Below are 70,795 nucleotides of genomic sequence, written 5' to 3'. Positions count from 1 at the left end.
ACCTGTGCATAATCAGCATGGACCGCTACTGGGCCATCTCCAGCCCCTTCAAATACGAGCGCAAAATGACGCGCAGGTTCGCCTTCCTCATGATCGGTGTCGCGTGGACACTCTCCATCCTCATCTCCTTCATCCCCGTGCAGCTCAACTGGCACCGCGCGGGCGCCGAAAATTCCACTGCGGACAACCCGGACGACTGCAACGCCAGCCTTAACCGGACCTACGCCATCTCCTCGTCCCTTATCAGCTTCTACATCCCCGTGGTGATCATGGTGGGTACGTACACGCGAATCTTCCGAATCGCGCAAACCCAGATCAGACGGATCTCCTCGTTGGAGAGAGCAGCTGGGTCCCGTGCGCAAAACCACCGTCACTGCGCCTCAACGCACGACGAGAACTCGCTGAAAACGTCTTTTAAACGAGAAACCAAAGTATTAAAGACCCTCTCCATCATCATGGGAGTGTTCGTGTTTTGCTGGCTGCCGTTTTTCGTCCTGAACTGCGTGGTCCCTTTCTGCGAGATGGACCGACTCGGGGAGCCGCCGTGCGTCAGCGACACCACCTTCAGCATCTTCGTGTGGTTCGGCTGGGCCAACTCGTCCCTGAACCCGGTCATCTACGCCTTCAACGCGGACTTCAGGAAGGCCTTTTCCACCATCCTGGGCTGTAACAAATACTGCTCCACCTCCACGGTGGAGACAGTGGATTTCAGCAACGAGCTGGTCTCTTACCACCATGACACCACCATGCAGAAGGAGGCCTGCGCCGTGCCGGGTTCCGGGGCGCAGAGGATCACGGCGCCGGCGGAACTCGAGCGGAACTTTGATAAAGTTTCTGTCACGTCGGATGATTCTCGAAACCAGCGGAACTTACTGTTGCCCGCGATCCTGCAGTACGAGTGCGAGGCGGAGATTTCTTTAGACATGATGCCCTTCAACTCCTCCGGACCAGCAGACTGTTATGTGATTCCGGGACAAGTCCAGGACTTGTGACCACCCGGGAGACCCGTTCTTGCATCTTTCAGGGTCTTTTCCCGTTCTGGCTCTGATAAAATGGAGCAGAAACGTGGTTCACCTTTGACCTTCAGCTGGTAATTCTAAATAAGAGAAAAAAAAAACTTTTTCTCTGCAAAGTGGATTTTCTCTTTCGGATGATTTTAGCTGATTCTTTTTTCTTTCTTGTTGTCAGATTTTTTTTTTTTTTTCAGTGTGGAGGATTTTTTCTAACAAACATTTGAGAGGATGTAAAAACAAAAAAACAAAAACAAAAGACAAAACAAAAGATATCTACAGTCCCCTTTTGTCATCTTCAGTGAACACTGGACCTCTTTTGGCGTCCAGACCTCCTGACTGGGCACCACCTTAATGAGTTTTGCTTTCTCATAAAAACAAAAATCCCACTGCGTTTTTTTTGTAACTTTATTTTTGTCCTTTGGTGTTTTGGCCTCCATCACTTGTGGCTCAGAAAGTTTTGGCTTCAAACTGCGAGAAGATTCTGCTCAAATCACACCTGCAGGAACTCTAAAATGACTGTGTGTAAAATGCAGGCGGCAGTTTATTTGATGTTCTCAGCAAATATTTGTTGGATATTCTCTCAGATCTTAATAAACTTCTTTCTGCTTCATGCACAGTGAATTTATTCTTATAAGGCCTGATTTTAAGGTTACTAAATGTCATAAAACTTTACATTGATATCCAATATAGATGCTTATTGACTAGACTGACAACTAATCAATTCAGAGATGTAAAAGCTGCTGCCTGTTCAGGAGTGACTTTAATAGGTAGCCTATCAAGGCACTTAATTTTCTTTTGTAATAAGTCATAAATAAGTGAGACAACAACAATATACATGTTCATAACTTTTCTCTTTTGATCATAGTTAAAAAAAATTATAAATTAAGTTTGAAATAGTAGGGGGAAAAAAGGAGTCTCCTTATGCTTGCAGGGCTTCCCTTTAGTGTCACAGTACCCTGGTGATCATCTGTGTGTGTGTGGGGGGGGGGGGGGGGGGGGGGGGGGGTCTGCACGTAACAAAAATGACCTTAAACTGATGGATATTGGTGGTGCGAAAAATCTTAGTGTGAATTTAAACTGAAGCCCTGACCTGTACTCAATGCCCACAGATTGATTTTACATTAGAGCTGATGGCCTGTTTGAGAAATTGATGCAGTGACATGTTGAACCAAGTTGTTTGATGTGAGTGTTCAGGCTCACGGACTGAACCTCCCTTTGATATGTTAAAGACGGCCGATAAATGGAGGACGAATCATTAATAACAATTACACCATTAATTTTGGCATCGAATTGGTCCTTCAGGTAATTGCAGGCTGTTGGAGCTTGAACATGTAAATTGAACATGAACCTGAACAAGAGCTCAGACGAGTGTTCCATGTTGGACTGTCCTGGAAAGCTTTCGGCCAGGTTCCTCACAGCGGTTTAGTCTGCTATTTGTTGGTCAGCAGACTTCAACAAAGCTCAAACAGGAACACCAGAAGGAGCTCAGCCCATGCACAGGAGAGACAAAGCTCTCTGGACTGCTCCAAACACTTTGTTTAGAACACTTTTTTTCTACACTTGGATCCGTATGTTGTCATAGAGAAGAGAAATCCTTCTTTTCTAGGAGGCTGAAGGAGCTTTAACAGCTTGATTCAAAGAAAGGATTAATTGAGGGGCTGCAGCATAAAATAAATAAGGATTATTTTAAACTGAATGATGCAAAGCTACTCTAGTATAGTCCAAGATTAAAAAATGAGCAGAATGGGTGCACTTCGAAGTTACCGTCGTGTTGCTGTGAGACGGAATGAGATGGTCCAGGATTAATGTCAATGCTCCATCTAAATCTTCCTCACTGTGTTAATGTTCTCCAAACACTCAGCAGGCTTCAGATCTTCAGATGAGGTGAGCAGAACAATGGAAAGAGGGGGATTTACTGAGGAGAGCCAACCTGTCATTTTCCTGCACAGGAACACCACATGTTCACAACTTTAATGGTAAATTTAGCAGCAGCAGCAGCTTCAACACACTCCCAAACTACTGAGAATGGAGGAGGAAAAAGATATTTTCATCAAAACAAAAAGTGACACTCAAGAAATAAACTGAACTCTGGCTTTAATGTCACCTCTGAGAACATCCCTGGGTGGAGGTGTGGAACAGGTGGAGTACTGTGACTTTGAGTGGATCCAGATGAAGAGGTCAAAGTTGATTATCATTCAGATTCCTGCCAGAGAAGGACCAAAGTCACAGACAGAAGCTTTCCCCATCAGCAGCCTGCTCAGGTTTCTGTCAGTCTGATATGAATCCTATGGAGCATTTCTCACCATCCCTCTTCACAAATTTCATATGAAAAAGTGTGAGGTGCGCAAACTGGTCAAACTCAACTGAGCAGAGAAGAAACACCTGCAGAGATTTCATTAAATGTTTGTTACTGACAGACACTCTGAAACAGACAGAGCAGCCAGTCGAGGCACACTGTAGAGTCCAGGGTCTGACAGGGTTTCACAGCCTTCACTCATATATAGACCTATAAAGTCTGTTTAGAAACGTGTAATATTTTAGTCCAATGTCATGTGTGTCAGACAGACAAATCCCAAAGCAGAATAATCATGTTGCACAGTCACATGATCATGGTTATTGCAGCCTGCACAAACACTCAGGCAGGTCAACACCCACAAATCTCACTGAATGATTACTGTAGGAAACAGCTGTTTACAGGCTGTAAAGTCTAAATTTGCTTTGGCCAGAAACTGCTTTAAATAAACCATAGGATGCATAATATATTAAAACAATAACATGTTGTACAGTTAATAAGCCCCCTGAATTAACTGATTGGATGGATGGCTCTGTGTCTCTCCTCACCACTGTAAACAATAAGCAACACAACACACCACATATTATTGGTCACTTTAGTGCCTCCTTTGATGAGTTTGTCAAATCACACAAATACAGACAGCGGTCAGTGCTGCACTGCCGCCTCTCGCTGTTTGAAGCTTTTGTTCCACTTGTAGAAATGTGGCTGCAGCAGCAGAGGTCAAAGGTCAGGCAGAGAAACAGACAACACAGTCATACTTAAGAGCTTTCTGATACACATGCTACACTTTCATCTCCAGGAGAAGGCAGCCAGGACTGTGCTCGAATCTCCTTTCATTTGCTCTCTGAAGTCACTTGAGCTCAGTGTAAATGCCTTTTTTTTTTTTAAATAACTGGAAGATTAACAGTGTTCATCCTCTTCAAGGTGTTCAAGTGTTGGAGTTTAAAAAAAAAAAAAAAAAATTACAGCCATGTGGAAGGAAAATATTGTGAGGAAACCAAAGTCAATGATACAGTGATTTTAAAATCTGGGCACTTTTAAGACAAGTAGATTAGAACAATTTCTTCTGCACTCTTCAGCCTATGCCGAGTTCTGGCTCCAAAAGAGAAGCTTAACTGTTATGTCTGTGGATACCATCCCCGCTGTTATGAGAGGCAAGTACACCCTGGATGGGGTTGCCAGTCTGTCAAGGCTAAAACAGAACCAGTCACACTTACACCTGTCAATTTAGATTCACCAGGTAACCTAACCACATGTCTGGAATACCACGAGAGAACCCACACAGCCATGAGGAAGGACATCTAAACTCACCACTGAAAGGCCTCAGTCTGGATTTGAACCCAGGACCTTCTTGCTGTGACATTGTGCTGCACGTGACAGCAACATTTAATGTTTGAACTTTCAGACTGATGTGCAGCTGCCACCTTAGCCATCACTCAGCCATAAAATAACTGGAAGGGGGTTACTGTTCTGCCCAATAAGTCAGATTAACTTTTCTGTAGGATTAATCTAATTTGCATTTCACCATGTTCTTTAGAGATTTTTAATCATTTTATCAATGTCTGGAGTAGGCAGCAGTCAGGGATCATTTTGTGCTGAGTCACATGACACTATTTGTGAGCACAGCCTGAAGCAGAAAAGTTGATAACCACTATCAGGGTTTTAGGCTTTGCTGAGCTAGCTAAGGCAGAGAAAGCCTTGCTGTCTTGAACTTTTTAGACCTCGTGTGGACTTAGTCTGAGGTCTACCAGAGTCTAAACTGACATTTTTAGCATTTTCCCAGTTGATACATATCCCTTTATGTATTGTTTGTGTGTGACTGGTGAACAAGTATGCACTTTACTGCAATAAACCCAAGTATTGTTTTAAATGATGCCAGAGTTCTTGCATATACTATTTCTTGAAGTCAACCCAGTGACCCATTTAACACAAGATTCAAGAGTTTGTTAAAGTTTATTTGATGACTAAATGGTCAGAGGGCTGAGGCTCAGAAGATCAGTTTGACCTGCAGGATTTAAAAAAAGTCAAAATTAGAAAGTTAATAGCCAGGGTTTGCCAGTATTTAAATCTTCATTATACTTAGTTCATTAGGAGCTACTAACCTCAGACCTTTGTCCCTTGAGAGCCAGTCACTGGAACACTTTCTGGATTCTGTGACAGCAGAGGACTCAGAGGAAAGGGGCTGAAGACATCGTCAGAGTATTTGGAGTAAGAAAAGACTTCTCTTCCTCGCTGGTAGCCATTGCCATTCTGGATGATGTACGATGAAGGCAAAGCAGGAGGTGCCACAACCATGCCCACTGGCAGCTGATAGGTATACCAGGTATTATACTCAGGGAAGGCTTGAGATGGCATCCAGTTCCACAAGTTGGTGGAAGGCGCATCCCCTGCAGGACCATTAACCCAAGGAAAACCCACAAGAAATGGGGAACTAAAGCCACCAGCACCGGCAGTGCGAGAGCCGCCAAGGGCCGCCCCACCAGCACCGGCAGTGCGAGAGCCGCCAAGGGCCGCCCCACCAGCACCGGCAGTGCGAGAGCCGCCAAGGGCCGCCCCACCAGCACCGGCAGTGCGAGAGCCGCCAAGGGCCGCCCCACCAGCACCGGCAGTGCGAGAGCCGCCAAGGGCCGCCCCACCAGCACCGGCAGTGCGAGAGCCGCCAAGGGCCGCCCCACCAGCACCGGCAGTGCGAGAGCCGCCAAGAGCCGCCCCACCAGACCCGGCACTGCGAGAGCCGCCAAGAGCCGCCCCACCAGACCCGGCACTGCGAGAGCCGCCAAGAGCCGCCCCACCAGCCCCGGCACTGCGAGAGCCGCCAAGAGCCGCCCCACCAGCCCCGGCACTGCGAGAGCCGCCAAGAGCAGCCCCACCAGACCCGGCACTGCGAGAGCCGCCAAGAGCCGCCCCACCAGACCCGGCACTGCGAGAGCCGCCAAGTGCAGCCCCACCAGACCCGGCACTGCGAGAGCCGCCAAGAGCAGCCCCACTTGAATCAACCCCTGCAGTAACAGAACTGCTGAGATCAATCCCACTAGTACCAGGGCTGCCAGCACCAACCCATCCAGTACCAGAGGTCAAGCTGCCAGCGCCAGCCCCAGCACGGCCAACCCCACGCGCACCAACCTTTAAAGTACCAGAACTTCCAGCACCAACCCCTCGAGTGCCAGAGGTCCAGTCACCAGTACCAGTCCTTACAGAGCCAGAGCTGCCACCCCCAAGTACTCTTCCAGCTCCAACCCTTCCAGTTCCAGGGAGCCAGGTAACTGCACCAACCCCTTCAGTACCAGGAACCCAGCCAAGAGGACCAACCCTTCTGACGCTACCAAGCTGACCTGAAACCAGAGGTAGGTTTAAGCCAAACCAAGCTTTAAGAGTCAAGTTGCATTCAAACTTTTAAATGTCACATTTTACTTTGACTTTAAGAGCATCAGTTAAGAGTTGATTTAGTAGATGACGCTATCAGGTATAGAATTTAAAATTCTTAAAGCACAGAAAAAAGATGCCCAGTCCTGCTGCAGTAAGACAAATGCAAATCAATTCTGTTAGAAAGACTCACCTTTAATGAAAGCAGGCAGACAAGCTCCAGTGCCAAAAAGAAGGAAGCAAAGCCAGGAAACCCTGTTAAAGGTACATTTAAAAGAAGAACTCTATAAATTCAAGCACATGAAACAAAACCATGAACTATAAATCATCACAACTAACCTCATAACCAAGTCAGGCACCATGATTAACTCTCAAAAAAAAAAAAAAATACAATTCAGCTACAGCAAGTCAGTAACAACAAGCTGGTGACTATTACAGACAGAATCTTTGGGCATTAACTAGTCTGCAGCAGATGTTGGCCTTATATTGGTGCTCCACCTGCTCACTGCTCTCATTAAACTCATTAACTTCACCTGCTGCACACCCAACAGGTTAAGTCCACCCTACCCTCTGCTACTGCACATCAGCACCATGCAACTGTAACAAAAAAAAAAAAATGACACTGGGTCATAATTTGCTGATTCTGATTGATAATTTTAAATGATCTGTTGGTATTGTAGTGGATAAACCTTCTGCCCTTCACGGCAAAGATTGTTGGTTCAAGCGTTGCTACAAGAACAGCCTTGTTACTGAATTAATCTGCCTGCAAATTCAGTTTGGGTATCTCTAACACATTATTAATGTTTGGGATTTTAAAGTGTCAGTTGTTCTACAGTATAAGCTCTAAACAAAACAAACTCCAGGTATAGTCCGCTGGAATAAGATCTCCCTTACCGTAGAACAAGAGGTTTTTAATTAAAAATCATGCTACTGCTTCTTGTGCAAATTCAAAGTTAAAGAATCAAACAAACCCTGGTTCTCCTCTCAGCTGCGTCTTATCTCTGCAGGCTCTCCCTTTAAAGGGAGTGTTCTTAGACCTCAGTTCTTAGTAATGAGTGGCAGAACTTTAAATTCTTTGCTTTTTGCAAAATTCAACCAAATATTTGTGGCATCACTGAGGCAATGGACTGCAAAAGAGGACTGTGCTGCTCTTTATGTATTTGCTTAATGGTGTTGAACCATTTGACCAGGTCAGCCTGGACTACGACAATGTTAGCTCATCCCCTCATACTATAAGTTGGCTGTCAAATTATTTATCAGCTAGATTCTAGCTGACAAATGTCATTTATTTTGCTGTATGTATCTGCCACACCTTAAAGGCTGCTCCATGAAAATACTGTCTGACATTAAACTGGTCCCAATTATAATGCATCAGGTGTGAAATCAAATGTACATTATCAAGAATGATATTGCCATACCATATTTATCAAGGCTTGGTTGTTTAAATGTGATAAACAAAATCAACTTGTAAACACAATTGGTTTTTACATTTAGCCATTTTTCACAGTTCATGTTTGAGTTATATTTTCTCAGTTTCTAGTAAAATAATTCACTGAACACAATTCAGTGAACAGAATATATTATTTGCATGTCTGATTATAATCAACAACTATGATGACCAATAACACTTTAACATGAACTAATGCTGAAGATCCAAAACATCACTTTCAACATTATATGAGCTACTTGGTTCTTCTTTGCCTCTCTGAAACAATTGCAACAGTGGGCTCTGTCTCTGTGCTGGGGGTCCGGGTCTGTTTGAGGGTTCTTACTTCCTCCTCTCGTCATTTATTTTGGTGCTCATTCTGGGACATAGGTTTTTCTTTTTCGTGGTCTTTTGTGTCTTTCTATAAGTTGGTGGTGTTGCCACTGTAAAGAAGTTCCTTCCAACATGCATTGCAGTTTGCAGTGTCTTCACTGACAGCAGGACAGCTAATCACAGCTGAGCAGGGAGGAAGTAACAGGGTAAAATGTGCCTGCATGAGAGGAGAGGTGTTTGTACTCTTTTTGATGAACGGGACCAATGTACTGAACTTACAGGGGACAAACAAAACCATTGATCCAATATCAATACCAGTATTGGTATCAATATTTGGATGAATCCACTCACCTGTAGTTAACAACCACAGGTACCCAAGCTGTTGACCAGCAGGGTGCTGGTGGGCATGATGCTACTGTTGGATGAAAACTGAGACGGCGTAGGAAGAGGAGGCGGATGGTGTCAGAGGCAGCAGTGTGGAGGCGAGAGTAGGAATTTTAAACGTAGGGAGTATGATTAAAACTTTTTGGGGGGCAGATATACATCTCATTTCCCCTTTTCAGATAAGAAAATGCTTGATTTTGCAGTTTTTTTCCTCCCAACTGTGGATAATGGTGATCTGCACTTTATGAGGGCCACCTGACAAGAACCTAAAGGAGGTGGATTGTATACCATTGTGCTTTAATTTTTTGTACTGGCTGTGGAAGAAGCATATGCCACTGTTCTCTGTATGCATTGTGTCCATGCACTTCATTGCAGTATAGGCCAAACTGTACAGATGTGTAGTCCACAAGGCTGTGTGCTCAGTCAACTCCTGTACACTCTCTTCACCTATGACTGTGGAGTTGCTTTCCCATCACTACAGGACACTTCGAAAAGCCGGGTAATAAAGAGAGCACACAACATCCTCAAGGACTGCAACTACCCACAGCACACATACCACGTTTCAACAGATGAGGTGCTGGTTTCAATGAACCGGCAAACTGCTTAAGAATGGGCCTGTGTTTCCACTGCGCTTTGTGAGCTGATCCTTTACGTATGAGTGTGGGAACTGAAGCCGAAGGGCACAAACGTGGAAGAACATGATCCCCTATTGCAAACTATTTCTTGTGCTGCAAACATATTTTAAGGTCTGAACAAAACTACTGCAGCATCTGTGTGCGGCACAAGGTAAACACAGACAGCAATTACGAGCAAGACAACAAGTACGCACTTTGCATCCTTTTATCTGTTATGAGCTGATACAAAGCAGCAAGTTCAGCCTTAGGGCCCAACCTAATTCACAGCTTTGAAAATCGCATTGCTTTTCTCGTCTAATACACACCATGCAGTGAAATAGTGGCAGGAAACTTTACATTGATAATCAGATACCTTGGATGGCATTACCATCACCTCCAGTAACACTGAGAAACCTTGGAATCATTGTTGACCAGGATATGTTCTTCAATGCACATATTAAGCAAATATGTAGGACCACTTTTTATATATTTGTATAATATTTCTAAAATTATAAACATCCTGTCTCAGAGTGATGCTGAAAAGCTAATTCATGCATTTGTTACTTCTGGCCTGGACTATTGTAATTCATTACTATCAGGCTGTCGTACAACCTCCCTGAACATACTTCAGTTGATCCAAAATGCTGCAGCTAGAGTACTAGAAAGCATATTTCTCCTATATTAGCTTCATTAGATTGGCTCCCTGTTAAATCCAGCATTGAATTTAATAATCCTTCTTACAAACAAGGTCTTGAATAATCAGGCCCCATCTTATCTTAAAACCTCATAGTACCATATCACCCCAATAGAGCACTTTGCTCTCAGACTGCTGGCTTACTTGTGGTTCCTAGGATACTTAAGAGTAGAAAAGGAGGCAAAGTCTTCAGCTTTCAGGTCCCTCTTCTGTGGAACCAGCTCCTAATTTGGATTTGGGAGACAGACACCCTCTCTATTTGAGGTTAGGCTTAAAACTTTCTTTTATGATCAAGCTTAGAGTTAGGGCTGGATCAGGTGATCCTGAACCACCCCATAGTTATGCTGCAATAGGCCTAGGCTGCTGGGGGGTTCCTATGATGCACTGAGTATCTTTTCACTCAGTTTATACACTTCTCTGTATTTAATCATTAATCTTCAGCTTTCTTCCACACCTTGTGTTTTGTCTTTTCTCCCTCCCTACAGCAGATGATTGCCCCTCCCTGAGCCTGGTTCTACCAGGCTTTTCCTGTTAAAATGGAGTTTTCCTTCCCACTGTTGCCAAGTGCTTGCTCAGGGGGTCATTTTCACTGTTTGGGTTTCTGTAATTATTGTATGGCTTTTACCCGTCTTAGCAATTCAGGCTGCAGCCTTCAGGAGCAACTTACTTTGATAGGAGGTAGAACAGAAGCTGAGTTTAAACCATTATAGTGAAATGCACAGAGAACAGAATTTTATTAAAGTTTTATTTAATCTCTAAAGGTTTCTTGAAGGTCTGATACTTGGTCTTCAGTTTCACCTGCAGGATCAAGACAGGTAAGTTACTAAAAGAGCTTTCAGTCATTAAGGCTTTGCTGCAAGTAGCGTACCTCAGTAGACCTTTGTCCATTGAGATCCAGTCACTGGAACACTTCCTGGGTACTGTGGCAGTACAGGACTCTGAGGAGGGTAGCCAAAAATATTGTTAGAGTATTTGGAGTGGGAAAGGACTTCTCTTCCTCGCTGGTAGCCATTTCCAGTCTGGACAACATAGGATGAAGGCATTTGTGGGGGTTGCGCAACCATGCTCAGTGGCGCCTCATAAGTATACCAGGCACTGAAGTCGGGGAAGGGACGAGAAGGTATCCAGTTCCATGTGTGGAAAAAGGGAGAGCTCACTGCAGGAAAACCTTGAGGAAAGCCTCCAACAAAGTTATAGCCACTAGCCCATCTTGGACCAACCCCTTCAGTGTGGCCACTGGCACCAGAGACCCATCTTCCAGCTCTGGAGCCACCAGCACCCAAGGACCAGCCTCCTGTAGAGCTGCCAGGGCCAACCCATCCTCCAGTGGAGCCATCAGCACCAAAGGACCAGCCTCCTGTAGAGCTGCCAGGGCCAACCCATCCTCCAGTGGAGCCATCAGCACCAAAGGACCAGCCTCCTGCAGAGCTGCCAGGGCCCGACTCTTTTTCAGAGGACTTATCAGGGCTAGGGTCAAACCCTTCTCCAGTAGAGCCGTCAGGTCCAGAGCCAGGGCCAGTGCCAACCTTTCCATCACTGGTGCTTACATCTGAACTAGTTTGGGCTGAATCTAGAGAGATGTCAGTTAAATGTAAGCTTGTGAAATCAAGTTTAATTCACATTTCTGGAAGTTTAGAAGTTGACAGGAATGGTAATACTTACCATTTGTTGTTACAGGGAAACAAGCTCCACTGCTAAAAAGCAGGAAACAAATCCAGGAAACCCTGTTATCAAAAAACAAAAAACAAGTTGTAGATAAGTAAACACCTAAACCAGAGAGACAAATTTCATAACTCACCTTAAAACAATCTCAAGCACCATGCTTTATTCTCAAAAAGCAGCACAGTTCATCTACAGCAGGTTGGGCACAACAACATGGACTCTGACATAAACATACTGTGCACAGTTGCCGTTGGTTTTATATTGGTGCACCACCTGCAATTACATTCATTGACCACACCTGGTCCCCAGTCAGCCCAAAGTTATGCTGCGTTCAGTTCAGCCTGGAACTTGGAAATGTTTGACCTATCTTAATGATGGGTAGATAAAGTCTCATGAAGCTTTAAAACTTTCCATCCAATTGGCTTTAAAAAAAGCCAGGGTACCCCTATGATAGCCCCCCCTAATTCCCTGACCCTGAACAGGATAAGTGGAGGAGAATGAATCGATGGTTGGGGGGGGGGGGTTCTCACAGCTTCATGTGCACACAAACTCCCCTGCTGGTCAAAACCTTTATTTTCATTTCAGCTATTTGTGATGACCTCCTTAACTTGATGTTGTGTTCATTCATTCATCAATTTTTGATTAGTGTGTGGGTGATAGTAACATAAGTCTATCACTGTCAGAAAACATGTCAGTATGATTTCAGTCAGTGTTGAAATAAATGTTTTTATGTTAAAATTGATGCAGTGTTTTCGAAAGATGGGACAGTGATTGTGTTTATGAATACTGGGGTGGTGGTGACTTCATTAATTTTCATTAAGAAATCATATTTTTTCACTGTGCTTGGACTCAGTCGGTTTCTCTTTTTGGAAATAATCTCTCCGGCTTTTTAGAAAACCCTTTAACATGGTACTGAGGAGGCAGGGCTGCAAAAGCATCCCACAGCAAGCCTGTAAATGCTTGCATATACATGCACCTCTGCCTAGATGATGCCTATAGATGAGGTGTTTCTGTTCTATCCCAGGTAGAAACACTTATTTAACAAAAAAAAAAAAAAAGACATAGTAACACACTTGATTTATTGGCATATTTTGTACTGTATATATATATTATGTGTAATACCTGACTGGGAGAGATCAGCTCAAAGTGTTGCCATACAGGGGAAACCCTGTATGGCAACACTTTGCTTTTAGCAGCTCCATGAAATCAAGCTCCTCTGTCACAAGAAACTGGCCAAACTCCAACACACAAATTTATGGGGATCCATTGCATGTAAGATATGTTCATAAACCATGCAAACTCTCAAACCGCTACCCGAACCAGTGAGGCTGGCAGACATCACGTGTGACGAAGAATGAAGCAAGCCTCAATATGCGCTTTATAAAAAAACTTCCTGGATTTCTCGACACACGCCTTCAGCACAGTAGTCCCATCACTGCCTTCTATTGATAAACATTGTCAATGACTGTTACCTGTCAGTTGTCTTTCCTTTTGGCGATGGCCATTAGCAAATCCCGCAGCACCCCCCCCCCCCCCCCCCCCCAAGACCTAATGTGGTAATTACAGCATTTCCAGGTCACTGGCAGTTCAAAAGTATTGGCACCAAATTATCCACCTGCATTTGCTTAAAGGCAAAATCCATCATTCAGTGAAGAAATTACTTCCAAAATTACTGAATTTAGCTGATTTGAGTGGGGCACCCAAGGTTTATTGCTCATGAAGTTACCAGCTCATTGCAATATAAAAAAAAACAACAAAAAAAAAAAACAGATGGATTAACAATCAGTGCAGTTTTGTTTAGTAGTTTAATGTTTGAAGATGACAGTTCTTGCATAGCTGAGGCTCACCATCACCTGCAAAAATGAAATCAAGTTATTAAACAGGTTTTGATACTTTAAATGCTTGTAAGTAGCCCCTTACCTCAGATCTGTGTCCCCACTCAGTGTCAGGGACACCTTATAGATACTGTGTTAGAGGAAAAGGACCAAATAGATCATCAGAGTATTTGGAGTAAGAAAGGGCTTCTCTTCCTCGCTGGTAGCCATTTCCAGACTGGATGATATAGGAGGAAGGCAGTAGGGGAGGCACTGCAACCATGCCAAGTGGCACGTCATAGGTGTACCAGGCATTCAAGTCGGGGAAAGAATGAGGTGGCAACCAGTTCTGAGAGTCGGAAAACAGAGCTCCTCCCACAGGAGCTGCAACCCAAGGAGAACCACCAACTGAGGATCCATAAAAGCCTCCAGCAGCAACTCCTCCACTATCAGAAATCCAGCCACCAGCCCTAAGTTCATCTAAAACCAGAAATAGATTTAAAGAAAATTTATCATTTAACTTTTTTTTTTGTCCCCAAGTCATATTCAAGCATGAAAGTCTGAGTGCTAGGAAGGGAAATAATAAAAAGGAGAAATCTGCTGGCTAATCAAGGTGTCTCCTCCTGGAGCAGCGTGAAAGGTGAATTTTCAGAAATGTTCTAGGCTTTCAAACTTGCCTTGAGTTACTGTAGGGAAACAAGCCCCACTACTGAAGAGCAGGAAGCAAATCCAAGAAACCCTGTTAAGATGAGAGCGCTCTGTAAATACAGGCCCACAAACTAAACCACGGAGCAAGCACAGATTAAAACAAACCTCAGAACAAGGTCAAGCACCATGCTTAAATCTCAAACAGCAACACAGTTCAGCCACAGCAGGTTAGAAGTAGCAGCCCAATAGAAGCGCCGTGCTCAGTGCTTATATTGGTGCTCCGCCTCTTCAAAATGAACTTCACCTGTCGCCAGTCCCAGTATGTCAGTCTGTCAGTCAGTGGTTGATGCTGCGTTCAGGTCAGCTTGGATCTCGAACAGTTCTGACCTCGTCCTTGAAAAACAGTTGGAATGAGTGGGAAATGTAAAAGTTTCAACTTTAATCCACCTTGATTGGATAGTGTGTGTGAAATTATTTTAATGTTGCATTTTTTTTAATGCTCACCTGAGACTATATCATGACTTTCTACACATATCTGTGAGCATTTTGTTGAAATAAAACGCAGTACATAGGATGTGAATGACTGTTTAATGCTTTGCTGCAGACTTGGCTTTAATAAAGTAAGTATCCAAAGAAAACGTGAGCGACACAGTTACCAGTTCTACAGTAATGGTTCTTTTAAAAGCCCACAGAAAAATAATAAATCTTAAAGCAACGCATAATTTTTCATTTCTCCTTTTCACGCATATTTCCAAAGGCGAGATGCAGCCCGACAGGCCAGCCTGGAGGATGCAGATGTAGTTCAAACCTTTCACATACATACTAAAAACAGCAGCAGTGCAGACGTTTTATGAATAGGAACTTGGTTGGCTCCTGCACCTTTTGTCTCAGATGCTGAAAGGAATGGCAGGTGGATCAAAGAACTCCTTTTACAATACAAGGCTCACAGTAAGTGTACAAATATAGCTCTCTTTGTGTCGCTGATAAAGTGACTGCTGACAAATGCAGAATGAAAGTTAAAAGAGAAAATGAAGTGAAGTCCAGTCTGCCTGGCAGCCACCTTCTTATCAGAGTGAAATGCCAGCGTTTCACTTTTAAATTCTCACCCTGTTCTAATGCCTGTGAAATGAGACTGTAGAGTAGCTGTCTGCTTTCAAAAAAGATGGTGATGATGAAGATGCTCAGCTTTACAAACCAGCGGGTGACCTGATGGTGACCACATCTATGGTTTGTAAGCTATGATGTGGCTTGAACTCATGATTGATGCAAAAGGAGAACACAGCACTCAGCTAATGTTACCAGTCAATATCAACGCCATTCTTTCGCTCAATATTTTGCATCTAATATATAAATTATAACGATGAGGCCTCCAGTCTGTGTGGAACTGAACTCATGAGTCCAAATTCTGTATTTCCTGCTCTCTTTGTGCTGAAAATATTAAACGTGGTGGAAACCACAAAAACCCTTTTGGGTTGATTTTACATTGTTGATTTTGATCAGAGCCACTGAGTATTTCCAGCCATCTGTTTTGAAATGCACCTTCATTTCATGCAGTTCAAACATCACAAAGAAGCTTTTACCACTGGCTGACATGTGAAGGAAACAGCTTTAATTTAGGGCTCCTGCTGATGTTTGTCCAGAAATGGAAGTTAAGTTTAGATGACGTTCTTGTTTCGCAAACACTGTGAATCCACTCTCCCAGCACCACCTCTGGTCTCCAGGTGTCTTTAATGAACACAATGAGTGCAGAGCTCCTACATTAGAGCAGCTTCTGCCCACAGACAGCCTTCACCGGCCTGCTGATAATAAAGCTGCTGTAGATGAACTGCTGTTCTGAGTCAAACATGGTGTTGGGACTTGCTTCAAGGTCAACTGATCATCTCTTTTCATTGTCTTTGGTACTATGAGTCACAACTGAACCTTTTGTTTGGGGGGGTTAATTGTGTTTATCTGTCCTACAGGGTGTTTTTGATCTGCCTGCTGTTTAGCACTGGTTGTGCTTTTCCTGTACCAGGTAGGGTACAATCTCTGAAGGCCTACATTAAATTATTAAATTTTGTGTGTGTGTGTGTGTGTGTGTGTGTGTGTGGCTGTGTTGTTTTAAATGAGAAAGTTTCCATTGTTTCTACTTCCAGTTTTTCTTCAAATGCATTTTTCAGGGCTGGTTCTAGAAATCAGGTTTAGTGAAAACTTTGTTTGATAACCGTGATTGAAGGGAACCTGAGTATCATTCCAGAAAGAGTGCTGATGTAAACCCCGGATCAGTTACCATCTTAACAGACTCTCTAGACCGAACCTGCTACCTGACAGGTGGTCTCTCTGACTCTGATGTTAAATTGAACATAAACTCCTTTTTCATAATAAATCAGCCATCAATGTAAAACTGGAGACTGTGACATATTAAAATCTAATCTCCTTCTTTCTAAATCTGAGACTCTGGACAGTCAAATGATGTAAATATTTGACGATGGGCTTGAAATGATTTTAAGATCCTAAAACTTGACAAAATGTGTGTGGTGTGTGTGTGTGTTTTTTTTTGTTTTGTTTTTTTAATCCAGGCTGCAGACAGTCTGACTGCATTAGCATCAAATGCTAATGCAAAAGCTCCACTGATGACTATTTACTACTATTTTTATCACTCCCCTCCCCCATCCTTTTTTTTCCAGACTCTTAACTCAGTTTATTGAGCTACTGCTCAGCTGTCTGAGCTGTTAGTCTAAACCTGCTCTCTGGGACAGGCCCTGAATGTGTGGAGGTGGATAACAAAGCAAGGGGATGGAACTGATTCCATGATAAATTAGAGCATTTATTGAAATTAGTACCTTTTTTTTTTTTTTTTTTTTTTTTTTTTATATTAAAAACACTTGGCATTACAGAGTTAAGATTATTAACTACATGGTTTTTATGAAATTCTGAATTATTTCCCAATTTTCATTCTGCTTTGTTTCTCAGACTACAGGTATCCCTACCCAGGTGGTGGACCTTCTTCTGAATTGAACCTTCAGTTTGCAGGTTTTCCTTCTCCCTCTGTGCCCCTGCAGTATGAAGAAGCTCCTGAACAGGGTGATTTTTCTCCTAGAAACCAGTCTCCACGCAGTCTGGTAGCTTCCCTTTCAGCTCCACATTTTGCACCAATATATGAGCCAAAAAAGCCTGTTGTGCTTTATGATTCCAACTCTGAGTCCAGTTCTCCTGAAGTTCAGTCACCAAGTGCCTGGCATACTATGGGTGCTTTGAGGAAGCCTCCTAGCTCCTCTGTGCACCCCTGGTCAGCTTCAAGAACCAGTGGACACTCACATGTGGTCTTGGGGTCCAGCCCTGTCTACGAGGATTTATTTTCTCCTGCTGGATTTGGATATACCACCAGCACTGATGGGAATTCAGCTTCCTACGGCAGTGCTGCTGGCGGATCTGCTTCCTACAGGGGTTCCTCATTCAATCCAGGATTTGTCTGGGATGAACCGGTTGTAGGGAGACCTTCTGCCCTGTTCTACCTGGGTGGTTGGATGCCTCACCACCTCCCAGATGCCACTACCTGGAACACTGACGAGGTGCCACTCAGCACAGCTGAGCTGCCATATCTGCCACCTGCATCCTATATCGTCCAGTCAAGAAATGGCTACCAGCGAGCAAGAGAAGTGCTCTCTCGCACCAAATACTTCGATGATACTTTTAAACAGCTTCTCCCCGGAACTGATATCAGAACACCAAGCGAGTCACCAGAAATGACTGAATCTGAGGGGTCAAAGGTCTAATGAGATGAAGGGAAAAACTAAAGTTTGAGCTAAAGTATATTCAGTCATTCATGTTCTCACCAACCATTTTTGTTTTGCAGGGTGAACTCACTGAATTTCAGCCTGGAAGGAGCCATTTCCAAGTCTGAGTGCTGGAGTATTAATTAAATCTCACACTGAGAGCACATTTCTGTGTCTTTATCATTGATACAGAATTCATAGCACCTGTAAAATGCCCCGGCTTCCAGAATCTCTTTTAAAACCATTGATAAGATGCATTTGAACTCTTGATATGGGGACATGGTCTGGCTGTGGTCAGATCTCAGCCTGCAGTAAATGTAATTTATCAACTTTGGCACCTTTTTTTTTTTTTTTTTATGAATGCAACAATCACCTATAATAGCAATTTGAAGTGTCATGGTAGATGTTTTGTCTGCAGTACCTCAAACAGGAGATGAATGAACTACTGAAGTTTTCTGTGCCCCAAAGACCAAATCCTCTGAATCTTAACCCTGCAGGAAGAAATGAGAGCCTAGTTCAGTGTTGGAGACATCGAATGAGCAGCAGTGAGACTCACGACGGTGTCTGAGGTGCAGAATAAACATTCTGGGTTTCCCTCAGTATGTAAATGTGACTTTGCAATTCTGAGCGTATCTCATTAACCTGCTGCAATGGGTTCAAGCCCAGAATCTCACAAAGGAGATTCTGATTTGTTTTCTTTAGAACTTTTAATATAATCAAGGTACCAAATCTATGTGAGAGAACATCCTTTTTTATTTATTTTTTTTAAGTAGCAGCAGAAATGAACCATAAGTGTCTCAAAACCTAATATTTGCTGTCTTTTTTTTTTTTTTTTTTTTTTTTTTTTTTTTTCTCCACCAGCTCCTGAGGGAAATCTGTTCACTGGTGTGCAGCTGGCGCACAGAGGCTCTTTGTTTTTAAAGCTCGTGGCTGAAACAGAGCTAAAACTAGAATTGCAGATCTCTGTGATAACTGAGATCTCTCATTATGTACCGCCCCTTTCACACTCTTCTTACAGTGTTACTAAAAAAATATGATTACAGCTGCTGCTTTTGCTGTTACCGTGATCACGTAACCATAATAAAATGCTCAAAATTCAGCTGTAGCAGGCAGATTTGGCCAGCTTTATTTTTGTAAATGTTACAGAAAATGCCACCTGTGTAAATGGACTGTAATTTCTGGAGAAATTGCAGTGGGATTGTTGCTATCTGCTTTAAAAAAAAAAAAAAAATGCAGCTAAATACGTTGGCTATAAAAGGTAGAAATTTAAGTTTGTACCGATAAGCAGCTGATGGAATTAATGAGATGTTTTGTTGTGCTTTAAAATTTGTTTTCTGAAAACACAAATTTAAAATTGCAGCAATACTAAAACAATAAAATGGCTTTGTGGTGAAGCGCTGACATTGTATCCTGGTGAATTTAACTCTGTAGCGACTTTGAGAATCCTGATCACTTTCTATAAATAAGCAGATTTTTTATAGGAAAAAGTAGACAATTTTATTTTGAAATTCTACATTTCAAGCATTCTGTTACTGTCTGATAAACTAAGATTTTATTTTGAAACCCTGACGGAGTTAAAGTATCACAATAACTTCAAATAACCAACTGTGGACTTTAAATTGAAAAAATGTTCACTTTAATTATGCTGGTGATTTCCTATAATTACCTGAGGGACTTTTTTGAAACCAAACATTTATTTAGAAAATCTGATTTAAAGCATCTTCATGGGAAAAAATGATAAATAATTCTATGTCGGACTCTCTGTTGGATCTTCATTTTACATTTACAATAATTTTCGTTGTCCAGTCGTCCATTTCCAAAATCATTTTTCCTCTCCTTTCTCGCCTTACAGGGATCAGTCTGGGCTCAGATTTCTAGATTCATTAGTGTCCACAGAAACTGACTAAATGTCCGAAAAGGCCCTTTTGTTTCGACCTCGGAGGTCTCGTCTCTGTGGCTTGTTGATTTTAGTCGAACTTTCTGAGGTTTCTGAGGGAACTGTGTGAGGATAACCCAAAGATCTGTGTTTAGAATGATTTGAGTTTGGATGTTTCACTTCCTAAAAAAATCTACCTGCAATATGAAAATCAATTAAAGCTTCCTTTAAAGAACACTTGACCAGCTTTTATTTTAAAAACAGGTTACTCAAACATTTCATGACACCTGTGTAGAAGTTATATATTCCATACAGACACAGCCACCATGAGATCACCCATTGGTTTTGGATAACATGAAGCTTTAATTATGCCATTTTGGCTGCAACCGTTTAATTTTTTCAGGTCAAAAGAGATCATATTTGGGCAAGGATGGTGCAATGCTTGCATTAATAAACACACAGCTGTGGTAAAGAAACTGAGGTTTTACATATCAGGACAACAAAAACAAATCTCATCTTTAGCAAGCTGTAAAACCAATACTACTTGAGATGAACCACAACATACGACGAATTACGCTGTTTAAGAAAAATGAAGCCGAAATGCAGAAGCAGTGTACAAAATACTAAGTCTGCCCCATGATTGCTTGAAGTAATGGTTTTCTATATGACTTTATGAGTATCTCAGATCTTTATCGAGGAATTTGGGCCCACTCTTCTTCACAGCATCGCTTCAGCTCATTGATGTTTGCAGCATTCATTTATGCACAGCTTTCTGAAGATCTCACCCCAGCATCCAGTCAGGCTGAGGTCTGGACCCTGACTGGATTGTTGCAGCACCTTCGTTCTTTTCTTTTGAGCCGTTCTGTTGGAGATTTGCTGCTGTGTTTGGGATCTTTGTCCTGCTGATGACCCAGTTTGGTCTCCTCAGTTGCAATCATCTGTAATGATGAAATTGCAACTGAGGAGATGGTGAAAAATGACTCCCATACTCACCAGATGGGATTAAAATCACTGACCAGTGTAGCAAGCATTAAAATCATCACCTCCAATACAGGTATATGGGAATCTCTGCAGTACTTTGTACATTTTATTGTAAAGTTCTGGCATGCTTGGGATAATTGTCCTGCTGCATGACCAAATTACAGCTAAGCTTTAGTTGCTGGACAGATGCTCTCACATTTGACTCTAGAATACTTTGGTATACAGAGGAGTTCATGGTCCACTCTGTGACTGCATGGGGCCCAAATCCTCAGCCCTCCACCATCGTGCTGACAGCTGGTCTGAGGTGTTTGTGCTGATATGCTGAGTTTGGTTTCCTCTAAACACACTGCTGTGCATTATGGACAAACATCTCCACTGTGGTCTCATCTGTCAAAAGGATATTATTCCAGAAGTCTTGTGGTTTTTTTTCAGATGTAGCTTTGCAAACTTAAGCTATGCTCTCATGTTCTTTTAGAGATGTTTTCTCCTGCAGCCCTTCCATAAAAACCGTATTTGTTCAGTCTTTTTCTAACTGTGCTGTCTGAACTTTAACCTTTAACATTTTGAGGCCTGTAGAGTCTGAGATGGAGCTCTTGGGTTTTTTTGTAGTTTCCTTTTACAGCCTGACTTTGAGGTGAATTTGCTGGAATGTCCACTTCTGGGAAGACTGCAGCATTGTATTAACACACACCTCAATCAATCAATCAATCAATCAATCAATCAATCAATCAATCAATCAATCAATCAATCAATCAATCAATCAATCAATCAATCAATCAATCAATCCATCCATCCATCCATCCATCCATCCATTTATCCATCCATCCATCCATCATTTTCAGGGTCAGCTGTCACAGGACAGGCAGGATACACCTTGGACAGATTTCCAACTGAAAAAACATCTGCTTTTATAGAGGTGCTGGTTGTTATAGTGAGCAAAGAAACATAAAGGTTTATGACTGTATATGGCCCAAATTCTCCAGATGATGCTCCTGCAGAAGATGATTAGCCAACAAGATGACAGAAGTGAAAAAGAAGGTAGAAAACTTTAAAGGTGAATGCAATGACATATGCCAACAAGAACAGCAGAAATGACGGGACAGAATCAGTTCAGGAGATGGTTTTGGACTCCAGCAGCTGTGACCATGTGACGCTGACTCAGGCTGACGTGTGTTTAAACAATCTGTGCTGCCCTCATCTTGACTGGCAGGTCTGCTGGTCACAATAACACATCAGCCTGACATTCAGACGGAGGACCGACTGTCAGAAATCTCCGAGCTGACGGAACAATTTTTGGTTTTGACGTTTGGAGAGACTGACAGACTCGAGTGAGGCTGCTCTAAAGTTCAGGGAGAAATATGTCAGTATGTCGAAGCTCAGCAGCAGACTTCCAAACACACAGGATGCTTTTATGGACATCTGAGCTTCTGCACACATTCCCATTATTTTCAGCTGCATAATTTATTGTTTTTTTGTATTTCTACATCTGTCCATCTATCGTCTCCTTTTTATCCAAATCAGGTTTTGATGGCAAGAGGCTAAGAAGAATTTTGCTCAAGTCCTTTTACACAGCAACATTTTCTAGTTCCTGCTGGGTTCCTCCCAGTTGGATGTCCCTAAAAAACATTCAAAAGGAAGTGCGAGAGGAATCCTGTTCTCTCAGTTTCTCAAGAAGCTCCTTTCAGCACCAAGGAGCAGGCCTATCTAAAGTTAACTGGCTAAGAGGAAACTCAGTTTGGCCAGTTGTATCCATTATTGTAAGCTGCTCCAATCTCCTGGCCCTTCTTATGCTCCATTTTACCTTAATCTGTCTGATTTTTTTTTAACAAGATCCCAAGATAGTAAACTCTTTCTTTCATGTTGATTTGGTAGAAATTGTTAACTTCTGTTCATCCAGCCCAACGATCCTGATTTTGTCTGAAGACCAGCCGAACACACACACCCAGATAGCAAACAATGTTTGGCCCACATCTACAGTTTTCTCTGGGTCATGTTTAATCTTGGTTGACTCAGGGTGAGTCTAGCCATCTCAGCCACAGATCCATGTCACACAGGCCAGAGGTCAGGCGTGTTGAGACACTGATATCTGCTCCATAGAACACTTGCAGGAAGCCGCATCAACTCTACCTCATGAGCAGCAAGTGCCAAAATGAGCCCAGATCTGTGTAATGATTCTGAAATTAATACATGTAGAAAAATCCTAAAAAAAGATTTGATGCATTATGGCATTTATGCATTTGTTTATTGATGTATATTTTTGTCATTTTCTACAGATGCGGTATTTTGAACAGCATAGCAGTTAAATAATAACCAGTCTTTAATGCTTGAGGCAGAAACACAAAATAGGCAACGAGTCTAAGTCGCTGCAATTATTTTGTAGACTTCAGTGACAACTGAAAGACTGCAGGTATTACTTGGCCCATCACTCCAATATTTTGTTGAAACATCAGAAATATTGGGCAAAATCCCATAAAGACCTGGCATGGTGTTGGTAAATAAATACATGGAGAACAGACAGAGTCATTAAGAAGTCATTTATTTCTTCTGCTGCTGTACAGAAGAAGAATCCAGCTGCCCCGGAAACGTCCTCATGCTGCCACTGACAGCAGAAACAGGAAACCCAGAGCTGAGAACTTTGACACATCTCAACCCATCAAAGTACAGCTCATCCCAAATCCAGCTTTCTAACCAAGCTTGCTACCCTTACCCTCATGTACTCTGGCACTTAAAATAGCGTGTATAGTATGGAAGTACAGGATTTTTAAAACAGCATGAATTTTCTTTAACAAGTAGTTATTTAATCATCAGAAAAAACCCACATTAAATGGCCAACACCATAAAGCACCAACCACATTTATACTTTACTAGACAGGTAAACATCTGTTGTAATTGCTCCATACACCCTCCCTCCAAACATGTGAAGTAGCCATTAGTTTCCAAAATGCCACAAAAACCTGATGAATCCATTAATTAGCACCATTTTGGCCCATCAGAGTCAATGAGATGTTTAATGTCACATTTTGGAACCAAAGCCATCACAATCAGCTGCTGGTTTCCTCCCAGTCTGGACTGAAATGGGCAAAATGAGGAGCTTCCATGTAGCTGGACAGTCAGACAGCACCACATGCATCATTAGTGCCCATTAACGTCACATTACAGAGGACAGGAGAACTCACAACGGCGGAACAGTCCGAGCACATTAACATACATGACATTCAATTTTGTTTTGCCCCTGAAGGTTTTACAGTCCAAATTCAGAGTCAACTGAGTGAATATAAAAGGCGGCGTGTTCTGCGGGACTGAGAAAACATTTTAAGATATGGACACAAGTTTGTGTTATAAATCTGAACTAATTAATTCTAAATGCCCTGGTAATTTTAAACTAGTTTCAAGTCTACATGAGGCATTTTTCACCTCACCCCACTCATTTTTAAAGCCAAAATTACCTCCTGTGCTGCAAACTCCTGTAATTTAAATCCAGTCCAGTCCTGCTCTTGTATTTTAATTTGCTCTGTGTGAAACTTGGCTTTTGTGTTAAAATGTACAAAACATAAAACTCCAACAGGGAATGCTTTTTAGGAAGCTCATTAATGTGCTGTTGCACAGCCAGCTACAGGCTGGCACTGCTGAGTCCAGCTTTTAGCCCAGATTTGTTCTCATTCTGAGAAATTTGGGCCATTAACTGCAGCTGAACTTTCTATTAGCAGCTCCTGTTTGTGAGGGAGCGGTGGATGAGCAGACATCACCACAGGGAAGCTCTGAAAAGAGACTTCATTAGCTCTTGTTTTGGGTTGTTCTGCTGAATATTGATTACAGACCCGATCCTGTAATTCTGAAAAGAACAGTGAGTTAAATTAAATCTGTTATTTTAATCCCATCGTGCACCTTTAAACACTTGAGTCTGTAAAATATTACAGTCAGAGATTCCACTCATTTACAATATTTCTCATTACACAGAAAACAGAACCAGTAACTGAAGGCAAAATTGCTGCAAAGCCTTATTGCTGGTTGTTGCATCAAAATAAAATTCATCGCCGACTGCTCACTTGAAAAGTTAGACGAGTTACCTGGTGTGATCAGGCTTTCTAGTTTGCCTACAGTGGGGAAAATAAGTATTTGATACACTGCCAAAGTTTTCCCACCTACAAAGAATGGAGAGGTCTGTAATTTTTATTGTAGGTACACTTCAACTGTGAGTGAGAATCTAAAAACAAAACCCAGACAATCACATTGCATGATTTTTGAATAATTAATTTGCATTTTATTGCATGAAATAAGTAGTTGATCACCTACCAACGCGCAAGAATTCTAGCTCTCACAGACCTGTTAGTTTTTCTTTAAGAAGCCCTCCTATTCTGCACTAATTACCTGTATTAATTACACCTTTCTGAACTCGTTACCTGTATAAAAGACACCTGGAAAATGGAAAAACACAAGATGCTTGTCAATCTTCCTCGGTCTGGGGCTCCATGCAAGATCTCACCTCGTGAGGTAAGGATGATTCTGAGAAAGGTCAGGAATCAGCCCAGAACTACACAGGGGGACCTGCTCAGTGACCTGAAAAAAGCTGGGACCACAGTCTAAAAGATGACCATTAATAACACACTATGCAATTCTGGATTAAAATCCTACAGGGCACGCAAGGTCCACCTGCTCATGCCAGCAAATGTCCAGGCCTGTCTGAAGTTTGCCAGTGACCATCTGGATGATCCAGAGGAGGCATGGGAGAAGGTCACGTGGTCAGATGAGACCAAAATAGAGCCTTTTGGTATCAACTCCACTCGCTGTGTTTGAAGGAAGAAGAAAGATGAGTACAACCCCAAGAACACGTCCCAACCGTGAAGCATGGGGGTAGAAACATCATACTTTGGGGTGCTTTTCTGCAAAGGGGACAGGACGACTGCACCGTATTGAAGGGGTCATGGGGTCATGTATCGCGGGATTTTGGCCAACAACCTCCTTCCAGCATGACAATGACCTTAAGCACACAGTCAGGGCAACTAAGAAGCATTTCAAGTTCCTGGCGTGGCCCAACCAGTGTCCAGACCTGAACCCAATAGAAAATCTTTGGAGGAAACAGAAACTCAATGTTGCCCAGCGACAGCCCCAAAACCTGAAAGATCTGTATGGAGGAGTGGGTCAAAATCACTGCTGCTGTGTGTGCAAACTTTCTGTACCAAATATTAAGTTCTGTTTATCTATTGTATCAAATATTTAGTTCAATAAAATGCAAATTAAGTGTTTAAAAATCATACAATGTGATTTTTCTGGATCTTTTTTTTTTCAGATTCTGTCTCTCACAGCTGAAGAGCACCTACGATGAAAATTACAGACCTCTCCATTCTTTATAGGTGGGAAAACTTACAAAACTGGCAGAGTATCAAATACTTATTTTCCTCACTGTACATTGCATTAGGAAGCTAATAGCTACAGCTACTAATAAAAAATCCTCAGTTTATGAAATTAAAACATAAATAACCACAGGAACGATTATACGGGGACATCCCTCTGAGTTCTAGTCAGTCAAATCGCTTTTTTTTTCTTTTTTGCTTTGTTTAGCTTCAAAACTAAATGTAATGCTAGCATAGCATGTCAGAAAACAAATCAAAACTTCAAAAGAAATTCGAGATTTGAGAGTTTAACCTTTTCATCTGTCATCCTGCTATGCCGACCCTTTAAATCAAAGACTCCTCAGTCCAACATCAGCTGCTTTTTTAAAACAATAAATGGGGAAAAAAAAGATCTCAGCTCTGTCAGTGGAGATGAATTTCCACCTATGAAGGGAATGTTATTTTTATGATTTTCTGTCCAATATGACGTTACTACGCTTGTGTGCATTAAATGTGGCCAAAGAATCAGGTAAACATGTTTCCTTTTTCTCATTTATAAAGTTATCTGCCACGAAGTACAAGCACTGCCCTTCGGCAGGCTTCCTTAAGTTGGCCAATCAGAAAAAAGGGACCTTTTTAGGAGGGCGGGCCTTAAAGAATCAGGAGCAAAAGCATTTTTTTTTTTTTTCAGACAGAGGCTGAACTGAGAAGTCAGTCTCACATAAACACTTACAGCGCTTACATTTATTAGACCCCACCCAGTGTCAGATTTATGCCACAGCTGCCCTAAACGGTTTATGAAATGGTTAATGCACCAGTATGCGCAAGCTCTTTAATCAAAATTATATTTTTAATTCTCAAATTTAATTGTTTCTATTCATTAAAATTTTAAATTTACTCTTAACTTTTTCTGTTTTTGTTTTGTAAAGTTCATTATTTTGATTAAGATGCCAGATTATTGATTTAACTGCATCCCCAAACAGAAAAATTGGTTTAAACGTTGTGCCTGGTTAATTTCCAATTTCTCAGAGAAGATGTGAATTTGGTTTATTTGCGTAATAAATACAATTTTTAGTTTTAAGCAAACTTCGGATAGGTTTTTTTAAAATCTTTTCTTGTTTTCATGATGGTTGTAATAGACGTGTTAAGCTCTGTATAGATTTTTCTAACCTGTGGACCATACTGAGCTTCTCTGGTGGATCCCCAGGATAAAAACAATGAGCTGGAATATGCGTTATTACATCTCCTATATTCAGAGACTTAGAGCCAGGCTAAAGCTGTCCAGGGACCTCTGAGGCAGCTAAATAATGTTTGTTTGATTAACCAAATTGACATTTCCTTGTACTGTGTGATAACACAATACTAACCAATCAGAGAACGTGCATCATCAACACAGAGAGTATGAACTGAATTGCTCAGAGCCTCTCAGAGAAAACCCCTCCAAAAGCCAGCAAACATTTTCATTTTATAAATATTAATAAACTGACATGCTTGTACAAAAAAACAATTTAAATCCACATAACATCTCCATGAAATCAAAAGAATACTTCACCTCGTTAGATTACCAGGCAACATGTAGGGTTGTTTTGGCAATGTGTGCCAGAAGAAAGCAACCGTTGACTCTTCAGAAAGGATGAGTCATTTTCAGCAGCGTCAGCTTGTTACATCACTGTTTTCGAAGACTGCCCAAGTCACGGTGAGCAATTATTGACCCGAAAAACATTTAACTGCAATTTACGGCAATTTTCCCATCACTTCAGTTCAGAAATCAACAACATGCTGTGTGCTGTATGGGGAGAGTAAATGGATTTGGTGGTGGCAGTTTGGTCCCGTTTAATGTTTGGATTGTTCAATTGTAGCTGCATTCTTTTGTGAATCTGGTGACGCTGCTGCTGATGTTTGGAAATATTACGCATCCTTTCTTAAAAGAGCTGCACCCTGAAATATCTGAGCAACACAATTTTAACGACAAAAGGATGAAATCAACAGTCACGTCACATCATGACAAAAACCAAAGTCAATAAAGTGCATAAAATAAACAATATAAAAAACGCAGGCATCTGATAAAAAAAAAAAAAACCCTACAAGTTTTATACATTGTATAAATCAAGTTTTCTCTGTGCATGCAGTTAGTGAAGATTCTGGCATGTTTTTCTTCATATTTTCCTTCCCTGACTCGTTCTTCACCTTCGTCTGCCTCCTCATCCGTCTGCAGAGGCTTCAGGCTTTATGATCTGGTAGGTGATCAGGTACTCCGGATAGGCCTGTGGGCGGCAGAGGGGGCGTTCACTGACACTCAGTAACAGTAACACCTCAATAACTAAAAGCTGAGTTGAGTTGCCATACAGGTGTTAAACATCATAAATGCAGTTTACTTTCAGAGAAAGTTTTAAAAGCCTTTTGTTAACAGAAGTCTGAATAAAAACAAAAGAACAGCAAGTTAAATCAAATCCTCCTCCACACCATTAATCCTGTTTAATCCTGTTACGATCCCATCAAACTAGCTCTGAGCACTCAAACATCTATAAAGCTAGCATAAATTAAAAACTGAGTTCATTCAGGTGACTCACAAATTAACATCTGTTTAAATTTACAAGAAAGTGCATCATTTAAACCATATTTACAAAGTTATATTGAACAATGACATTAATTTAGTGACTTATGATGGCACAAAACTTTGAAAGGGAAAAACTAGAGTCGAGAAATTTTAAAGACTTTTATTGGCTTTTAATTAATTCTGTGAATGTTGGTGAACCACTAATAATTATTATTAAACAGAAACTTATTAGAAAAAGAGAGACACCAACGACACTTATGGCAATCAGTTGGCCGTCAGGTATTCTTGGATGAGATCCTGCTGGCTGACTGTGACCAACTACTGATGTTTGGAGACAGCCACACATTTACCTCCCTGCTGAATCGCCGTCAATGATGTTTGCATTTGCAGGAAAAAGACAGGAAGACAGAAAATGTGACACGCCTGAGTGAAAAAGCAGCCTCCTCCTCTTCATCTTCTCAATCTGCTGCTTTGAGCATTAAAGCCAACCTCCGCATGTAATGTGACACACTTGTAGCACCGCTGATTGCTTGAGTGGACATGTATTCATGCCGCATTGTGAAGTACCTCTTCTGAGAAGCTACTGGTTTTGGCAGAAGACTTTAGAACATGTCCAATTGTCTGAGCATGAGCTGCACTCTCCAGTTATTCAATGACTGTCATCTGGCTGTTTATGTAGGAGACGAGTCTGCCCTTCAGAGGAAAACTGAAGCCAACATGGCTGTGCTGCAGCAGTTTTAATCTACACCACAATGCTCCATAGTTAGTGTACTTAGCTGGTTCAGTTTTTTTGGTGTTAAACCTTTAATAAACCCCCTGAACATTATTCAAAACTTCAGCTCTCACTGTTGCTTAATTAACCCTAAATATCAAATTTAGATTCTCTGGTTTATTCTAAACCAGAAACTTTAACCAAAGAAAAGGTACCATCTCATTACTAAACCAAATTCTTAATGATGATGAGGTGTTTCTGACCTGTTCTCCTCTGTAGATGACGTACTCCGCCAGAGCGAGGCCGTTGACGCTCGGTCTGCCGGTGACGGAGTGGTGGCCTGGCGGTGAATGAGCCATCTTCATGGCACTGAACTGGAGGAAGGATTTACCCAGCGTCACCCTGCAGAACAGCAGGTGCCTGAAAGAAGCAAAAAAAAAAAAAAGAAAGCAAAGCGGCAAAGATAAGCTGTAACTGACTGCTGAGGACAAGGAGAAGTTAAAAGGCTCAGATAGGACAGTTTGATGTGAGGAATGTACTGATGCTGGTTTGGACAGAAAGTACTCTAGAACAGTCTGTGTTGTTTGGGGATGGAGGGTGGAGGCCCGGTGATGTACCTGTGGCAGATGTAGCAGGAGCGGTCTTTGTGAAGCGGACAGCCCGTCCCTCCACCAATACCGTAAACGTACTGGTTACTCTTTGATGAGTTCTCTGCAAAGTAAATCCCAGCACCGAACATCCCACCTATGTAGGCATGCCGTTCGTCAAAACCTTTATGGATGATGGCATTGACGAATGGGGAGCCTGAGAGGGAGCAGTATGATTAAGGCTCATGGTGATTTCCGCAGTTACACATTACAAACATTTCATACAACTGCTACTACCCCTACAAGTGCAACCTCTACCGTTACTACCACTACATACTAGTTCTGAGAACAAGTCTAAAAAACACTGCCTGATTTAAATTTGGCCAATCTCACATTCAAGGTCATCTTCTTGGGCACATCCAGACAGATCCCAGGATGACTGACAGTTTTAGATCTCCCTCTGGAAGTCCCATTTTGACCAGTAAAGCCTTGAGGACAAGCAGACAGACAGCTAGACCCAGGGGATACGTAGTCATTCCTATTGTACTTCTCTGAAGGCTGCTCTAAGTCAGCCTGCATGTGTAGTTGGTGCAATGTAATGTAAATTCTCATTATAAGAGTCAGCGTGATAACAGAAAACAGGCAGGCAAGAGGACATCCACGTGGACATTCACCGTCTGATGATCAAATTTGTGTTACCCAGACTCGAGTAGACTTGCGAACATGGAAAATATAATCCATACCTTGCACTCGGTGACATCACCACAAACCACAAACGCTGGTGGTGATGAGATCTGGGTCCACTGTTTACCAGCAAATATCAGAAGTCTGCAGACTTCTAACATCCTGAGTAGGACGCTCAAAGGAAAAAATCTGAGCCCCCGGTGTGCGCCATTATGTGCTGGCTTTGTGCACATTGAGTTTTTGGGCCAGAGCAACACAATCTTCACTCATAACAAGGACCACTTGCCAGATTTGCCTCTGTGATTTCGTGCACTTCCTGAAAATGAAAATCATGATGAAGGATAGCTGTTTTGACACACTGGAGGAGATTCAGAGGAGAAGGAGAGACAGCTGGACCTCTGCTAAAAGATCTAAAAATAGCAGCTGTGCTGACAACAGCCCAGCGATAAATGTGGAGATAATCCCTTAAGTTGGACTGGCCAAATTTAAATTATGCAAGTTTTTTTTTTTTTTTAAATTAACTCACTATATTCTGTGACTTCTGCTACAATCATGAAACTTCACCTGCTTCCTCTTATAAAATAATCCTCAAAATTCTGACCGTGAAAGAGCATGCGCTCGTTGGAGTGGTTGTGGTTTTCCTCAGAGACTTCCTTCCTGCGGTGGCTGTACCTCTCCCACAGCTTCTTGTTGCAGACCTTCTGAATCTGAAATGCAGGATGAGCTAAGAGTCTGTCTGATATCGGATCATGCCAATTTGCTCTGACGTGAGAACAGAACAGGTAACAGTCCAGAGAATTCTCAGGGCGCGAGCGCTCATCATGTGTAATGGCTCATGCACACTTTACTCAAGCAGCCCAGCAAGTCAAACACAGTATTTCCTACATGAGATCTCATATGGTTTATCTCTTATCTGTCTTGTGCAACATGTGAGAAAGAACTTCAGACAATTTCATGATCTGATTCTTACGACTTTCCCCAGAGTTCATGTGAGGAGTTCAAATTTTGTAAGTTTACAAAAATATGACAAACTACTGTATAATCTGGCAGAAATGGTCTGCAGAAAATGACACAAAAGCATCAAAGATACAGATTTCCAGCCCTTCACAGCATTAACAAGGGTTTAAATCACATCATGCTACCTTAACCAGGTTGTATCTGTTAAAGACTCCTCCAGCATGGCCGCCGTCTCGGTGCTCTCTGATTGTACTCTGCATCTGAAGAACACAAACAAAACAACATTATGACCACCTGTCTGCTACTGTAGCCCTTTGTGCTCGACCACTAAAACAAAGCCAAGGGACCCTGTGCAAATGAAATGCTCCTCTGAAGATGTGCAAAGTGTTTACTTATCTGATTCAAGAGTTTCTGAGTTAATCTGAGAGACCCAAGAAGATTAGGTCTCATTATTAGTGTCGGTATCATCAGTATGAGCCAGTACCTCCTCCTCCACTGACTGGAACTCCTTGTCATCGGCTGAGAGGTCGATTAAGATGGTCCCGCTGTTGGCCGTGTTTAACGTCAGATAAGGATTCAGACCTGCCACAAACACACAGAGACTTTACTGATCGAGACTCGCCTACATTTGATGTAAAGAAACTTCTTAAAGCACAACAGTCTGAGTCAAACAGACGATTAATGACTTACAAGCTACAAATCATTTGAAATGAGCAATTTATAGTGACTGCTGTTTTATAATGAATGAAACAAACTTACAGCCTGCATTTTATTTTTATTACAACTGAGTTCATCATGTCCACCTACTTTAGTTCATTTGTGAGCATAACGTGTGTTTTCAGTAGCTTCATTGCAGGAAATTAGAGGAACGTGTTTAAGTTATTAGCCGCAGTGATTGAAGTTTACATGCGAAGTTACTGAACAACGGAGACCTAACAACTGGCTTTCATCAGCAGGTGGATGAGGCACTGGGGACCTCAAAGGAGGAGGAGCTAAGAACTGAGGGGTCATGCCAAGACTCAGAAACAGAACTAAGGATTGTTTTCAGTTGTGAATCTTGCAAAGCTACTCTAGCAAAGTCCAATAATGAAAATGTAGCACTCATAACGAGCAGAATAGTTCCACTTTAAGTGAGTGTGTGTGTGTGTGTGTGTCCTCACTCTGCGGCCCACTGATGAGCCTCTCCACTCCTTTGATGATCTTGTGTCTGTGTCCGTAGGCGTTGATGCCGATCTCCTTCAGCTCGCGATGACCCATCTCCACCAGAACATCTAGAGTGATCTGTGCACACAGTGCACACACACGCAGCGCACGCACACGCACACACACACACACGCACACACACACACACACACACAGACACACGTTTGCTGCCTGTGAAAGGACATTCCTGGGTCCATTTTGAAACCTTAAACATCCCAAAGAAAAACTTAGCCTCACCTGACTGTAACCAGAACCCAGAAACCAGGTCAAATTTGCCTCTAAGTGAAGACAAAAGGTCCAAAACTGAGACCTGTCCACTGTTTCAGAACACAAGCACCCAGTATTGGTACATACAAGCTTTTTTTTTTTTTTAAATATTAAAAAAAACATTATCAGACAGCTAAAACTGATATAGTCTGAGAAAAATAATTTACAAAACGTCTGCACTCAAAAAAAATCTATATTAAAATGAATATCGATGTGACAGGTGTCACCCAAAGCAACTGATTTATGAGATTTAGGTGCAGTCATGAAAAAGAGCATTCACACAGGACTCCACCCTTATTGCTTCCATTGGATAAGAATCTAAGTAGCAACCAGGTGCTGCTGATCAAATGCAGCTGAACTGATCATCAGCAAGTGTGAGTATCTCTATAAAAGCAGAAGTCTGCCAGAGCTCAGTTAGTGTGTTAAATGTTAAAGTACATGACAATTAGAAAAACACTGAACAAGGACGGTTTGTATGGAAAGGCTGCAGGAGAAAGCCTCTTCTCTCTAAAAAGAACATGGCAGCATGGCTTAGGTTTGCAGAGCTGGATCTGGACAAAGACCTCTGGAACAATGTCCCTCGGACAGACGAGACCACAGTGGAGATGTTTGTCCATAATGCACAGCAACGTGTTTGGAGAAAACCAAACTCAGCATATCAGCACAAACACCTCAGACCAGCTGTCAGCACGATGGTGGAGGGCTGAGGATTTGGGCTCCTTGCAGTCAAAATGTGGACCATGAACTCCTCTGTATAACAAAGTATTCTAGAGCCAAATGTGAGAGCACCTGTCCCACAGCTAACGCTTAGCTGTAATTTGGTCATGCAGCAGGACAAAGATCCCAAGCATGTCGGAAATTTACAATGAAATGTACAAAGGACTGCAGAGAATCCCATATACCTGTATTGGAGGTGAAGTTTTAATGCTACCTGCACTGGTCAGTGATTTTAATCCCATCTGGTGAGTATGGGAGTCATTTTTCACCATCTCCTTAGTTGCAATTACATCTGTAATGAGCTTCCATTTGTCAGACAACTTAGCTGCTTCTGTAGTTTAAATCCCTTCCAAAGCCATGTCTAAGTCCTTTGTGTTGAAATGAAGGATGATCTAATGGAAACAAGTTAATACCAATAAAGAGGCCTGTTTTTGAGCCAAGGAGACAAAGAAAACCAACAGAAGCATCCCAGATCTGTTTAACATTTAGCCTAATCAATGGTATTAACAGTAGCTGAATTATAAGGCAGTAGTTCATGTTTGTAGCGTACTCACAGATGTGCAGACCACTGAACCAGGATACCCCTAAAAATGTGATTATTCTCAAGCAAGTTCTGAACTGTCTTTTTCTATCCTTTTAATGGATGCTCCATAGATAATTCTATACAGTGAGAGCAGAATTAATCATACTTCAATGAAAAATCATTAAAATTCCTCTGAAGCTCTAAAAACCTTTTGTTTATTCAGTCCTTTCAATGGAGGGGAAACTTCCTCGAGTTTAAACAGAGATATTCTTCAGTGAAAATTGCTTGTTTAGCTGATCCTCTTGTATGTGCTGTCACCTTTTCGTCACGCCCTGAATGCGTCTCTGAAGAGCAGAAAACCTGCCAGTAGCTTGCAGGTATTGAAGATCTCACCTGCTCCCTGTCAAAGATCTCCAGAAGATTCTCCAATCCCAGATTCTTCAAGAACTGACAGATGCTGAGCTCGGCCCCTGAAGAAGAAACAGTCAATTCAAAAGCTTAACCAAAACAAGACACCACTCATCCACTCAGCCTGGCCTGAGAAATATCATATACTGAGCTAACGGATGGAAATTTCCAGCACAAATGTAAAATAAAAGTTTTCCCCCAGTTTCAGAATCGATCACGACTCTCACACTGAATCTTTATTAGAGTATTCAAATTCATGTTTGTTTCTTCTATGAAGAATGATATCTGCACTGTATGTATAAATGAAAAAGCAACCAAGTCAGATATAGCTAAGTCTGGACAGCATGCATAACTCTGACTCAGCATGCAGCTAACACTTGGAGAGAGCACAATAAAAGGTTGAGATACTAAACTTGTCAATCAGAGGATCAGAACTCGTCAATCAGAAGACAGCCTTGCCCAAACCTATGTCTTTTTGACTCTAATGGGACCATAATTTCCAAAATGCAGATCAGGTTTTAGTCAATAAGACTTGGAACTATTGCCAGAGACCATAATGTCATCTTTTTCAATTTTTTTTCATTATATACAATCAGACTTCTTTTTACATCCAGAGAAGTCGCCCCCTGCTGGCTGTTAGAAATGACAGTTTTAAGGCACTTCAGCATTGGTTTCATTTTTCAGGCCTGGGGGCTCGGTCAACTTGCTGACACAGTTTAATTGAACTCCTGACAAAAACGATTACGTTGATTTAATCTCTGTTTTCAGCATTTAATCATCATCTTCATCACTCACCTTCATCTTTCTTCTCTGCAGCCAGTGATCCCTCAGCTACCGGCAGCAGGGCCGACATCTCAGGAAATGCTGAGGATGATGAAGACGACGGTGGCGGTGAAGATGAGGAGTTTGCAGTAGCAGAGGTATCACTGGTCGCAGCTACAGCTGCTACATCATGGCCAGAGGGGGAAGACATGGAAGGCGAAGAAGGGAGGAGAGAAGGTGTAGGGCAGGTGGATGAGGAGGAGGAAGAGTTGGAGGAGAGGAGTGGTGGGACAATAGCAGCGACAGGTGGAGCACCGGAGGCTGATGCCGCTACACTGATGACTTGGGGTTTGTAACAGCCAGGGAGAGCGGAGGGAGGCATCGCCGCTGTTAGCAAGGCCCGAACGTCATCAGCCTGCAGGAGGAGGGTACATAACTATAAGTACATATTGTTTTATGGTGGACTGTTCCTTTACATCAGCGTGAGACTGACCGTGACTAGGTCCAGCGGTGACTGCCCTTCCTGGTTCCGCAGAGTCGGGTCGGCGCCGTGAGCCAATAGGAGAGCACAGAGCTGCGTGCGTCCCTTCTGGGCAGCCTCGTGCAGCGGAGTGAACGCCCACTTATCAGTGGCATTAACACAAGCGTCGTACTTGATGAGGAGAGCCGCCACATCCACATGCTGGAAGACAGTAAAAGAGATGACACCTGCGCATATTCACACTGAGCAGGTTTTTAATCTAAAAATTGAAAAAAAAAAAAAACGGATTTAGTGTGCATTTGTGTGATGTAGCCTGCTGGTCAAAAATGAAAAACATAACAGAGTGAATGGGGAGAAAGAATGAGCAGAGAGAGATGAGGAGCAGTATGGAGGTGAAGAATGGGGGGGATGAGTGGCTGCTGATGGTTGAATCTCTTCAGACATGGTTTTAATCACCAGATCGGACTGTACAATAGGCCTGAAGAGCCTCTTGTGTGTGTGTGTATATATATATATATATATATATATATATATATATATATATATATATATATATATATATATATATATATAGAGAGAGAGAGAGAGAGAGAGAGAGAGAGAGGAGAGAGAGGAGAGAGAGAGAGAGAGAGAGAGAGAGAGACACTTTCATTGTCCATAAATGCAGGTACAGTCCCCACAGTGTGACTGTGTGAACATCAGTAATACACACACACATACACTCACACACACATTAGTAGTGTCATTTCCCTCCTACTCAGTGAAGAGTCTTTGTATGTTCAAATGTGGCCTCTTCAATCAGCACCTCATCAATCTGTGTGTGTTTTGGTTTCACGCCCTTAAACCAAAAGGGGGCGCCACAGGGGAAAAAAGCTCGTTTAAAGTCCTCACTATTCTCCACACACTGAAGTTCCATTTTTAAAATGCCGCACATGATTAGACTACATTAGAAGGTCACCAACTGGGACAAAAGCACCACCATGTGGTCAGTTACAAAATTACAATCGTGTTTTGCTCTCCTGTGTGCTTTCAGCCAGAGACAGCTTTCAGCAAGTTTCTCCAGGAAGTGCATTTTTTGCTTGCTTTTACACTTTTTCATTTGTGGAAAGTCTTGTGTTTGCACTTGCGTTGCTGGTGTTGTGAGGACATAAATATATTCACACAACCATTTTCTGAATTCTCTTTGTCCCATTTTTTGTGCGAAGGTTAGGATTAGGTGTGTGTATACTTGTCTGTGTTTGTGAGGACCAGTTTGAGTTTTGCAGTTGTGAAAAGTGAGGACTTTTTGTCCTCACCATGGGGCAGAGCTTCAGATGGCTGTTTGAGAGCTCAGATGTGGTTTTAGAGTTTTGGGAGTCCGGTTTAGGTTCAGAGTTGTGAAACTGGGATGCTTAAACGCATGTGAATGTTATCCCTGACTCACCCCATAAGAGGCAGCATTGTGCAGAGGGATCAGTCCTCCTTTGTCCTGAGAGTTGACCTCAGCTCCGTGCTGCAAAAGGTACTCTGCCACCTCCAAGTTATTATAGCCCGCTATTGCACAAAAAGAAAAGCATACATATATATTTGTTACAGTCTGTACTGACATTTGGAAAGTTTTTTGGAGAAATTAATACTTTCTTATTATGTTTTACAACTTAAAGAATAACCTACACGATGTTAAATGATGTAGGTTTTTTGAAATTAGTGGACATAAGAGAGGGGGTAACTGCTGAACAGGTAAAGCTGTACTATGTCAAAACATTAGCTTGAATAATTTAACTTCTTTATGGGTTTTTGAACCTTTTTGTTTACGGTTTGTTTTATGTTTACCAATCAAAAATCGTCTTTGCCATCAAGCATTTAGATGTCCCTTGTTCGAGTGTAGTGACTGGTTGGTAGACTGCAGACCGTATATAAAAGATAGACAGGGGGTCCAAACTGAACAAATGCTAAAATGCCTTAAACCATCATTCTTCCTAATTGCCAACAGGGGTGAGTCTTCTGGTGTGTAGCTGATAAGCAGCACGGTGGTGCAGTGGTGTAGCCTCACAGCTAGAAGGTCTGGGTTTGAAGCCACCGTGACCCGGGCCTTTCTGTGTGGAGTTTGAATGTTCTACTCGTGTTTGAGTGGGTTTTCTCTGGGTACTCTGGTTTCCTCCCACAGTCCAAAGACAAACAGTTAGTGGGGTTAGGTCAATTGGTGATTCTAAATTGCCTGTGAATGTAGATGGTTGTCTGTCTCTCTGTCTTAGCCCTGTGACAGTACAGTACAGGGTGTACCCTGCCTCTTGCCCTATGACAGCTGGGATAGACTCCCAGGGTTTCTGAGAGCAGAGAAATTGAGCTTCACACCCAACATAGGCTAATTATGGTAATCATTGCAGGAATGGCGGGCCCGTGATAAATAAAGGGCTAAGGCTACACATGCTAAGGTTAACAAATGTAGATTTGGTGTTTCAGGTGTGTGCATTTATGTACCGGCCAGGTGCAGTGGCGTGGAGTGTCTCCCCTGTGTGTCTCGACAGTTGACGTTGTCTCTAGTGCAGAGTTTCTTTACTCGAGCCAGGCAGCCTTTCTTGGCGGCATCCAGCAGGGCAGCATCACCCCGCAGGAGGTCCTGGATATCTGTGTCGGCATCCTTCACCAGATCCAGAGGTGTGTTACCGTCCCGGTTTTTACGGGTTGGGTCAGCTCCATGCTGGAGACAGGAAATAACCAGAAACTTGAAACTGGCAGTTTGGATATGGTGATCACCTAACATTCACGTTCATCTGTAGTGCTCCTGCTCCTATTCTTCAAGTGTGTGTGTGTGTGTTTGTACGTGTGTACCTGCAGTAGGAGTTTGCAGATATCGTATTTGCCCTTGGCAGCAGCTTCGTGCAGGGGTGTGAACTTCCAGAGGTCGGCCACATTGACTACAGCGCCGTGAAGAACCAGCAGCTCTGCGACCTCATAATGACCGTATGAACAGGCATTATGGAGAGGAACCAAACCTCTGCAGCAGAGACCAAAAGAGTTGAGCGTTCACATTTCCTCATAGAGACAAACCTGAAATTCTCCTTCAGTCCAAATTTGCATTTATCTGATTGTTTGAGTTTCATTTTCACACCTGGACACACTTGCATGACCTTTGCTTACAAATGTGGACACCTTGTGTCGAAAGGTATTTATTTCCTACTTTGTTCTATATTCATGTGACCCTTTAAGAGCAGTAACTAGGGACTTTAATGTAGTATTAGTTATTTTATTCTACACTGAGTGCATGCACAATAAAACTGACTCAACATGGAAGAAAAGACACGAGTGTTTGAGAAACTTGAGACTGAAGATACTCAACGTAAAAATCGCTCCATCTCCAGCCTTACTTCACCACATTTAGAAGATAAAGATCCTCCTCCTCACCCTTTATCCTTGGCGTGTACGTCGGCCCCGTGCTGCAGCAGGAACTGAACGACTGCCAGACGGTTGTAGCCGGCTGCGAAATGCAACGGCGTCGACTGTCGACCCTCCACGTCCCTGCAGTTCACGTTCTGCGCCGTGCAGAGTTTCTGCAGAGCCGGGGAGAAGATACCAATGTAGGCAGTGTGCACAGAGAGAAAGCAGAGAAAGGTAAAAAGGAAATACTGAACTTTGAGTCCTGAGAGCTTGAAAAGAAGGCAACTGGACTTCTTAAGGTTTTCATCTCTCATCCAAGAGACTTCTTCAGTTCTAGAACAACAGGTGGAGAGTCCAAGGTCTTTATTCCTCTCTGAGAAAGACTGTTTGGGAGGAGTAAAGGAGCCCATCTACGCCCACTGTTAACAACTGTCACTGAACAGAGGTAGTGGTCTATGACACCAGCTACCAGCCACCTACAATGCAGTCTTGAGATCCCTTGCCAGGTGTTTCAAGCTTCACTAACATCTTGCCTCATGTGACTTCAATGGGTCGCATGATGGGGTGGGGGTAAGATCCTTTCACTCTTATCACATTTCAGTCATTTAATACATAGATTGCAGCCTACAGTGGTGCAGCATCTACTTCATCCTGGCCTGGGAAACAAATGTTGTTCTTTCATATTTTTAGCATGTTGAATGGCAAATAAACAGTGAATAGTGAATACTTATTTCTTGGCTTATAATGATGATTCACATGACTGACAGTGGGTCAACAACCCTCAGGACCACCTCCAAAGAGGACAACACCTACTAGGGGTTAAATACCTGAGACTCTCCACTGTTTTTTCTAGAACTGAAGAAGCCTCTTGGAGGAGAGGCAAAATGTCTTCAAAACCAAAGAGTTCCAGTTGCCTTACCTAGATGACTCAGATCCTAAATATACAGTGAAATCTGAGTTTTTTGTAGTAACTTTGAGTACATGTGGAAACCTAAAAAATGAAGCCTCAGAACTACCACAGCCTGCAGTTTCTTTAATGTCCACTTGAGGCTCCAAACATGAGTCAGTCCCCATAGACTCCTATGTTAAAACTTTCCAGGAGAAAGAAAGATGTTTACAGCCTGATACAGAAACTGTTTTGGTCTCTGTAGCTAATTTCCCCCTTCATAACAGCTGTACAGGGGGAGAATTATGAAGTTTGCATTATTAGGGGCATGGCCTCTTTGACTGTCAGGTGGATGAAGACACAGGCGGCTATAGCTGCTAGCTGTCTGCTAGGCTTCACCTCTTCACCTTAGCTAACTGGAGTCCCTGAACTAGATTTGCTTTCAAACATCAATGTGCTAAAATAAGTCAGATGGACCAACACAGCATTTTGGTGATGATAAAAATAAGAACGTGTTTCTGTCTTTAGAAAGCAGACCATTCCTCTAACATGACTACTAGAGAGTGTGTTAAAACTACCTTGACGGTTTCCAGATCTCCTGATTTGGAGGCTTCCAGCAGCTGTCGGTCGACTTCAGAGTTCCCGATCAGAGCTCCTTCTGCTGAGAACAAATACACCATGAAACAAAGAAGATCAGCGAAAGCACAATGACTCTTTAAAATATGTTACTGTGGACTGAATCACAGATTCAATTTTATTTCGATTCAATTTTATTTATACAACACCAAATCACAACAAACCATCGCTTCAAAGTGTATTATTCTGTAAGGTAAAGACATTACAATAATTACATGGAAAACTCAACAGTCAAACTTCCAGGGACCACCTCTGCGGGTGTGTCACAGAGTGGGGAAAAACGATTAGAGACGTGAACGAGTTGGTGCTGTACCGGGGACTTCTGTTTAGGACTACTCTTCCTCCTCACAGTCACCCAGCCGGTCTGATTTCCCAGCTGCTTGGGATCTGCTGGGGGAGAGCTAATGGCAGCTAAGCTACCTTGGTCGAGAATTATGGGCTCGACACACGGTGAGCGACAAACGACAGCGACGAATGGGTCGCATCGCCACTGGGGTGAAACCGAACACACGGGACGCGATAGCGACGGCAGCTTTGCGAATCGCGCTCTTACGTCACTCGTCTCCAAGAAATGTGATTGGTTATGAAACTGGAGGGATTTAGACATTTTAAAAGCAGTCCGTGTCAGACACGGCAATAAAGATGAGGAGTCTGAAGATTTTATTGGAACTGACAGAAATCTTGCTGTTAAGTCTCCTCTACAAAAGAAAAAGACAACCTCGCGTTCATCCTATATTAGCACAAAAGTCCTCTCTATCCGTCTGTTTAACGTTAGTCTTGCACCAACACGTTCTCATGTGGCTGCCTTTTATGTTTAACTCGATAATCACTGCGTGAAGTGTCATATAATATAGGAAAGTCAAACACAGCTAAAACGATGCTTTCCTTTCTGCTGAAAGTGGTTGCAGACTGCAGTGTGTAGCATACTCTTCGCTCATTGGTCAGTCAATGAAACTCTTGCTGATTGGTTTAGTGCCACGCGACAGCGACAAAAGTAGAACATTTTCCAACTTTGTTGTGTCGCGTCGCCTGGTCGCGTGTGCACGTCTACGTGTACGAGCTCGAAATTTCACATGCACGAACGTCGCCGGTCGCTTAGCTGGAGGAGGGCAAGCGATTGTCGCCTCATCGCACAAGCTCCATAGGAAATGAATGGAGAGCGAGCGACGTCGCTCCCCGTGTGTCGAGCCCCTTACAGGGCCCTGGCTAGCTACAGGATTTTCCAGGGTGCAGAGCTGGATTTCCAATTCACTGAGCCTGGCAAAAGCTACAAGCAGGCTACAATTATTACAAGTACAGTTACTTTTAAAGGAGGCTGAGGAGTAACTAAACACCTGATACACAGAGCAGGAAAGTGTGGGAGGGACAGGAGATGCAGCCATGTTGCTAGTGAGTCAGCTAAGAGCTAAGCTAAGGGCTGTGCTAAGCTAGTGAGTTCCTTTAAACATACTCAATGAATAATTTGAATATAATTTACAAGTGATTCAGCAAAGAGTGTGCTCTGAATAAAACGTGAAGATTACACTATTGAAATATGTCGTCATCTAGATAAATGGAGCTACACAGATTAAACCACTAATGGATAAAGCAAAAAAACCACTGTGCTGTGGAACAGGAAGTGATACAATACCGCAGTGAGAGCCAACACCAAGTGACAGCGCCTCCGCAGGGAAGACCAGGAAAGATGGACGCAGCCACCACGAAACGACCCTTTGGCATGGAAACTGCTGTTTTTTAAGCTTTAAACTGAGCATTTTGGCCCTTGGAGCCAAGTCAGTGTTTCAAATTTTTCACAACCAGAGGTGCCGCCCTCTGCTGGTCATTAGAATTAATGCAGGTTTAAGGTGGCTTAGAACTAGCTTTAGGCTTCAGGACTCTGTTAAGATCAGTAAAGGTTGATGCTGCCTGTCAGCCCAGGACAGTCTCACTGAAATGGTTGTTTATCTTATGAGTTTACTTCCTGCTAAAGTAGGTAACTTAAAAAAATATGACCATACCAAAAGTCCACATACTTTTGACACAGTGTTTCTACTGCCTGCTTTCCTGATCAGTTCAAATGAGAAACTAATTGATTATTAATAGCTGTGATGATTTCAGGCACCTTGCAGTATCTCCTGTATACTCTCATTGCCCAGCTGTGATGGTGAGAATCCCTGCAGCGACGTGAGCAGCGGGTCGCAGCCGGCGGTCAGCAGCAGTCTGCAGGTTTGCAGGTGTCCGCAGCGAGCAGCTCGATGCAGCGCCGTCTGGCCGAGATGATCCACCGCGTTCACCTGGAAGGAAACGACACCTCAGGTGTTTAGTTTCTGATGTTGCAACGACTGTTTTCTAATGTAAAAAAAAAAAAATAAACGTGAAATCCTTTCTGCCAAACGTGCTCAGGATTAACAACATTTCAGCTGCTGTCTGCTGACCTTCGCTCCGTGTTTCACCAGAACCTCGATGACATCATTGTGAGCTTTCTCTGACGCCATGTGGAGGGGTGTCAGCAGGCTGAGGGAAACAGTGACATCACAAAAGAGTCAGAAACACAGTGTGACAGCACATTTATACAAACATGCTGAACCAGTGTTAACCTGTACAAAGACCCATTTATGCAAATCTATTTTAAATAATAATCCTAATATTGTGAAATACCATGAAACTCCAGAGAAACTTCAAACATACCCTGACACTGAGCTTTGGTCATACAACCTAACAATTTATTCTTTGTGAGAATAAATCACACAGCGTTAATCAGCTGCCCATCTAATGAGCCAATCATCCCGTGGATGTACTCTGACTCCATGATTTTCTGCAGCAGCTCATAAACCAGTCCTCCACCAGTCTGATTAGAGTGACCCTCCAGCTCACAGAGGACATCCAGAAGAGGCCCACATGACATCACCAGCTACATGGAGGAGATGGAGTCTGCTGAACCATGGGATAAGAGACTGAATGATAAAGAGGACGCCACAGAGGGAGCAGAGCTAACTGCTCAGCAGCACCTGAACTTTCAAAATAAGAGCGAGTCAGCTGTCCATCAGCTAAAAATTAAAATAAAACATTTACAAAATATAGCCTGCCCAGGTAAAGACAGTGGGAACAGCTGCAGTGAAATCATCATTGTCACAAAAAGTGTGGCATCACAAATATTGTAGAAATACAGAAAATGAAATGTTCTGATGTCTCAGGACTCACTCTTTAGTCTTCTCGTTGACGTTGGCTCCCTTCCTCAGCAGAAGTTCACACACTTGTTTCCTCTTTGGGTACGGAGAGGCAGACGCACAATGCTGAGAACACACACATACACACACACAGAAATCAAACCACTGATATCTGTTTGAGTAACCCAGGGCAACTGCTTTCATTTTTGTTCATTTTCTCCACAGGAATGAAAACGCCATTTTACCAGCGCCGTCTCCAGAGTGTGCGGATGTTTGAAGTTGATGGTCTCCACGCTCAGATGCTTCTTGACTTGAACCATGTCAGCATCCCTCGCCGCCTGCAGCAGGCTGTGACCTCTGAACTCATCTGGAAAAAAAAAAAAAATAATCCTCAAAGCACACAGTAACCTGTTAATCAGCTCTGTTTGAGTTGCTTTATGACGACAGAAACAGGACGTACAGGCGAGTCGCTCCTTCAGCTGTGCGGTTGGAGCAAGGTCGATGGAGCTTTTATTGTGACAGTTCAGGAAGGTGGGGTTGGCGCCATAGCTCAGCAACAGAGAACACACCTGTACAAACACACAGGGTTACCTGAGTGAGATCTGTGAGCAGGGGTAACGTGTTCAGTGGGTTCACACAACAGGCTGGCGACAGTTTTCACAGGGACTATTTCTTCAGCAGAGCACATAATGTGCTCTGCAGATGTGGATTGTCCAGAGCAATAGTTACTAGTTAACAGTCAAAACACTAAAGAGAAGCCAAAGATTGCTCATTTTTATATTCTATAGTATCTGTCATTTATATTCATATTTACTGGTTATTTGGATGAAGCAGTTGCTTTAAGGAGGAATAGCGCACACAGGCTCTCATGTTAGAAGCTTAAATCATATCAAAGCCTGATGTTTAATCAGAAACAACAGGGAGGAAAACATCTTTATTTAACTTCCAAATATCACACAGAGGTAGGTGGACAAAAGCGCATAATTACATCTTATGTCTTCCACACACTGCAGCAGTGACCAAATCAAACAAAAAAAGGACAATACAACCCCCAGAAACGTAGGAAGAAGCGTAAAAGCTGCATTAAGGAAAACAATTAAATAAAAGGTTTGCAACTTTTTAGAATTAAGTAGACAGATGACATTTTTCCATCCTGAAAATACCTTCTGTTGATGAACTGTGTTGGTGTGCTGTTAGTCCTGAAGGTGTGGACAGATCCAGGATGTGCTGTGACTGGCTGCAGTGAGGTGGGTTTCAGTGAGTGTGCGTGTGTGTGTGTGTGTTTACCTCCATGCGGTTCTTGGAAGCAGCTTCATGTAGAGGCGTGAACTGCCAGAGGTCCATGGCGTTAACGCAGGCGCCGTGCTGCACATGCAGATACGAGGGATTAGTATGAAGCAGAGAACACTGCGCACAGTCCCCACTCTGCTGGATTTCATGTGGATAAAGTGACAGATACCTTTACCAGCAGCTCAGTGACCTCATAGTGGCCGTATGAGCAGGCGTTATGAAGAGGAACCAGGTCCCTGAAACACACACGACACCACATGATTAAAACTGCTTCTGCTTTTGTTACATCACCGCAGAGGTGTAATGCTGTGTGTTTCAGGCACTGGCTCACAGACTGCAGGCCTCTGCTGAGCCTTAGAGACAAAGGAAAGGGCAAAGAAAACCATCAGACACGGTAGCACCACACGGGCCCTTACCCCTTGTCCTTGGCGTGTACATCAGCACCGTGCTGCAGTAACAGCTGCACCGTCTTCACGCGGTTGTAACCGGCAGCCAGGTGTAACGGTGTCGACTGAAACAACAACACAACCCGCTGCTGTTTTATAACGCAGTAACACACCAACACAAGCCTCCATCCAGCTGGTCTCACTGCTGTGACAGAGTTATGATTAATACCACCAACTGCTGACCACCACAAAGACAGAATTTATTTCCATCCACTTAAAATGTGTTAACTTAAACTATTCCATCTATTGGTCTATTAATGTCACCTTATGACCCACCATTTATCCATTAAACTCCATCTATTGGACCAATCACATGCTGGATCCACCACTTATATCTAAACATAACATTTTCAACAGAAGCCGCCTTCAGCTTAGCTTCAGCAACATAATTACAAAGACTCCTGCTTACCTTCCGCCCGTCACTGGCGTGACAGTTGACGTTGAGCGGCGTCAGCAGAGCCATCAGCTTCTCCTCGTTCCCGCTCCTGCTGAGACAACAACATCATGTTCATCCACCCACGGCTGGAGTTTCATAACTATATTTAGGACTTATATTACAGATTAATCTGCTGATTACATTCTAGATTAAGTGAGGAGATGCGTTTTCTCAAAAATGTCAGAATCAGTCTGAAAAATGACAGCTCAAGGTGGCAGATTCTCAATGTTTCCTTTTTCCATCCATCCATCCATCCATCCATCCATCCATCTTCTTCTGCTTATCCAATTCAGGGTCACGGGGGTGCTGGAGCCTATCCCAGCTCCCATAGTGCTGTTATAGTAAAGTTAGTGAACAAGTGTGTGAAGTTTGATGGGTCTAGCTTAAACAGTATGCCTCTATGGTGTGAATTTGAACATCCTAGGCGAGATTGTTCTGGAGTTATCGCGTTCACAAGATTTTCAGAAAACTTGACCTCTGACCCTTTGCTTGAGTTCGAGGTTGCCGAGATTGGAACTCATCCAAGACTTTTAGTAGATGCATCTATTGTGTGAATTAGAAAATCCTAGATCACATCGATCTCGAGTTAAAGTTTTTGTGGACAGACACCAGGAGGCAGCTCCAACAATAGCTCAACTTTTCTTTAGAATGGCTGAGCTAAAACGAGCTGGTTCAACTTTAACAACATCTAAAGATTCATGCTTCAGCCAAATGACATCGAATAACAGGAAAATTGGAGCTGTGTGTGTGTGTTCTGTAATGTTTTTGCTTCATTAGTAATGAAAGCAATGAGACAGAAACCTTTGACTCTACTGTACCTCGCACTTTCCAGAAGCTCATCTTTTCTGTATTCACCTGAAAAAAAACCCCAAAAAACAGGAAAAAGCTGATGAAATGTGTGTCTGAGTTTAAACTATGACCTCTGACCTGTTTCACTTTCAGTCTTAATCACAAGCCCTTCATAAATCATGTTGAGTGCACTCTATTTACCAATATAAGCCAGTACATTACACATAAAAGCACAGAAACATCGGAATCACTTTATGGCAGACGATCACTTTTTGGCACAACACCGGCAACTGTTGAATGTAACTAATAAAGTAACTTGTAAACTAACTTAGTTACTTCTAAAATTAGATAATCAGTAAAGTAACTAAGTTACTTTTTAAAAGAGTAATCAGTAATCGGATTACTTTTTCAAGCTAATTATGTCATCACTGCTTATGAACCCAAACAGGTCCACTCCAGAACCTTCTGTCCCTGTGAGCTCCAGATCTGCTCCTCACCTGTCAGTGCAAACAGGTTTCAATTTCGATTTTGGCTCCATCACAAAAAACGTGTGTTCGACAAAAAAAGATTATTAAAATTATTTTGTCACATTACGCTCCGTATACTCTCAGCCCTGATTTATTCTGCAGCCTTGAGTCTTTGCGGCCCTACAATGTAACCTACGTAAGTGGCCTTGCCGGTACTTAAGCTTGTGCAGGTGTTAATTACCGTTAATTATCGAGCGGGAAATCTACGCCGAAACCGGACCTGTACCTCCCGAGAAATATCAAGTATCGTTCGTTATGTCCCTACCAATCACGGGGCATGATTAGCAAAGGGACGGCAGGGAGACGTCCCTATTTGTAATTACCACCGCACCGGACCCTGATTACCCCGCCCCCCTTTCTATATATTTATCTATTTATTTATTACTTCTTTAATTTGTTATGTATTTATTTATATTAGAATTTATTTATATTTTTGTATTGTACTTCTTTTAAAATTTTATGTTTATATTCTGTATTTTATTTTAAATTTAGTATTTCTTTTCAAGAGATTGTAGAAATGCACTAGATTACAAAGTATTCTCTGTTCTTTAAGTGTAATAAATGCAGTGTTTACAAAGTTAGCGTGTAATCGTGTTTTCATCGTGATTCAATTGACCGAAATAATCGTGATTATGATTTTTTTCCATAATCGAGCAGTCCTACCTGTCAGGACTGCTTTGGCGGATGGATCTGCCAGATCCAGAGCAGTTCGACCGTCGGTGTTCCTGACGGTCGGCTCGGCGCCGTGCTGCAACAACACTGCAGGTGCGCGCGCACACACACACACACACACACACACACACACACACACACACACACACACACACACACACACACACACACACACCTTAGCTTTTAACCTGTTCAAAATAACAAGTGAAGACAGTTTAACAAAAAGGAAGGAAGCAATGATTCGGTAGGCGCTCTTCAGTGGTGCAGGAAACTCTCATTCTTAGAGCAAGTACAAATTCTAACATATTCTAAAGAGTTACTCAGCTTCTCAGTTTATGTTTCTATTGTTTAAGTTTCAGATCATTTTTGAAGGCTCTGATTAAGGAGTACAACAACTATGTGATGTGTCTGGAAGGTTTGGACTGCAGGCTGTTAGTGGACATATTTTCTGACCTACATAACACCACAGGGTGCAGTGAGATTTGAATGTGTAGCAGTTTCAGTCTGTTGAATGTACATTATTGAGGACAGTGGTGTGATTCACACCCTGACCTGATGGTGGCAGTGTTCCATCACTGTTCCAGTGCCTGAACCCAGACGTTGTAACAGAGTGGGTGTGTGGCTTATTATTATCATCATGACGGAGCTGTAGACATTTACAGGTTTATGTGAGAGCAGCATCAGATCCTTTAAGAAAAAACTGGACTTTGTTTATAAAAGGCAGGCATAGCTTCTGGGTCTTAAAATTACCTCATTATACTTATTATGTTTATTATGTTTGGTTTCAAAAAATTGAAGCTTTGAAATTGGAAACCACGTGACTATGACTACATCCATCTTTCATATACAGTAGATGGTTATAAGGCATCCTGGGAATGATGACTCTTCCTCTAACTGCCTCAAGCCTGCTGCTAGAAAAAGAGAACTAGTTTTCCAGACTGCAAAACCAGGATTTCCTTCAGGTATTCCATAAATAGAGTTTTTATACTCTGCATTCACTTTTATTTTAATTAGTTTTTAATATTTGTGTCAGGTAAGATGGTGAGAGGACCGAATGCAGGACACAGAGGCAGACAAAAATGAACAAAATGGAAACCTTTATTAGGCTGGTACAAAAATCCAAAAGCAAAGTCCAAAAGGGAGCAAACAGAAATGCAAAAATAAGATCAGGGTGCCAGAGACTGAACAGGATGACAGCCAATCAGGAGACAACAAGCAAAAGAGACGATGGGACAAAGACAGAAGGGGAATGGGACAGAGGTGAGAGCAATCACCAACAGGAGAGGACAAAGAGGGTGGTGCAGACAATGACAAACAAAATAGAAACAAAACAGGACACAAAGTAAAAACAGGAAATAACCAAAAACTCCAAGACAAGAAGACTCACACTAATCATGATAAGAGAGATATGGTGGGACAGGATGCACTGACATGACAGGCAGGGAGGCAAACGCAGACAAACAACAATAAAATCACATCACAAACATTCAAAAGAACTAAAACTCAACACCATCTCCCAAAACCCCGGGACAGCTGAGTTTCAGTTAGATGCTCATTTAGAGTTTTTCCATCTATTTGCCTGTTTTCAGGAAGATTCTATTAAAAAAAAAAATTTCAGACCTTGTTTCCTGTTTATTTTGATGTTAATTCGCTATGATGAGCTTTCCTATAAAGATCAAACTTTTTTGTGTGTGTCAGTGTGAAGGAACCCCTTCACTTTCCTCTGTTTTTTTGGGTCACAAGAGTTTGTGTCCTGCAGGTGTTTGAATATCTGGGTGCTTTTGTACCTATGCACACGTCGATCTTGCCCTTGATGGCTGCTTCGTGCAGTGGCGTGTAGTTCCAGTTGTCTCTGGCGTTGGCGTCCGCACCGTGGTGAAGCAACAGACTCACCACCTACACAAAAACCCAGACCACACAAAGCTGCAGAGCTCCCTGAAGTTTAAAGGGGAAAGTCGCCATTTTACAGCTCTGGTTATTAACACCTGGATGTACCTCAGCGTGGCCGAAGGAGCAGGCGTTATGGAGCGATATCAGGCCTCCGTCGTCCCTGGCGTGGACGTTGGCTCCGTTCTGGAGGAGGAAGTACACCACGTCTTTACGGCCAAAACCTGGAATGATCAGAGGCCATTCATCAAGCCTGCAACTCATTATTCTTCCTCTGTCTGAGCCCTCTGACGTCTCTGTGTCTCCTCTTACTCTACACTGATAAATTATTCAGTGAAGGTACAGAAAAGCAGAGCGAAGCAGTAACAAGCTAAAGAGGCTGTACAGCTTCATCATCATTATCATCATTGGGAAGGGGGGGGGGGGGCTACATTTAAAGTCTTTATTAACATAGACTTTCTATGAGGACATATTTCATACTGTTACAGATGTTTTTATGTTACTGCTATTCGATAAATCTCATTATAGTTACATATAACTACATTATATTTTTTAAGCCATATAAACAGTTTATGAAAGTGAACCTGGCCTGGTGTCTACAACTCTCTTCTTTATGGTGGCAGAAGCTCTAACCACAGAAATATGTCAAACTTTCATCGTGAACTAATGCAAGACACAATCTTGGATGAACTTGCTTGAAAACATGCTGCATGTCTAAAATGTGAAATAATTCTGAGTAAGAGGTGAAGCTGAGAGTCTGGCGGAAACACGAGGATGTCATCGGCATATAACGAAGGTTTATAAAATCATACATTTTTTAAATCTGAAGTCCAAATCACACCATAAAAACCTGTGAAGAGGGGAGGGTAAACAGCCTGTTACCTCAGAGGTCAGTGAACCATCAGCAGCCTGTGTCTCACCTGCAGCGAAGTGCAGCGGCGTGGATTTCCGGCCCGCTGTGTCCCGGCTGTTCACGTTCTCGGCCGTCACCAGTTTCCGAACCCGCTCCAGGTCTCCGCTCCGACAGGCCTCAAACAGCTCCCTGTTGCCCTCACCGGTACCCAGCTCTGCCACCTCCACCACCACGGGCCCCGGGGACACGGCTCCGCCCCCGAGACCTGACACTCCTGAACATCTCCGGCCAGACGACATGGTTGGAGGAGAGCGGCCTCTTCCCCGTTTCAGGCTGCCAGTTCCGGAGAGCTGGGATGGCGAGCAGCAAGTAGATGAACCCCAGAACCCTGCAGACACTGAGGCCATGCAGGACGACAAGTCCTGGTACCTAGAAGGCCCGAAAACCAAGGAAACCATCAGCTGAAGAACTTTTTAGTCTGTCTGTGGATATGGAAATATGGAGATGCAGAGGTAATTAATAAACATCCAAAAAGCCCAATTTTTAAAATCTTTTTCCAGACGCAAAAACTCTGGCTCCTAAAATCTTCTGTTGCTGCTGCTTCACCAGGTTTACTTCAAAGTCACGGATGACAGATCCTGACACATAAAACCAAAAGTTACTCAAACGCACTAAAGGAAAAGTCAAGTGTTCTAACATTGTAGCTGCAGACTCTGATTTACACACACACACACACACACACACACACACACACACACACACACACACACACACAGTCTGAACGTCTGAATCTGCAAGAAGACTGTGTGAAGCAGCAAAAAGGCAGTTTTCCAAAACCATGACTTAAAAATAATGAAACAGGCTTAAAGTAGAGCATCCCTAATAAAGTCCTCTGGCTTTTTTTTCACTGCACAATTGATGATCGCGTGGAGGCAGATTGTGCATTAAAAATAGTTCGGATTTCCACTGTTAAGTGTCTTCTAAAAACACACGCAGAGGAGTCCTCACCTCTTCACGGAAGCTCGGCATTATGCATATGGTCGGATGAAAACACCATAATAACAATAAGGCTGCATAATATTAGCCAATAAAAGCATCAAAGGAACATGGAGGGATTTCTGCATGTAAAAACATATTTAAGGTTCAAATAAACCCGATTTTTCATTCCCGGAATGAAACGGGAGCGTCACTGGAACCGTGCGGATCACCGAGGTGGACAAACCCTCTACGGATCCATTCATACAGGGGACCTGCGGTGATTTCAATAAAAATGCTTCTAATCAAAAACATAAGAAGAGGCCTCAGTGAACTCACCGCGGACCCCCCGCGACACCCTGCGGCGCGCTCACAGCGATGTTCCGGGAATATCAGAGCTGTTTACAGGCTGGATGAAGCGCTCCTCAGCGGGCAGACAGGCAGGCTCCTCCGTGCTGCTCCTCCATCCTCCTCCGCCTCCGGGAGCGCGTTCTCCCCCCCCGCCGCCCCCCTCCTGTGTAGACGCAGAGAAAACGAGACGCTACAAACGCGTGTAAATCAGAGACGCTCAGAGAAGAGACTGTGTTCGGAACAACCCCCCCCACACACACCCCTCCAACAGAACAAAGGGTGGCTTCATTTAGCTGCCAGGCTCCGCCGAGCGAGCGGAGCTACAACAACGACATTAACAACAACAACAACAACAACAACAACAATAACAATAATAATAATAATAGTAATAATAATAATAATAATAACAAGAAGCAGCGAGGAGCACAAATAATAACACAGCCTGGCGACGTAAGTAATGAGTCTTTACTAAGATTTAAAGGATCAGCACTGTGATGCATGGATGTAATATGAAGATGATACCTGTGTGTTTAAGGTGGGAAGGAGATGATAATCCAAATAAATCCAAATAAAAACTCATCCCACTTAAAAGGTAGATTTTTTAAACTTGGATCTTTAATTAAAATCATTCTGCTATAAAAATGTCACTGACAATGAACTGTTTTCTTTCGGTTGTATTTATTCAGGAAAAATGTAACAATTTCTTTGCCGTCCCTTTTCTGGTGTTTTTTTCTTTTACTTGCTCTTCTGGAGTTTGATGACAGAAATAAACAGACAGAGCTCATTAGCATGGTACCACTGCTAGGTCATAGAATATATTAAAGTCTGAAGTCATTCTTCAATCAATAATATTTTATACGTGAGGTAACTTATATTATGACCTTTGACTATTCTCAATATTACCAACTACATTGTTTGTTTTTTTATGTTAGCACTGACCACAGACAAACAATACAAAACTAGTGTTAGCTCGCTACCTTCGTAGCTAACAGTGCAAAGAAACAGCTCAGTGGAATCTAAAAAAAGAGAAATCAAAAGTTAAGAATTTTCCTGCCATTAGTACTTCTGTCTGTTGTCAACTCATTTTTGAAATCCTCAAGCTTTAGATCTCTTGTAAACAGCCCCAGCTTACCATGAAACATTTTTTCTGGCATCTCCTCTGCTCCTTTGCTTGACATTGGGCACCAACATTACAAAAAAGAAGCAGCCTGATTGGCTCTCTTGTGAACATTCCTCAGATAGAACCTTATTATTTTGTGAATAAAACGCCCCAAAATATATATTTGAAAAACATCTCTTACATATTGTTCATAAGTGGTCAGCAAATAAGTATATGACAATAACTCAGTTTCGTCAAAAATGTCAGAACCTTATAATTCTAAGGGGACGATTTATCTGTGTATTGGTAACAGTTATCTATGCACTGGTAACAGTTATCTGTGATCAAGCCAGTTTGCCCACGTCCTACGATTATAAAACATACACATATGTAAATTATACATGCAATCATATAAGTCTACACAACACTATTTTTCCAAGAAACGTTTGAAAAATAAGAAAGTAAAAGATCAAATAGCATTTTTTTAATGCTTTTCTCAGAGTATTTATGGATCTGTCAGGTTTCCAATATGTGTCCCCCTCAATAGGAAACTCATTCCTACGCCCCTGCCCATCCATGAGGTGAGCAAAGCTTGTGTTACAGTCTCACTCGCATCGTTTGACTAAAACATCTCAAAGAGCAAAAACGAGGTTAACAACGTTACTCCAGGCAGGTTTTCGGAAACTTAAAGTAACGGCTCTTTAGTTTTTCAAAATAAAATAACTTTTAAAGCGGTTCAGATTCTCAATTCATAATTTCGTTATGACGCTGAATGGTAATTTGTGCCAATTCTATTCTGCGCTGCTCATGAGGGAAGCCCCGCTCAATTGTGCAATGCAGGGTATTAAATCAAATGCATCTCCGGTCTGTGCGCTCTGCAGACGGAGCTTATGTCGTGCGGCACTGTGTGTGTGTGTGTGTGGTTCAGCTGCTTACCATACACACATCAGCAGCCTGAGGAGCCTGAATGCAACGCACCACACACGGGCTCCTGCTGTATGCTGTTTCCCAATTTTTCTGTTTCATTTGGATTTTTTTTTTAAAAATTGTAAATAATTTTGATTCACCACGTTTCAAAAGGAACACTCTTCGTGCATGAAAGTAAGGCTGCTGTTTCCTTGTGATGAATGCACAAAAATGATTAATTTCCATCTTTAACTGTGTAAAATCATTAAACTATGACACAAAGGCCATCATTACCGAAACACACAAAATATAAATACTATATAAACCTTCTGAATATGTGCGTGTTCACAAGTAATGTTTTCTAACCATCCATCCATCCATCATGAGATCTTGTGAGTCTGCAGGTTTGTGTTGGTGTAGCCTGAAGTTTATATTTGTTAATTGGTAATTATGTGAGGTGTATTTCAGGGGCATGAATGTAATGTAACGAACAGTGTAATGAATTACTTTCTTCAGTGAGCAATAAAGAAAGGAAAAAAGTGATGACTAGTGTGTAATGTGTATTACTTTTACTAAGGGCACCAACACTGCCTGATCAATTTTTATTAATTGTGTTTTTATTTAGTGGCAAAATCAAAAGACTTCAAGGGGAATATTTATTAAACCCCACCAAAACGTTTGTTGCTAAGGAAGTCTCAACATACAATTCATCTTTGGCTTAAAGTTTGCATTATTAGGGGCGTGGCCTCCTAAGGCACACAGGTGACTGGGACACAGGTGGCTCCTTGCTGTGATTTTAAACTCTGTGTGTCTGATTGCTTTCATTGGCTGCTCCCTGACTCGGTCTGTGTGTCGCTCCAATGAACGATCAGCTTGTTTCTCGTTTTTTCATAAATAACTCATAAACCGTTATAAATAAAGTTTTCTTCCTATAATGATGGTTGTTGCTGTTATGAATATGTGGACACTGTTTTTGTGTGTTTTTAGTGAATTTCTTTAAAGCTCCTTCGAGCTGCAAACTGCCACTTTCAGTAGTTCCACTGTTTGCTCAGCAGAGGGCGACGCCGAGCACAAATCACAGTGGTGCGGCTGGATTTTCTCTCTGATAAGAAACTTCCTCATCAGGTTTGCACATTTCAGCTGATAGACTGCACATGCAACCTGTTTAAATGCAGTGAGGTTTAATGGGAACACAGCTGAATGTTTCTGTAGTTTTGTCTTTTATTTGAAGAAGCACAAACACACAATCTGCTGCTGCCACGTCCTCACACAACTCATCACTGTCTCATCAACATGAAGCATGAATGCAGAACAGATATTTAGCAGCTTAGGACAATGATGTTAGACAATATTTTAACTGATGTGTAGAAATTTTAGTTTCATGCTGATTACAAAATACTTTATAAAATCTATCCCTGTTTGAATGCACTGTGAACATCTGTTGTGGATTTAGCTGCAACATCTGTTTTTAAAGGAAAAATGCCCAGACGTCCGATTTGAACTTCATCTTGCTTTTACTAGAACTGCATCTAATTAATACATTTGTACAACACACTTGTTCGGCTGGCTAACATGCTTAAAACTAGCTAACAACATTGTCTTCTTCGCCTCTGCCCAAACGCGAGGCAACACCGCCATCTAGTGGGGAATCTAAATGCATATATTTGAAGGAAAAACACGTTCTGGAATAAATGAAATATGTTACATTAATATCTTTTATCAGTAAACTATTAACTAAATTATTGGTTCTGTGTGTTTAAATGAATTTGTAAAACACATTCAATAACCTCTCACATAACTAATTTGCACCTAAACCATTTGTTACTAAATATTCAACATCCTCCCCCCCAGAAGACAGTTTAAGCAATAATTTCAAAAGGATATAGTAGCTGAACTGGTCTTCTTAATGTTGTCCCAGTTGAAGTACGCACAGCGCAGGATCTGACTAGTCCATCTCTTCCTGGGAACACTTCCGTAATTAGTCCTGTTTTCCATGTTAGACGTGGCATCTTGTCATCTCCAATTAGAACTAGATCTCCTGTTTTGAGTTGCATTGGATTTGGGGTTTGACGAGTGTGTGCAGATCTGAGGTCCTGCAAATACTCCCTCCTCCATCGGTTCCAAAATTCATTTACAAGTCTGTGACGGTATTTCCATCTTCGGGTCAGCTCTTCTTTGTTTGCATTTGTTGTCTGACCTTCTGCAGAAAATGGCTTTGGTGGTAAAGAGGTGAGTCTTTTCCCAATCAGGAAATGAGCTGGCGTCAGAGGTAGAGGTTCTTTCAAATCATTGTACACAAATGTGAGTGGTCTTGAGTTGATAGTGGCTTCTATTTCTGTCAATAGAGAAGTTAACTCTTCAAAACGCAAAGATGCTCTGCCCATGACTCTTTTGAGGCATCCCTTTACAGAACGCACTAATCTTTCCCAAAACCCGCCCCACCAAGCTGCTCTCTCCACAATAAATTTCCACTTGATTCCTCTTTCAGAAAAATATTCGAACAGCTCAGGCTCTTTCATAGCTTTCCACAGGTCCTTTAGATCTTGATCAGCCCGTTTGAAAGTTTTTGCATTGTCCGAGTAGATTATTCTGCATAGTCCCCTCCGTGAAACAAATCTTTTGAGTGCCAAGAGGAAACTTTCTGTTGATAGACTCGACACTAATTCCAGGTGCACTGCACGTGTCACTGCACAGGTGAAAAGTGCGACATACGCTTTCTCTGTAGTGTTCTTTGTCTTTACGAACAGTGGGCCTGCAAAGTCTACACCTGTGATTTCAAAGGGCGGTGCTTCCGTAACTCTGTCTTTGGGTAGAGGCGCAGCTGTTTGCTGTGCTGCTTTCACTTTGAATCTTTTACAGATAGTACAATCTGAAATACATTTTTTGACAAGCTGTCTTGCACGTGGAATCCAGTACTTCTCTCGCAGATGAACAAGAGTGTCTCTTACGCCTGAATGCATAACCTTTTTGTGACTGTATTCCATCAGAAGTCGTGCAAATCTGTGACTTGAGGGTAGCAACCATGGGTGTTGCTCACTGAAACTCATGTCCGATTGTTGCAGCCTTCCTCCTACACAGATTAAACCGTGCTCGTCCAGAAATGGTTTAAAGTCTCTCAATTTTGAGTTTTTGTTCACATTTTCTCCAGTTTTCAACTCTTTTATTTCCCTTTCAAAACTGCTAAGTTGTGCTTCACGTATCCAGACCTTTTCAGCTTCTGATATTTCCTTTGCTGTTATTTCTCCAGCTTTTCTTTGATTTGAACTACAGTTGTGAAGAAATCTTTGAATCCATGCAGTTATTCTTAGAATAGTTTGTAGTTTGCTGTACCTTTCCAGTTGAAGCAATGGCTCAGATTCTACTCTTTCACTGTTACTGAGATGTACTGCGACTTGACTTGCCTTTAACTCCGCTTTAACCTCTTCTTCTGAAAACATGTTTTCTGTTGTCTCTGGCGGGGTGGTTTGATGCTCCCTTTCTTTCAAAAATTGTGGGCCTGAGCACCAGAGCTCTTCTTCTTTCAGCCTTGTTGCAGACTGACCTCTTGTTGTGAGATCAGCTGGGTTAAGTTTCCCATTACAATGTGTCCATAGTTCCGGAGGTGTCAAAGTTTGTATCTCCATGACCCTGTTCGCAACAAACTGTTTCCATTTCTTTGATGAGCTGCGAATCCAATGGATCACTATCATGGAGTCTGACCACATTTTGAGTTGGCTGAGTTGCATATTTAGTGCATTCAAAAGGTTATTTGCTAACCTTGCTCCAATCAAGGCTCCCATTAATTCCAACCGTGGAAGTGTTATTGTTTTGATTGGTGCCACTCTTGACTTGGACGCTACCAGCGTGGTAACAGTCTCTTCTTCTGGTGTTTGTCCTTGCAGGTACGCAACTGCGCCATAGGCCCTTTCGCTTGCATCTGTGAAAACATGGAGAACTTGTGATTTACCTGACAGGTTTTCTGTTCCATACCACCTTGGAATGACTATTTGGTGGATCTGAGGAAGCTCCATGCACCACTGTTGCCATGCTTGTGAAAGGTCTGGAGGCAGCTCGTCATCCCAGCTCAGGCCCCTTCGCCACATTTCTTGAAACAAACATTTTACTCGAATAGTAAATGGCGTTAGGAATCCTATGGGATCAAAGATTCTGGCGGATGATCTCAAAACACTCCTCTTTGTGTTCTCTTTTCCTTTCAGAATGCTCATCAAGTGTTTGAGGTCAAATGCAAAGTCGTCTGTGTCCGGTCTCCACACCAAACCAAGTACCTTGAGCACAGCTCCATGTGCTTCTGTTTCTTGTGCAAAATCAAGGCTGCTGTTTGACCACTTAGTTTGCAGTTCATGGGAGTTTGTTGTCCACTTACACAGGTTCATGTTGGCAGCCGCCAATATCTCTCTCGCTCTTGTAGTAAGTTTGTATGCCTCTTCTGCATTGCTTGAACTAGCAATCAGATCATCCACATAAAGTGAGTCTCTCATTAGCTTTACTGTATCTGGTTGGTCAGCTTGATATTTTTCTAGATGATGTCTGATTGTGGCTGCAAGTAAGAATGGACTTGAAGTTACTCCAAACACAACACGTGCCATTCTCATTATGCGTGTGTTGGTGCCTTCAGAATCTGGGGGTCCTGTAAACCACAAAAATCTCACAGCATTTCTGTCACTCTCAGTAATGGATATCTGCAGGAAAGCCTTTGTAATGTCTGCTGTGAAAGCTACTGAATTTTGTCTGAATCTGATTAAAATGCTTATGAGGTCAGCATTCAGGTTTGGGCCAGGTAATAAACAGTCATTTAAAGAAGAACAACCTTCTTCACGTGATGAAGCATCAAAAACTACCCTTAATTTGGTAGTTACCTTGTCCTCTCTGATTACAGCATGATGAGGCAAGTAGTATGTTACATTCTCTGCCTCTGCTGAATAGCTGCTCTCTGGCACATCTTCACATATTCCCTGCTCTTTGTATTCTTCTATTACATCATTGTATCTTTTGAACAGCGTTACATCAGATTTCAGTTTTCTTTTCAAGCTTTCAAACCTTTTCTCTGCAACCTTCTTGTTGTCTGCTAGCTTGGGTGTGTCTTGTCGCCATGGCAATGCAACTTCATACCGCTCATTTATGAATCTGACTGACCTGTCAAAGCTCTCTTGTGCTTTCTTGTCATCAGGTGTTTCCTCACCTTTGGTAGAAATTCCCAGTGACTCTATTTCCCAAAATGCTTTTAGCTGGTTTGAGATCTCCAATGAGTCTTCACTGAGTCCAATGTGCATACATGCTGCTTCATTCATACTGGACATGACAACTGGTCCTTGCACTGCCCAGCCAAATCTGGTTTCAATAGCAACTAATGCATCTGACAGTCTTTCAGTTTTGCCTGTGACTATTTTCCAGTAGTAATCTGCTCCGATCAGTACTGACAGCTCTAAATCGTCCTTGTCTCCTGTTGACACATCTGCTACCGGTAGCCCTTTTTTCTCCAGCTGCTGTTGGATGTGTTTACTGGGTATTTTCATGACTGCAGTACACAGCTGCGGCGTTTGAACAGCTTCAATCTCAATTTCCTGATCTTTGTTTCTCACATTCTCCAGGACTAGTTTTATGACGTTGCATTTAGTGGTCACAGGGTTCTTAGAGCCAAACGTGTGCAGGTTCAGTGTTTCTTGTTTCACCACTGGCAGTTTTAAATCCTTCACTTGTTTCTCCTGAACAAAACTCCGTTGGCTTCCTCCATCAATCAAGCAACGCACAAGCTTCTTTCCACCGGGTCCTTCAACCCTCGCTCTCACAGTTTGCAACAATACTGTTTCACATTTTTCAGTCGGGTTTGCTGCGTGTGGAATGACTGACGAGACTACAGCATCACTTGTGTTCTCTGCAGCATCAGTGTTTTCTAACGGTTGTTCACCTTTGTCACACACTACCGCATGATGTCTTCTACCACAATCAGTGCATGTCACATTTTTCGATCTGCAGTCTCGAGCAAGATGTCTTGGTTTTAGGCATATAAAACACCTTCCTGCTTTCTTTAGCTTTTCCTTCCTGCTTGTGACTGTGTCTTCTGTGCACTGTTCTGACTTGTGGCTGGTACTGTTACAGAATATGCAACTGGGCACAAGGGGTGTATTTGAACTGCCTGTGTGGAGGGCTGCTGCTGATGGCACGTTAGCTCTTTTCCACTTATCTCTGCTTAAATCTGGTTTGCAGTGTTGTTTCTGCATGCCATGTGCATCTTTAAAAGTCTCGCTTGGTTTTGTCAAATGGGCAGCACGTTCTCTGGTTTCAACTTCTTGTTGCAAAAATTTAACAAGATCATCAACATCCCATGCTTGCCCGATATCTGTTTTGCGTGTATACTCAAGGGCAAGGTCATCAGGAATCATTTTGAGCAGTATGGGGCACAGTAAACCGCCATAACTATCTGACACAACACCTAAAGCTTCTAGGCTTCTTATTTGTACTTCAACATCATCAAAAAGTTGTCTCAAAGCGACAATGTCTGCGCTTCTTTTTACTGGGCTTAGATTCAGTAATTTAGACATATGCGCGCTTACAATGAGATCTTTCCTTCCAAATCTTTGCTTAAGCATGTCTACTGCAGTATCATAGTTCGTGTCAGTTACCTTCAGCCCTGCAACAGCTCGTGCAGCTGGCCCGATGAGATATGACTTCAGGTAAGTGAATCTTTCAGTTTTGCTCAAGTCTGGGTTTCGGTGAATAGCGTTTTCGAACTGGTCCCAAAACTCTTGCCACATGCATACTTCTCCATTGTATTTGCTTATTGAGAGCTTGGGTAGTTTTACAGAGGGTCTGCTTGCTGTTGACCGTGTACTTGCGTCACTCAGTCGTTGTGGACGCGTTTCTACGGCAGCGTCCCCTCCCGGTTCAGGGTGTTGTATGGCAGCCCTTTCAATCGCTCTCTCCGCTCGCGTGCGCCATAAGCTCGTGTTGTCTTGATACTCCATTGTCCTCATCAAGTCCGCATCTAACTCCTCCAATGCGATCTCCTGCTCTATACCGGGTTCAATGTCTTGCAGGCTTTTCTCCTTCTGCGATAACATGGCTAACAGCTCTTGCAAACGATCACTGTTCACATTACTTTTACTTGTTTCATCCTGAATATTTTGCAGCAGCTTCGTAACGGACGCCCGCAGCACAGTCCGCTTCTGTTTTAACCTTTGTAGTCGCTCCGTCATTTTTTCCTTTTCGTTTGTCGTTGTTACAGCTATCGGCTTGATCCCAACAAAGATCCTTTTTCACACGTCCTGTCCCGGGTTTCGGCACCAAAAATATGTTGTGGATTTAGCTGCAACATCTGTTTTTAAAGGAAAAATGCCCAGACGTCCGATTTGAACTTCATCTTGCTTTTACTAGAACTGCATCTAATTAATACATTTGTACAACACACTTGTTCGGCTGGCTAACATGCTTAAAACTAGCTAACAACATTGTCTTCTTCGCCTCTGCCCAAACGCGAGGCAACACCGCCATCTAGTGGGGAATCTAAATGCATATATTTGAAGGAAAAACACGTTCTGGAATAAATGAAATATGTTACATTAATATCTTTTATCAGTAAACTATTAACTAAATTATTGGTTCTGTGTGTTTAAATGAATTTGTAAAACACATTCAATAACCTCTCACATAACTAATTTGCACCTAAACCATTTGTTACTAAATATTCAACAACATCTTTGGGTTTTTTAACTGTTAGTCAAACACTGGCAGATATCTCTGAGCTACAGGAAGTTATTTTTCCTCTTTTTTATTATTATACATTTTATAAAAGTGACTCACTAGTTAAACAAGAAACAATCAGCAGATTAAAAATGTCTAATATCTTGATGTAAAAATCAAATGAACCAGCAAAATACCAAGCTGGGTCATTTTGTTTATATTTTATTGATATTTGAAATACATGAGGATACATGAAATACAGATTTTAAATGCATACATAATATATGATTCATGTTTTTTTAATATTAGGCTCAATCAACAGACATCTAACTAATCTATCAACAAAAGATTTACTCCACATTCAGTCCATCAAGTTCAAAAAGTTATCATTGATCAATCAAGTCAAATGATCAATAAAGAGCATCTATTATTGAATATGAAAGGCCAAATGCTTCAAATGTAACAACAGAATAAATTAATTCTAATCAATCAGTTGATCAAAGACAACAAGTCAGAAAGAAAGCATCAGATGATGTTTGCATCCACTTGGATTCAAATCTCACATCAGCTGGAAGAAAATAACACAAAGAAAAAGTCAAAGTCTCATCAGATCAGCACAAAGAAACAAAGCTCAAATTAACAAATCAGGAACAAATCAAAGGCTTTGATCAGGTTTAAACTGCAGGATCAATGAAGGCAAAAATGGCTAAAAGAAAGAAAAGTTACCAAAAACCAGCTGAGGCTCAAAATCTTTGCTCTGTAGCATCTCATGGTTAATGATGCAGACAGGAAACCATAGAAATGTGCGGGTGGATGGAAAAATTCATCTCTGTCTGTTACTGTGAGGAAGAATTTAGGTGAACACAATAACTCCAAAAAAATATGTAGCAAAAAAAAAAAAAAAAATGAACAGTCTCCAATTTTTATATCAGTTTCATTGTCAATATTTGATCTCCTACAACCCAGCCTGAATTCTGGCTCCCACAGATTGAAGTCAATCAATTACAGATACTCCTGATCTAAACTCAGTATGTATATAAAGCACACCTGTCCACAGAATCACTGTCTTCCATTCCAACCTCTCCACCATCAGGGACAAGACCAAAGAGCTGCCAAAGGACATCAGGGAAAAGACTGTAGACCTGCACAAGGCTGAATGGGCTACAAGACCATCAGCAGGAAGATGGTGAGAATGTGACGACTGTTTGGAAATGGAAGGAATATAAAATGACCATCAGTTGCCCTCGGTCATGGGGTGAGGATTTCTTTGTAAGACAGCAAAGTTATAAATTCAGCAGGGGAACGAATAATCATTTCCCTCACTGTATGTGTTCAGGGTTTCCTTTAATAAGGATTTTTATAAGGACTCACTGTGGGAAAAAGACAAGCGGCTGCTTTACAGGACCTCTGCTGCTAATGTTTCAGCACCAGTTTCCACAGAGCACTTTCAGAGGTTTGTTAGAGTCCAGGTCTGGGTGGGAGTCAGCTATTGTGGCAGGACAGACCAGCAGCTTGTTAGGCATCAGGTTATGGTTCAGTGTGTATAACATAGTAATAAAATTCACCATTGGATAAACATCAAATCTTTTTTAAAAATTATAAATATTTAAAAGTTATCTTGATTAATATAAAATAAAGTTACAAGCAGTGTATGAAGGCTTAATGCAAACCTATTTTTAATTTTTGGCCACAATGTTTCCAGCTGTGACCGACTCGGCTGCTATTATTCAAACGTGCACAGGGCAGCATAGCTGGATGTGAGCTTAATCCAGAAGGTTGGGTAAACAGGCTTTGTGAACGTGGTGTGAAAGCTGCAGAAGTGACTCAGTGTGTTATGGGAGACAGAGAAAGACAGAGTACCAGCAGGCCATTGAAGAAACACTCCAACTCTGCTGAAGCCAGCACTGGGAAGAGTGCCCCTCCACACTTTGCCTTCACGCCATGCGTTGAACTCTTGTTTGTACACACCAAAAAACCAGGATTTGAAATTAGAACTAATATCTGTGGCCACACCACTTCCCTTCCTTCCAATGTTTTTGTACGTAACAGCTACACCACCATTATTGTTAGAACTGTTACTCCAGTTTACTTCCTAGTAATGATGCCAGGAGCAGGCTAGGGTTGAAATTCAGCCCGGGAGCTTGGTTTGGAGAGGCCTTTTATCCGATTGTACAACGAACAAACCATAACTTTAAAACAATAAAACTTTATTTGCAGTATAAAAACACTGTTTTTTCACCAGCATTAAAACAACTGTGTGTGTGACAAAGCAAAAAATAAAAATCAGTCAACAAAACTTTATCAAACAAGCAGCTTATAAAAAACAAAGCAGATATTTGGAACCAAATACCTCCAAAGCTATACAGACCTATGATGTTATGAAACCCCCCAACAAAAGGAAACCGTCATAACTCACATCATTAACAAGCCCTTGAGCAGTACACTGGTCTCTGCGACTCTGTCTATGACTGCATCGTTGTCTAAATTCATGAGGGTCTCTTTCTTTGTCAACATTAGCATAAATGCCTCAAGATGATCCTGTGTCAGTGTGGCCCTCAGTCTGTTTTTCACAAACTCGAGTGTAGAGAAAGTCCACTCACAGGCCACTTGACAAAAAGGAAGGGTTAGCAGGAACTAGTCCAATAACATGATGGGCATCAGTCAGTAGGTTCTATTTGGAGAGTGTGTGATAAACACATACTGAACAGTTTTTACAGGAGATGCAACTGGTGTTTGTTGGCTCTATGTCTTCCACATTTTCTGTCTCTTCTGCAGTCACAACTGTGTATGACTCCAAATGGGGCAACTTAAGTGGCAAGACTACAGAGCTCAGCCTTCAGCCTTTCAGGTGTGACTTGGTCATCAAACCTAAGGAGGCACTTATTGAGCTACAAACAAATCTACCAAACAGACTCATAATGATAATATTATATATTTTTAATTAGCAGCAGGATGCAGTGGAGCCACTGAGAGTGAAAGCTGAGCAGCATGGGGGTAAAAAAAAAGATCGCCTTGTGCATAGAAATATGTTTTTGTGGCCCATTTTTGTTTGTTTGTTACATTTATAGACATTTAATTTGCAGAATTGACCAGGAGCAGTTTCCTGTGCTGTGTAAGAGTTGACATACTGGTAGCTATCACTGGATAATGAAGAAATCTAAAAAACGAGCAGACTGTCGGGTGAGTCCTGTTGCGTATCATTGTTGCCTCGGGGCACAGTTTATCAGTAGCAAAGTAATCCACTGATAGTTATAAGTGCACCCAATAGTATAAAGCAAAAACAAAATATTGCCAACTAATTCGGCGATCTTTGTTTTCATTTTTCTAAGTAAACAGAATCATACTTTATATTGACCTGGGGTTACTAAAACAGCTCCGAGAAAATCCACAGTGTTTCAGGTACGACTGCTAGAGGTCGCTTAATTTTAAGACCTAGGTATTGGTCGTAAAATTGTGCCTGCAGAAATGACATTAGGTCGTTTTTTAAAGGACAGACTCGTCCAAAGACATTTAGTTAGTTTAATTGGTGATTCCAAATTGGCCATAGGTGTGAATGGTTGTCTGTCTCTCTGTGTTAGCCCTGTGACCTGTATAGGGTGTATGTACCATGCCTCTTACCCTGTGGCCTCCTCGTGACCCCAAAGAGGATAACTGGAAGAAGATGGTATTACTGAATACAGAAATTTACTTCTACATCACATTAGTCTGGAGAGAATTTCTGTTTTCTCTATAAACTAGCTGAATGAATTAGATCTGCTCTGGTCTCCACTGATCAGTTCCATTACTTAGTGGGGTCAGTCATCTGTAGTCTTGTCTCCCCATATGCCTAGCAGATGGTAAGCAAATGTGTTTAGCATAACAGTGGATTCAGATCATGATTCTGATTGCAAAACTGCCAGACCGGACAAGTAATTAAAAAAAAAAAATACTTATGGGCACGTAATGAATTTACCTTTTCCCACAGGAGAAATATCACATCAGACGACAGAATGTCCAATGTGTTTGGTTCCATATGTTACAGCAGGACATTATTTTAAGAAATACCAGCATGTTGTAAACAAAGAGGAATTACATTTACTGCTGAATTACTGCACTACAGTGTGAGTCATCCTCATACAGCATATGACACAACATTCAATTCAATTTTATTTAAATACCACCAAATTATAACAGTTGCCTCGAGGTGCATGACATCAATTTTATGTGGTAGTTCAACAATGCTTACATTTCTAACTGGGTGTGATGTGTAGTCACAGGGCCAGGCTGGACTGTCCAGTGTGTGAAGTTAAAAAACATATAAGACTGGACAAGCACTTGCAACATGTTCGCTTTGGGATGGAGGTTAGTGTTTGTATCATTTACGTCTGACTGTGGAATTAGATTCCTGCTGCTCTATGTTATCATGTAACTTAATGAAACATTGCTGCCCTATCATCATACCCTTTTCAGAAACCAGATCAGCAAAAAGCCATACGGACAGCAAAATGATTAGCAAAATGAAAGCCCTCAGATGTTCAAATCCACAACCTCTAATGGTGCGCACAATGGACTTCGGGCAGCTGACTGAAAGCAGAGATCAGGAAGGAATGAAAGCAGTAAATGAAGACTGCGAGGAGACTAGAGAAGACAACCCAGTCCATTTGTCTATCAGCCAAGTCGTGCAAATCAAGCCTCAGAAAGGGTCACTACAGAAAGTAGTTCCTGAAGTGCAGGAAGTGCAAATAACTGTACTTGACAGTCCACTGCCTGAAAAGGAAACTGCAAGCTCTGAAGATTAAAAGTAGCCCAAAATGTCTCAGCCCCCCCAAATGTAAGAAATGTGACAGAAGTTAAGCCGACCAAACAACAGGGCTTCCTAAATATGGTATGGATTCTTTGGCATACATGTATTATGTGGTGTAATGAAAATTTGAATAATTGGGGGTTAAATCTAGGAACCTATGACCTTTCTTACACTATACCTCACAAATATGTCACTAACACTTCTAACTGTTGCTGGGTTGTTACTAAAATTATTTACCTAATGTAGAGAAAGTCCTGAAAGCTTGGTTCCAGCACACTTGTGGGACAAGCAAAAAGGATGTGGAAAATGCCAAACAATGTGCCCATCATGTCCACGCCTGGATGTATTTCATGAAATGCAAAATATGACATTTGAATTTCTGGACAAGAGAAAGAATGACTGATTAAAAGTTTTAGGATCTCTCCGGCATATTAGTACAGTAGTTTCAATAGTATTTAAGAACCGAATATTGATTTGTGTTTGTGATATTTTCCTTTTAGATGAACAAAATAAATAAAATGTTGCAGACCCCTTCAACAACATCAATCTTCATGTTATTAAGCAGCCCAATCTAAGTTCAGTCGCAGTCTCTGACCACCGTGTGATGTTTTAACAAAGAAAAATGGATTTTTAGTTTTCATTGGACCACACCTTTATTGGAAGTATGAGCACTGGACTGGACCAACAAGCCAGGCTCTTCTAACAGTCCAGAAACAAAAAAATTCACACTGTGACCTCTCAGGGACGCCATATACAATATGGATAAAATCTAAAAGGGTCAGATGGGCATGTGTTCAAAGAAAAATGCCCTTGGCAGTCATTGATTATATCAGTGCATAAAACAGGTCATAAAATTACATTTTACTCGAAAGGTCAAAATCTGACCTCTCGGAAAACGAACACTAAAACAAAGTCTAAGGCATGATTTAGACTTCTGCACTGGGTCTTTGTATGTAACCGAAACCCCTCTGAACCCTGTGCCGTTACCTATAAGGTAACCTGACGTGCACCTCTGGAGAAATGTAACTACATGTCAGGTCGAGGCAGCCGCAGCGATCGTGATTGGCCTGTTCAGCACGGTCGATTCCTCCTTTGCATTTCTGGCTATTTTTTTTTGCTGCAGTTGTTGAATTTATCAGTGAGACAATAACAATCATCATCTCAGTATAAGGAATAATAATCATAGCAACAATATGAGGACTCACAAATTTCAGCAAATTCTTCAAGGGAGAGTTCCTGAAACTATTGGAATGGATGTGAGTGAATGAACAAAGAAGTGAAGAAACTAGAGGGACAAATACGTTCACCCCTGAAAAAAAGATGACCACAACAAAGAGCGAGGACGAAAGTCAGCCGCCACTGCATGTGAAACACCGGGACACGACCACATGGTAACAAGCACACACAATGCATGTGCACAAGTATAAATGCTGGCAGTGATATCGGCCACTTATGTAGGTTATGTACGTAGCCTCCGCAAAGACCCAGACAGAAGTCTAAATCAGACCTAACAGTCAAGAAGAGAAGCTGTACCACTAAAGTTAATTTCAGTGCTTGCAAGGGGTCACCACAGAAAGTAGTTCCACGTTTGATTTAGCTGATTTTATTTTTTTTAAACCATGTCCAGTAATTTGAGAACAGTCTGGGGTCCAATCTCTCAGTAAAACACATAATATTTTGACCATGCTGAATATTTATTTGACAACCTGTCAGATGATGTCTCCTTGTTTTTCCTGATTTGTTGTAGGAAATTTTATAAAATATTTTGATAAGTGTAACATAACAATGACCAACAAGCTACAATAATAACTGGTAATTTGTGACAGATTCCTAAGATGACACATGACACAAGAGGAAGGAGTCAAAATGCGGAGGTACACCTTGTGTAATAAAGTCTTTAAAGAAAACACTATTTTTATGGCAGCACTGTGGTCGACGCCATGGCAACAACCGGTCACGTCTTTTTTAAGAGTCTGATCTCCATCTTCAGGTAAGTTTTAAGGTTCTCATCGAGGACGTTCTCCTCAACAGCAGCAAGTGCCCGGTCACTTCCATCATTATAGTACTCCAGCAGCTGCTCTGCATGTTCGATCCACACACAGTTGTGACACCCACTCATGCAGCAGTGTGTGGGAGCAGGTGGGGGACCCTGGGCTGGGGTCCAAGTGGAGGAGGAGCCACGGTTTTGCTCTGCATCAGCATGCTCAGAAGAGTCTTTCAGAGCATTATGACCAGCAGGTGGATCTGGTCCTGTAGAGAAGCGGTGAACGATCCCACTGTGAAAATGATTCATCCATAACTGCTGAGGACACCGTGAGAACCAGTGAAATCTCATGTGGAACAGGGAGAGGACGCACAGCTGGAAAACAGAACAACACTTGACTTAGTTGATCTGTAAGTCTTTTATTCAACTTTAAGTTCTATTATTTCTTCCCAGAATTTTATTCTCTTTAACTTTAGATCTTGAAAAGATAAATTATCAAAACATAACAAAATAATATCACTGGTAGAATGCAGTAGTCCATATTTCACCTGCCCCTTTCTCCCCTACACTGATAAGTAGACTCTCCCAAACTCAGCCAGCTATTGCAGATGCAGTACTTGCAAAATGAATGAAACGAGCAGATGCTGGGTTACCAAATGACAGAGGAACCCAGAAGAAAACAGGGAAGTGCAGATTTATGACCTGAAAGTTTGGTTGGATCTAAATGAAGAAGCCCGGCTGCCCTCTCCAAAAAGAGGGCAGCTTTAAAAGAACATCCAGCTCCATCATGGTGAACACAGGCTCCCCCTCACGGCTGCGTCCTGAGTCCACCTGGCAGAGGAATTGACCTTCACTACCAATACTGCAGCCATCGTCAAGCTCCAAGAGCGGCTCCACCCACTTAGGAGACTCCCGCTCTCCCGGCTACCATCTGGGAGCAGGTTCAGGAGTATCAGCTGTAGATCCAGCAGACTTCTTTCCACAGGCTGTGAGAGCACTAAACAAATTATGACCAGCCTGTTTAGTGCTCTTACACTCTCACTACTCAGTATGAAAGCTGCTGGCCTCATTGCTGTTTTTATATCTTACTGTATTTATATTTGGGTAGATTGTTTTTAACTTTATTTGCAATGCTTCATTACAGGTAAAATAGCATTTTGTTTCTGTTGTACCGCCGGCAACTGCAGAAATGACAAAGAATCTTGAATCTGACCAGTGAGGCCTGCTGCAGCCCACCTCTGAAAAGCAAAAAGGGAATATTCCTTGCCTGCATGATTTTATTTAAAATTTTTCAATAAAGAAAAAAGAAAATCATATTTTATAAGAGGGCACATCCCAAAAGTGTGCTTTCCCCAATAAACCCCTCTGAGCTTTAGTTTCACATTTATCTTTGTTTTAACACTCATCCAGGAGCAGGACATTGAAGGAGACAACAGCAGGTGTGTGTGTGTGTGGAAAGACACTTAAATTAGACACAGTTTCATCCTTTCAGTTCCATTTTCTGTCTGCTCTTTCCAGGGTTTAAAGATATACTCCTGCTGTTAGTTCGTCAAATCAGCCTGAATCCTCTTTCTATCTCCATCCGGTTCCTGTCGCTTGTCTCGGTTCATGCTGCAGGCGCAGTAGTCTGAGTAGACTCACACCTCCCTTTCCCCACTTCCAACGCTTCTGGTGGAGAAGGAGCACTGGGACATTCCCAAGCCACAGAGAGCCATCTCTCGGGTGTGTCCTGGACGAGCCCGTTACTTAAATTGGTATTTTTAGGCTACTGTCGTTTTCGAGGTAAAAATCATTATAACTATCAAAATAATGTGTCTACATATGGTTACTCTTGGGTTAAAAACACAACAGAATCATCAGCGTTAAACTCCACGAACAAGAGATAGCCGTTAGCTTAGCCACCAACCTTTTGTAAAGACACCGACGACCTCACAGCTTTGACACCCGCACACAGCATCGCAGAGTCAAACAGGACAGACGGTTATGTGTCTTTAGGATTCATTTTCTTTAAAATGAAGGTTTAATAAAGCTGTTCCCTCCTGGAGTTTTAA

At 42.1% G+C, this 70,795-nt stretch overlaps 4 protein-coding genes and 2 long non-coding RNA genes across 7 annotated transcripts in view; 2 read left to right on the top strand and 4 right to left on the bottom strand.

Annotated features, from left to right (window-relative positions):
• Positions 1-1,103, top strand: part of LOC115798616 (D(5)-like dopamine receptor) — a 1,485-nt gene extending 382 nt beyond the window's left edge. Inside the window, exon 1 of the mRNA XM_030755519.1 lies at positions 1-1,103. This exon is cut by the window's left edge and continues 382 nt beyond it. Coding sequence (XP_030611379.1) covers positions 1-992 — 992 coding nt within the window. The 3' untranslated portion in view covers positions 993-1,103.
• Positions 1,104-6,560: 5,457 nt separating this feature from the next.
• LOC115797860 (uncharacterized) lies at positions 6,561-7,125 on the bottom strand. The gene is made up of 3 exons (XR_004021460.1): positions 7,009-7,125; positions 6,863-6,924; positions 6,561-6,638 (listed from the first exon to the last, which is right to left on the bottom strand). It is a non-coding gene; the product is annotated as an uncharacterized LOC115797860 (long non-coding RNA).
• Positions 7,126-10,988: 3,863 nt separating this feature from the next.
• Positions 10,989-12,004, bottom strand: LOC115798830 (uncharacterized transmembrane protein DDB_G0289901-like). 2 transcript variants are annotated; one of them, XM_030755809.1, is made up of 3 exons: positions 11,919-12,004; positions 11,783-11,844; positions 10,989-11,690 (listed from the first exon to the last, which is right to left on the bottom strand). In XM_030755809.1, exons 1-3 carry the CDS (start codon positions 11,939-11,941, stop codon positions 10,990-10,992), a joined length of 786 nt encoding a protein of 261 aa, XP_030611669.1. In that variant the 5' UTR covers positions 11,942-12,004; the 3' UTR covers position 10,989. The 2 variants fall into 2 exon arrangements, with proteins under 2 accessions (XP_030611669.1, XP_030611670.1); XM_030755810.1 differs by having other exon boundaries at positions 11,783-11,814; positions 11,919-12,003.
• Positions 12,005-16,031: 4,027 nt separating this feature from the next.
• Positions 16,032-17,264, top strand: LOC115797779 (uncharacterized). The gene is made up of 3 exons (XR_004021451.1): positions 16,032-16,111; positions 16,206-16,258; positions 17,197-17,264. It is a non-coding gene; the product is annotated as an uncharacterized LOC115797779 (long non-coding RNA).
• Positions 17,265-28,245: 10,981 nt separating this feature from the next.
• On the bottom strand, positions 28,246-52,385 carry LOC115798235 (poly [ADP-ribose] polymerase tankyrase-2-like). The gene is made up of 30 exons (XM_030755004.1): positions 52,284-52,385; positions 51,037-51,391; positions 50,225-50,340; positions 50,017-50,125; positions 48,221-48,316; positions 47,060-47,096; positions 46,215-46,290; positions 45,776-45,870; positions 45,529-45,595; positions 45,357-45,434; positions 44,530-44,638; positions 44,315-44,436; positions 44,104-44,195; positions 43,338-43,416; positions 43,025-43,196; positions 40,866-40,948; positions 39,429-39,574; positions 38,856-39,021; positions 38,505-38,724; positions 37,468-37,577; positions 36,057-36,245; positions 35,597-35,978; positions 34,787-34,863; positions 32,844-32,964; positions 32,168-32,265; positions 31,869-31,943; positions 31,328-31,433; positions 30,073-30,259; positions 29,719-29,875; positions 28,246-28,450 (listed from the first exon to the last, which is right to left on the bottom strand). Exons 2-30 carry the CDS (start codon positions 51,374-51,376, stop codon positions 28,388-28,390), a joined length of 3,768 nt encoding a protein of 1,255 aa, XP_030610864.1. The 5' UTR covers positions 51,377-51,391; positions 52,284-52,385; the 3' UTR covers positions 28,246-28,387.
• A 15,009-nt stretch (positions 52,386-67,394) lies between these two features.
• Positions 67,395-70,795, bottom strand: part of oxld1 (oxidoreductase-like domain containing 1) — a 3,456-nt gene continuing 55 nt past the window's right edge. Inside the window, exons 1-2 of the mRNA XM_030755345.1 lie at positions 70,651-70,795; positions 67,395-69,119 (exon numbers count right to left, since the gene is read on the bottom strand). The exon at positions 70,651-70,795 is cut by the window's right edge and continues 55 nt beyond it. Of these exons, the coding sequence (XP_030611205.1) occupies positions 68,715-69,119; positions 70,651-70,701 (456 nt within the window). The 5' untranslated portion in view covers positions 70,702-70,795 and the 3' untranslated portion in view covers positions 67,395-68,714. The remainder of the gene's footprint in view (positions 69,120-70,650) is intronic.

The sequence above is a fragment of the Archocentrus centrarchus genome, chromosome 19, assembly GCF_007364275.1.
Source record: "Archocentrus centrarchus isolate MPI-CPG fArcCen1 chromosome 19, fArcCen1, whole genome shotgun sequence".
In the NCBI taxonomy this organism is placed as follows: Eukaryota; Metazoa; Chordata; class Actinopteri; order Cichliformes; family Cichlidae; genus Archocentrus; species Archocentrus centrarchus.
The sequence above is the reverse complement of the archived record's forward strand: the minus strand, read 5'-3'. Positions and strand labels throughout refer to the sequence as shown.

What these genes read in the sequence shown, in the direction of transcription:
- LOC115798830 (XM_030755809.1), bottom strand. Translation starts at nt 11,941, where the DNA reads ATGGTGCTTGAGATTGTTTTAAG. An exon ending in GTGCTTGAGATTGTTTTAAG is followed by an intron (nt 11,845 to 11,918) that starts GTGAGTTATGAA and finishes TTTTGATAACAG; the next exon opens with GGTTTCCTGGATTTGTTTCC. An exon ending in TTTCCCTGTAACAACAAATG is followed by an intron (nt 11,691 to 11,782) that starts GTAAGTATTACC and finishes ACATCTCTCTAG; the next exon opens with ATTCAGCCCAAACTAGTTCA.
- LOC115798235 (XM_030755004.1), bottom strand. Translation starts at nt 51,376, where the DNA reads ATGGCCTCAGTGTCTGCAGGGTTCTGGGGTTCATCTACTTGCTGCTCG. An exon ending in ACGCCAGTGACGGGCGGAAG is followed by an intron (nt 45,871 to 46,214) that starts GTAAGCAGGAGT and finishes TTGTTGTTTCAG; the next exon opens with TCGACACCGTTACACCTGGC. An exon ending in GTCAACGAGAAGACTAAAGA is followed by an intron (nt 43,417 to 44,103) that starts GTGAGTCCTGAG and finishes TGTTTCCCTCAG; the next exon opens with CCTGCTGACACCCCTCCACA.